Below are 72,089 nucleotides of genomic sequence, written 5' to 3'. Positions count from 1 at the left end.
TATTGCTAATTACCTTCTCTTCAGTATTCCTCAGGTTTTATGGATTTTACTATTTTAAAATAAAGATTAATAGATTGTGTTCATATGGAACAAAATGAAACTTATACAAAATTTTCTTTTTTTCCTCTTTTTATTGAGTTTATCCCTTAGAGGGGATGAACACAGCACATGGAAGATCATACAAAAAAAATCAGGGTGAATTTTTATTTTTGAGGTAAACAAAGATGTGCAGAATGTAAATATTAAACACATTGTCTGCAGATTAGTGTAAAATCAGAGTTCATATCTGTGTAATATAAATGCTCTAAGCCTAGAGTGTCAAACTCAGTGAAAATCTCCTTTCTGTCAGTATAAACACATTTAACTACACATTTAAAGTGCAAATCATTTTTTCTACTGTAGTAAATGAAAAGAATTTTTACAAAGGAATAGGAAAGGAATCTGAGCTCTTTCTCATTGTGGAAAGCTTTAAAACTTTCCAAAGCCCACATGCCGGGTTGAATCTGGCCCCTGGGCCTCATGTTTGACAACCCTCTTCTAAGCCTTTCTTAACCTAGATGCCATTAAATAAGACTTTCTTTGAGACCACACACTCATCAAAAAACTCTTTGGTGAGGTCATAAATCAAGTAAGCAGCTGGGTCATTTCCTCACAGCCTTCTATGCAATCACATTTTTAAGAAGCACAGGCTGGCCATTCAAAAGAATGCAGGTTGAAGGCACTTACACATTAGCTTCACCTGGAAATTAACGGTGGTAAACTGTAAAAAGTCAGTGTTAATAAGCTTATCTGACAGTACATCTTCATTTTTCTGAGAAAGGTTTGGAGTATATTCTTCTAGGTGCACAGCATCAGGCTGGAGTGATTTTCTCAGGGACATGGAGGTTTGTCAGTGTCATGGAGAATTGGGTTAAAGGACTCAGGTGCGAGACTCCTTGACAGTGAATTTATTCACAGTGAAAAGGTGAGTCAACAGTTCGAGTCTGTAATCCAGAAAGGGCAGTGCAGAGATACGATGACTTCTCCCCGCGGTGACAGTGCAGTGACAATCCAAAACAACTCCTTGTGCCTGCTCCTCCTCCGATCCCTGAATCCTGGAGGCAGATGAGAAAAGCACACGCACAGTAAAAAAAACGTTCTCTCCTTCACATACTGGGTATGCTAGCCGCGACTACGCTACCCGGTTTAGTTCAACGTTCCAGCGTTGGTTGTGACTCGACCGCACCGTTAAATAGGTCTGCTTCAGATTAGTTGTAGCCGGCGAAGTGATTACGCACAGGTGCGACGATTCCAGCTCAGGACACTCCCCTCGGGTCAGCCGCCATTCCGTGCCACGGCTTCCGGAGGTACATGTTCCAGCAGAAAAACACATGCACAGGATGGAGAGGAGAACACGACACAGTACACACAAACACCACCAAAAATTGGCAAGGCGATCGGTGAGGACCGTCTAGCCGTGACAGTCAGTTTCTAAAACTATGCTTTTATCCTGTAAGAGGAAGCTAGCTGCTGACAAATGGGTGCACGTGGTTCAGAGAACGTTGCCCATACAGCTTATATTTAGTATACATGTGCAATTACTGAACTGCAGATCAGCTTTTCTATTAATATTTTCACATTAGTGAGAAACTAGATGGCCAGTATCTGTGTTTACAGTGCAGCCATTCACAACATGTGAAAGAATGTGCATATACGGCTACTGTATGTTCTGTATCTTTGCATTATTAAAAGTGCATGTGTTTAGCATTTAAACCGGTAGTGTCATAGCAGACATCCAACCAAAATATTTAGCGTTAGAGATACAATTCATGTTACAGCAATACGCCAAAATAAAAGCCTTCCAGTTTGATCATAATGCTTCCCAGATGATTATAAATCATAAAAAGAAAACCAAATTTGTAAACAACATCACTAATATGCAACTTTCAGTGGCACAGTGTGCCCTTTTCCTTCTCTACACTATCCTTACTTTGATTGTAAGCCTGCCTATCTGCTATTAAAATTAATTTCTCTTGAGATTTCTTTCAATTTGACACACGACAGGAAACAGCACCCATGTCCAGGTGTTGTTTTCCTGAGAGCTCCTTCACCCATTCTGCTAACACCACATAGAGGTCCATTTGTCAGTTGTGTCAGCACGGTGAGATCAGTCCCTTTATAGCTTTTCTTCCGTATTATATTTGAGCCCGTGATCTCCCTCTGAGTCGTAGTTCTCGTAGCACGGCAGTGAGCGCCAGTCTGGCTCGTACGTTGTGGCGGTGTACACAACCACGTCCATGATGCTCCCCGGTGACACCTTCTCCTCTCCTTCCATCTTCCCCACCCACTCCTTCACCTCCAGCTGGACCACCGTCTGCTGGTACCACGTTGGGACGCTTTCAAAATCGTCCAGGAATTTCAGCATCTGGTCATCCACTTTGTAGATCTCCCCGTGCACTCGGTGACCCTGGCCAGGGATGTTGAGCAGGAAAGGGATGTTGTCCTTGGTGGTGATCACTAACGGGTATTTCTGGGAGGTGAACGCCGAACCCAGGTACTCGGCCTTTCCATTGTTGCTGTCGAACATGCGGTAGTTGTTGGGCTGCCCCTTCTTCAGAGTGCCGTAAACGAAGACCCGAGTCATGAGGACAGAGGACCAAAGACGCACCTGCGGTGTAAAGAAGGAAGAAACATCTGTGTGAGCAAATTCCCAGCAGGTATTACTGGCAAAAATATTTATACAGTTTTAACTATTATTCTGTATTATATCAGTCACTTGTGCAGAGGTGTATATTTGATCTAATTTCAAATGATCAGACCTTCAAAATAAAAGAAAATCAAACTCAAATCTAGGTAACACTGTTTGGGAGTTTGTACTCCTTACACACATTAATTAGGAACACAATCAGCAGATTAACATTACATGCACAGATTACACATGACTATATCAATACACTTCCTACAACAGCAACTGTCAGACTAGATCTGCACACATTCCTGTCATGCTGTGACTGTGAGCTGGGAGAGGTCATTCAGTGAAAAACGCTGTTTACATGTTATGCTTATGGGCAGGGGCGGAGCGTGGGGGTGGCTTACTGGGCTTAAGCCCGGGTCTTTTTGTCAGAAGCCCGGGGTCTTTTGGAGTGTAATTTTTTCATAGTTAGATGCCTGGCTGACAACTGTATAAAACAAAAAGTACACACAATATTCGAAGCACATAGTGCACACTGTGGGAATTTACGACTGTGTGTGAATACCCCCCTGATATTGGTATGATCCGCTCAGGCACTAAGCGACTGAGCGAGGGGGCGAGGCAGCTGCTGCCTGTGAGTGCGCTGTTGGAGAAACGGAGCCAGCCATACTAAGGAGAGCTTAAGTTTGAGCAGGTACCAAAGCAAATCATTCGTACCGTACAAATAATGTAAATATGACGGTGTATCACGAAAGATTGATATCAAACTGATCACTTGACCAATATTATTTTACTTGCTCTTCAAGTGAATCAACAAATGGCGAAATGAAAAGCCGAACAAATGCTATTTTTTTTTAGAGAGTCTTAGCTTACGTGTTTATTTCATATTTTCAGTTCTTACCCTCCCCGACTAAATCGGTTTCAGTTATGTACTGAAATATAAGAATGGACATTAGAGGGTTCTTTCAAAGAAAAAACTCAGGTAAATGTTATTTTATATATTATGCTTTGTATGTTGTTCAGTATATTTCTATGCAAAACAAGAGGGATTTCAGTACACAGCAGGATATTCACATTTGTAACCAGATATTTACACTTTAGGGAGAAAATATAAAACATTTTTACTGTACAACATCAATTTAGAGTAAACTTTTGTTTTAGATAAATATTGAAATATATTTTGAATTAGTTAAATGTCAGAATAAAGAGAGCGAGCTGTCTATTTATTAGCACTTTCATCAAATTTAGGAGTACATGTACACTAAGTTTATTGTTAATTAATAAGAAACTCCAGACGATTCCATTCTGAGCTGAAGAAGCTTCTGATAGGTTAGTAGGGTCCATGTGAGTAAACTGGTGGCACAGCTGTGGATGCATATAAGGCAAAACACAGAGCCTGTTTCTGTGACATGGGAAAATCAAGAGATATCAACCAAAACACCAGGAAAAGAATTGTGGAGCTCCATAAGTGTGGCTCAGTTTTGAATACAATTTGGATGTCATTTGCAATTAAGAAATACAGATAGTTTCTCTCTTTACTCTTAAAGTTAACAAATATAAATTAAACATTTAGTCTAATTTGAGGTTTTACCTTAAATAAGTGTTTGTGTTTTTATCTGTAGAGCATGTAAATATCTGGTTTCAACTGTATATTTGATGATTGTCAGCACAAAGAGGGAGAGAGAGGAGCAGAGAGGGAGATGGAGAATGAGGACAGAACAGAGGTGGAACAAGAGCAGGTGAGACATACATGTTAGTCAAATGGTTGTTTACCAAAAGTATCACCGTATCATAGGTACTCATGTATCTTGTACCTAGTGTTTCTTTTTAGGCTTACAATTTTTCAAATTCTACATTTATTAAGTTATGCAGGCTTGTTTGCACAACAAGGCTCAATAATTATATAAACTTTTCTCAATCTAAATATTGTACTTTGGTAGAATTAAAAAAATAAGTGTACTGCAGGTCTATGATGATTTTTAGTGCTACTATCATCTAGTTCTGATTCTGGTTCTGTCTTGGTTAAGTCCTCAGTAGTCCTGATTTTGAACTGTTGTAGTCCTGTTTTAATTCTGGATCAGTTCTGAGTCTGGTTGAATTGGGGTTTAGTCCTCATGTCTTGATACAGCCCCGACTTTGTTCTGCCTTGCTGCTTAATTAAAAAACTAGTTTAAGGTGTCCTGCATATGTGATATATATTTTTCCCTACATGAAGTCATTCTTTTTTGAACAAAACTCAAAACAGAGCCAATTAATCTTTCAGTCATTTCTACCCCCCCAAAAAAGAAAAAAAAATCCCACATGCCCCTTTAGGGCTAAGCCCCGGGTATTTCAAATGTCTGGCTCCGCCTCTGCTTATGGGTAAGTTAAACATCAGTTACAATTACCAAGCAACCACGTCATCACTGTGTAATGATAAAGCATAAGTTAGGCTACCTTAGAGTTCCTCACACCCCCCTCGAGCTGTCAAAAAAAATACCGATACCGGAAATGCAGTTTTAAAACACACGCTGTGAAGTGACACACGTTTTTCCTGCTTATCTCTGTCATAAAACCACCATGAAGAAACACAAGCCCACCTTGAATAAGCAGCAAGTAGCTCTTCTACTATAAAAATCTCCGTGCCACCGTGACAGTTTGAGGAAGAACTCTGGATTAGGTGCGCTCCTTCTCCTTCTTGTTTAATGGCGGTTGGCAAACAACTTAAAGGAGCGTTACCGCCTCTTACTGTTCCGGAGTATGTGTCAGACAGCGAGCTTACATTGCGCACGCGTGGAAACAATCCAAATAAAAGCGGAACAACAACAGAGGGCGCTAAAGTGCCAAAGGAAAAAATATTTTATTTATTTTTTAATTGTTAATTAAACAAATGTAACAAGTACAACAAATACAGCCTCTAGGCTGTATTTAAAGACAAATAATGAAAATAAAATAGACATAAGTAATTAAAGAAATCAACATTTATGAATGCCTTTTTCTTAGATCTGAGATCAGTCCCTTTATAGCTTTTCTTCCGTATTATATTTGAGCCCGTGATCTCCCTCTGAGTCGTAGTTCTCGTAGCACGGCAGCGAGTGCCAGTCTGGCTCGTACGTTGTGGCGGTGTACACAACCACGTCCATGATGCTCCCCGGTGACACCTTCTCCTCTCCTTCCATCTTCCCCACCCACTCCTTCACCTCCAGCTGGACCACCGTCCGCTGGTACAACGTTGGGACGCTTTTAAAAGTGTCCAGGAATTTCAGCATCTGGTCATCCACTTTGTAGATCTCCCCGTGCACTCGGTGACCCTGGCCAGGGATGTTGAGCAGGAAAGGGATGTTGTCCTTGGTGGTGATCACTAACGGGTATTTCTGGGAGGTGAACGCCGAACCCAGGTACTCGGCCTTTCCATTGTTGCTGTCGAACATGCGGTAGTTGTTGGGCTGCCCCTTCTTCAGAGTGCCGTAAACGAAGACCCGAGTCATGAGGACAGAGGACCAAAGACGCACCTGCGGTGTAAAGAAGGAAGAAACATCTCTGTGAGCAAATTCCCAGCAGGTATTACTGGCAAAAATATTTATACAGTTTTAACTATTATTCTGTATTATATCAGTCACTTGTGCAGAGGTGTATATTTGATCTAATTTCAAATGATCAGACCTTCAAAATAAAAGAAAATCAAACTCAAATCTAGGTAACACTGTTTGGGAGTTTGTACTCCTTACACACATTAATTAGGAACACAATCAGCAGATTAACATTACATGCACAGATTACACATGACTATATCAATACACTTCCTACAACAGCAACTGTCAGACTAGATCTGCACACATTCCTGTCATGCTGTGACTGTGAGCTGGGAGAGGTCATTCAGTGAAAAACGCTGTTTACATGTTATGCTTATGGGTAAGTTAAACATCAGTTACAATTACCAAGCAACCACGTCATCACTGTGTAATGATAAAGCATAAGTTAGGCTACCTTAGAGTTCCTCACCCCCCCCTCGAGCTGTCAAAAAAAATACCGATACCGGAAATGCAGTTTTAAAACACACGCTGTGAAGTGACACACGTTTTTCCTGCTTATCTCTGTCATAAAACCACCATGAAGAAGCACAAGTCCACCTTGAATAAGCAGCCAAGTAGCTCTTCTACTATAAAAATCTCCGTGCCACCGTGACAGTTTGAGGTAGAACTCTGGATTAGGCGCGCTCCTTCTTCTTCTTCTTCTGCTTCTTCTTCTTCTTCTTCTTTTTTCTGTTTAACGGCGGTTGGCAACCGCCTCTTACTTTTTCTTTTTTTTTTTTTTTTTTTTTTTTTTTTATTGAAACAAATTTCCATATACAAAACAAGTCAAGGAAACAGACCAGAATTGTAACAATTTACATTATAAAGATGTTGAAGCAAGTCATCATAACTTTACAGGGAGAAAATAAAAGTTTCTAGAGTAAAGAAATAAGGAACATAGACCTTTTGACACAGGCAAGAAAATTAGAAGAGCAAGTATTTTTTGATTTTACAGTATAGTACAGCAGTTTTTTTGTTCATATTTGAAATAAGCTTAAGTGACTTAAAGTATTGACAAAAGTAATTCAAGAAGACGGTAAACATAGGAGAGGCATTCTTCCACTTACATAAATGAATGAAAAACTTACATAGCACTATTACAAAATTGACAACATCTGAGATTTCAGAATCCAGATTGTCCATAAAGTAAAGACAAGTGAAAAATAGATGCTCTAGTGTTTCTGGATCGGAAGAACAGAAAGCACAAGAGTCGGCCTCAAAATTAAACCTTTTATGCAGGAATTCTCCAACTGGATAAATGCCTGATATGATTCTGAAGTGTGTTTCTTTCATTTTAGGCGCAAGTGGGTATTTTAAGTAAAAAGAAAATGACTTGTCTTTCAATATGCTATCAAGGTCATGTCTGACATTGACATTGTAGTTGCAGAATACTATTTGCTTAAAGGTATTAGAGATGAACTTATTATTAAATTGTTTGTCCTTTATTGAGGTATTACCTATCGTCAGTGAAGGTAAGCATGTTCTTATTAATGAATACTTTAAAGTATTTACGATAAGATTTAACAACGGTGTGGGTATCGCTTTACAAACCTTATTATAATTATTAAATGAAATCTCTATTTTATACTTATCAATAAATTCTTCATAAGATAGCAAGTTTCCATTTCTATCAAGCAGATCAACAACAAAACATACACCGTTATCATACCAGTCTGATTTAAATAAGGACTTCTTATTGATGACTATAACCCTATTATTCCACAACACAGAATTGTGAGGTGAAAAATTGTGGGTGAAAATTAGTTTCCCAAAATTCAAAGCTTGCTTATAGAAACTAGACAACTTAAGAGGAAGCTTAGATATTTCATAATCACATCTGAGCAAAAAATCTAACCCCCCGACCTTATTAAAGAGTTTGTTTGGAATATGGTACCACATAGATTGAGGACAGGAAATGCAGTCTTTTATCCATCTGAGCCTGAATGCAGCAATAATAGATTCAAAGTCTAAAGCTTTCAAGCCCCCATTTTCATAGTCTTTAACTAATTGTGATTTGCGTATATAATGTGTTTTATTCTTCCAGATAAAGCTGAATATAATAGAATTGGACAGTTTAATCATTTTAGGAGATGTAAAAATTGAATAACAGGGGTATATGAGTCTTGAAAGTCCTTCTGCTTTAGACAGTAAGATACGACCTAATATGGATAAATCACGTGTTAACCAATGATTAAATATTTTTTTAACTACATTTAATCTAGGAGTTATGTTATTATTCTCTCGATCATTAGTATTTTTACTGATTATTAAACCAAGGTATTTTACCTCCTCTTTTACTGGTATATTGTTAATAGTATCTTGATTACAGTTGTGTACAGCTAAGATTTCACATTTTTTAAGGTTTAGTGTTAAGCCGGATGCTTTTGAGAATGAAAGGATTTTATTAATTGCAGTAGAGACCATATTTACATTCCTTAGAAATAAGGCAGTGTCATCAGCAAATTGACTAATTTTAAATTCTTTATCAAGAATGTTTATGCCTTCCAGATCTGAAGAGAGTTTGATATAAATGGCAAGCATTTCTGCTGCAACAATAAACAATAACGGGCTAATAGGGCATCCCTGCCGAATGCCACGATGAATTTTAAAACTATTAGAAAACCCCTGATTGAGTGCAATACTACTTGTTATATCTCTGTACAACATTTTCATTACACTAACAAATCTGGGACCAAAACCCACAGCCTCCAGAGCTTTAAATAAAAAATTATGCTCCAAAGAATCAAAAGCTTTAAAGAAATCAAGAAATAAAATAAGGCTATCATGAGGAATTAAATGATTGTAATCCAACATATCTAATACTAAACGGGTATGATTATGGATATGACGCCCTTTTATAAAGGCTGACTGTGTCTCATCTATTATTTGAGTTATTCCTGTTTTTAATCTGTTGGCATAGACATGAGCTAATAATTTGTAGTCACAGCAAAGAAGTGTGATAGGTCTCCAGTTATCTAAAAGGATAGGGTCCTTGTTTGGTTTAGGAAGTAAAGAAATTATTCCTCGTTTCATAGTTGGAGATAGCATCTGATCATTTATACATTCATTAAATACCTCTAGTAATAGATCTTTAATGTCATTCCAGAAATATCTGTAAAATTCAATCGTGATTCCGTCGGGACCTGGTGATTTACCATTCGCCATTTGGGAAACAGCAGCATCCAATTCAGCTAAAGTGATTTCAGACTCATTGAGATTTTTAAAGTGTGAGTCAATTTGAGGAATTTTTCCATGGATAGAGCTAAAAAAAGAATTAGTCTCCGAACTGGAATAATTTGTAGTGTAGAGGGCTGAATAGAACTCTGTGATATAGTTGTTTATAGTCTGTTGGTCTTCAGTCAGGGTATTATTAATTTGTAACTTCATTATAGTTTTTTTTGTTTGTCTAGTTTTCTCCAGGTTAAAGAAATAAGAAGAATTCTTTTCCCCCTCCTCAATCCATTTAGCCCTTGAGCGAATGAAGGCACCTTTTGCTTTGTCTATATAAAGTTCATCTAGTTTGTACTGCAACTGGTTTAGTTCTATAGAGTTTTCCTCTGTCAGATGTGATAAATTGCACAATGAACTTATTTGTGCAGTAATTTCAGCCTGTTTCTGTCTCCTTTTATTAGCCATTAATTTTCCTTCTTCACTAGCAATTTTTCTGGCATTAAACTTCAACCATTCCCATTTACTAGTAGAAGAAAAATCCTCCATTGCTTTTACCTCTCCTATCAATGATTTAATTTTTATACAAAAAGACGAGCTTCGTAAGAGGTTACTGTTAAACTTCCAGTGAGAATTCTTCGGTTCTGATAATCTATTATCCGGGGAGATTGAAAGTGTTATGGCACAATGGTCAGTAACAGGGGAGTGAAGAATCTTACAGTTGGATGATAGGGGGAAGAGACTACCAGTTATTAAGCAATAATCCAGTCTTAAGCATTGAGAGCGCTCAGAATTATTCCAGGTGTATTGCAGTTTTTCTGGGTTTAAGTTACGCCAGATATCGATTAGGTTGAGGGTGCAGGAGAAATCCATTAATATTTGGTTAAAATGAGAAGAGTTATATTTAGTTGGAAATCTATCCAGTTTTTCATCTGGTACCATATTAAAGTCACCTGCAACAACGACTTTTTCAGTTGAATAGATGATCTTCCATTCTTCTATCATTTTTTTCAAATCAGAAATCAATTTCCTGTTTTTAGCTCTATTGTTGAACCCATAAACATTTACTAAAATGTACTTAGTATCATCCAACTCCATGTTAACCATTAACCAATGACCTTCCTCATCACCTTTATGATCAAGAACTCTTCCATTAAAACGATGTAGAAAAATAGCCACTCCTGCTGAATGAGAGGTACCATGAGATAAATAAATATCACCGCTTCCCCACTGCTTTCTCCAAAATATATGATCATCTTTACTACTGTGTGTCTCTTGAAATAAAAAACAATTCGTGTTAGGCTGTTCCTTACAAAAAAGATTTTTTGTAAGCTTTACGCTTTATGTTACTTCTTAAACCTCGAACATTTAAAGAAAATATTGAAAGAACCATTGAATATAGCTTGAAAGTGCTGTAATAACTAGAGTAAGGCAATGGAACATTTTACCTCCTATTAACTAATAGACCCAGTCAAAGTCAGGGACCATTGAGCAAGTTACCGGCTTAAATTTAGTTGAACAGTTATACCTTCTTATCTAGGTCGTTATAAAGTTCTTTCATTCTTTGATTTGACGACCATCGATGACAGCATATCCGTCCTTCAGGAAAGCTTTGAGCCCTCTGCTCCTTGCCTCCTCCACCCTCGGCCACAGACGTTTGCGGGCTTCTCTGTCTTCCTTACAAAAGTCCTCTCTAAACCGAATCTTCATCTCCTTGCAGAGCTTCGCCTCCTTGGACATCTTCCACACTAGGTCTCGAACAGTTCTCATGGCAAACTGTATGACAATCAGCCTGGGTTTGTCACCAACTCGTCCCTTCTGACCCAGCCGGTGCACTGTATCCACTGTGTTGTACAGCTGCTCGGCGTTCGCAGGAATTATCTTGGTCAGAATTCTGATTATTTCTTCTCTCGTGTTCTCCCCCTCCTTCTCAGGAACGCCAGTTAGCAGCAAAGACCATCTCCGTTTGTATCTAGCATGCTCCAGACACATTTCACGAAGAGCCTCGTTCTCTTTTTTCAGCGTCGCCATCTGCGTTTTAATACGTTTCACATCTTCCACCACAGATTTAACAGCTTCCGTATTAGCATCCACGGACTCCTTTACTTTTCTTACAGCGTCGGTGTTTTCTTGCAACTGGAATTCATAATTCTTTAAATGTTCACTTTGGGTGTCAAATTTACATACCAGTTTTTGGATAGCATTGAGGAGAACTGTGTTTGGAACTTCGTTTTGCGTCTGCGATTCGTTAGCCTTCATTTTTTTAGGATTTGGACTTTTAACTGGTGTGTGGTGACGATCAGCTTGCGGTCTGTCTTGTGATAAGTCGTGCTGCTGTTCCATCCATTCAATATCTTCTTCGTCGCACGCCTGTCGAAGAGCCGCTAGGTGGTAGCCATGATCTTTGTTAATGTTAGCCATTTCGCCGCTTCGGAGAAGGTGGCCGAGAATGACGGAGAGAAACACAGGGAGGAAGTTTTTGAGTTTTAGAGATGAAGTATAACTAGTCTGCTTCTAATTCCGGTTAACTTGATTGCGGTCAAGACATAAAGGAGGTTCTTTTCAGGAAAAGCCTCGGAGCCCACTCAAGTTGAACCGCTCACTCCGCCATCTTCCCAGTCCCCCGTCTCAACCGCCTCTTACTGTTCCGGAGTATGTGTCAGACAGCGAGCTTACATTGCGCACGCGTGGAAACAATCCAAATAAAAGCGGAACAAAAACAGAGGGCGCTAAAGTGCCAAAGGAAAAAATATTTTATTTATTTTTTAATTGTTAATTAAACAAATGTAACAAGTACAACAAATACAGCCTGTAGGCTGTATTTAAAGACAAATAATGAAAATAAAATAGACATAAGTAATTAAAGAAATCAACATTTATGAATGCCTTTTTCTTACCATTTTTTGCACAAAGATTGATTTGTTTCTAACTTCTATGTAACGATAGTTCCACAAGGGAGTATTACGTGGGCTATAATTATGTTTGTATATTAATTTCCAGTATAATAAAACTTGTAAATAAAAGATTAATTTCGCCTAGATCTGAAAATATTTTGTTTGGAAAAAATAAAACCATAGGCTATTTTGATTTGACATTTGAAAAATGACCTGAGCCAGTTTATTTTTAGGGTGCCATTTAAACTGTCAAATTCAATAGCTTGCAATCCTCCATCTTCAAATTGTTTGACTCAATTACCTTGCCTAATATAGAGGGTTTTTTTTTTTTTGCTTCCATATAAAATCAAAGTTTAGCTGGTTAATAGATTTGATTGCTGATTTAGGTACACCTAATGTATATGCAGAGTATATTAGCCTGGAAATATTCTACCCAGAATCAATAAGTCTGTCTGTGCCCAGTTACTTCAATGAGTTCTACAATTTTGCATTTTCTTTCAAATATTAAGGTTTTCTAACTCAGTTCTGTTTTAAGTTATATACATACCAAATATTTGACATTGGATTTTTTTACAGGGATATTGAAAGTGTTAGATATAGTACAGTCTTTTAAAGGTATAAGATCTCACATTTGTCTGAGTTCAGTTTTAGGCCTGAAGCTTTTGAGAAATTTTCAATGATTTGTAGAATTTTGGGGATTTGATTCAAGTTATTTAAGAAAATGGCGGTGTCATCGGCTAACTGGCTGATAGAGAGCTCTTTACCTAGAACAGATTACTTACCAAATATAGTATTTTTAATCAGTATGGAAAGCATTTCTGTTGCTGTGATAAACAGCAATGGTGAGATTGGACATCCTTGTTTTATTCCTTTGCAGATCCTAAATCTCTGTGAGGTGCCATGTGGAAGACACACTGAACTGTTTGTGTCTCTATACAGTAATTATTAAAGCCACTTCCAAATCTAGGGCTTGAAACATAAACTCGTGCTCTATCATATCGAAGGATTTGTAAAAGTCTAAAACTAGGAAAAACCTTTGTTATTAATTAGGTAGTTATAGTCAATCAAGTCCAGAACAAGGCAGATATTATTATGGATTGAGTGGCCTTTTATAAATTTGGACTGAGTGTAAGAAATTATTTGAGTTATGCCTGATTTTAATCTGTTAGCAAAAATATGTTTTAGAAGATTATAATCATTATTTAAGAGTCTTATTGGTCTTAAATTATCAAGAAGTGTCGGATCTTTCCCAGGTTTGGGTATGAGTGTAACTACCCCTTGTTTCATAGTGTGTGTGAGAGAACCATTTTCTAAAATTTCTGTGAGCATCTCAAACACAAGGATTCTAGTATGATCCCAAAAATATATGTAAAAGTTACTCGTCAGGCCATCACATCCTGGGGCTTTATCGTTGGATAAAGCACCTAATGCTTTATCTAACTCTTCAAGGGTAATACCTGCATCACAGTACTGCTTAAAATTTTCATCAGTTTTAGGAATCAGGTGTTTAATAGGTTGATTCTATGCCATTGGCCTCAGCCAAATTGCTGTAAAAGGTAAAGATTTCTTTGGATATTAATTGAGGGTCAGTGCATAGCCATCCTCTATCCACTTGGCTTGGGATCTCAGATATGCACCTTTGGCCTTTTTAGTATAACTATTGTCTTTTTTTCATTTTTCATTTTCTTTGTTGTAAAGCACTTTGTGATTTTTATCTGCAAAAAGCGTTATATAAATACATTTTCCTTACTTACTAGGTTTTTATCATTTGAAATAAGTTCTAGTTGTTCAAGTATTTTGTTACTAAAATTTTCATTGGTAAGCAGGGTTGAGTTAAATTTCCAGTAACCTTTATTATGAGATTTTTGGGCGACCGTGGCTCAGGGGGTTGAGAAGCGTATCTATAATCGGAAGGTCACCGGTTCGATACCCGGGCTCTCTGTCCTGGTCGTTGTGTCCTTGGGCAAGACACTTTACCCTACTGGTGTTGGCCAGAGGGGCCGATGGCGCGATATGGCAGCCTTGCTTCAGTGGCTAAAACCGTAGCTTGCCTCCACCAGTGTGTGAATGTGAGAGTGAATGAATAGTGGCATTGTAAAGCGCTCTGGGTGCCTTGAAAAGCGCTATATAAATCCAATCCATTATTATTTTTTAAGTTGAGGTGCGACATTAAGCTGTATCAAACAGTGATCGGTTAAAGGCGCAGCTGAGACACCCGCATCTACATTGTTCTGCATTATACTGTCTGAAATTAGCCAGAAATCAAAATGAGATTTAGCTGAGCGATCGAGCTTGAACCATAAAAAGGGCTGATGAAGTTGGTTCACTAATCTCCAAGGATCTATTAGGTTAAAATCTAAACAGAAGATGTGTAAAAATGAATTTATATGATGAGACTGGATTTTAGAGAGTGATCTATCAAGCCACTCGTCACAGACAATATTGAAATCTCCTCCCACTATAAAATTGTTTGTGGAGTACTTGTGAGATAGTTCTTTTAGGTGATTGGTTATGTCAGTTAATAAGAGTTCGTTCTGAGCAACACTGTTGTAGCCATAAACATTACATAGAAACAGAAATGTATTTTCCACTTTGAGTACACAGATTAGCCAATGGCCCAAATTGTCTTTCCTATGAGTTTCTATGTTATTACGGACGTTTTTAAATATATCAAATTTGATAAATAGAGGTTTTCTGAGTTTCCTACCCTCACCTGTGGTCACGAGCTGTGGGTAATGACCAAAAGAACGAGATTGTGGATACAAGTGGTGGAAATGGGCATCTCCCTTAGAGATAGGGTAAGAAGTTCAGCCATCCGGGAGGGACTCAGAGTAGAGCCGCTGCTCCTTCACATCGAAAGGAGCCAGTTGAGGTGGTTCGGCCATGTTACAAGGATGCCTCCTGGGCGCCTCATGGGCGAGGTGTTCTGGGCATTTCTACCGGGAGGAGGCCCCGGGGCAGACCCAGGATACGCTGGAGAGATTATATCTCTCAGGTGGCCTGGGAACGCCTTGGTGTTTTCACGGACAAGCTGGAGGAGGTGGCTGGCGAGAAGGAGGTCTGGGCTTCTCTGCTTGGGCTGCTGCCCCACGACCTGGCCCCGGATAAGCGGAAGAAGATTGATGGATGGATAGATGGATGGAGGTTTTCTGAGTTTTTGAGACTTCTACATCATCATCATTAGTGTGAATCCTCCAAAAAAACCTAAATTAATTGTACAATATTTTTTTAAGCAATAAATAGCAAAAATATTGGTAGATGTATCAATTATGATACAAATTCAAACTCATTTATGCAAATTAATATTCATTCATTCATGTTCATATAATTTAAATAGTTAAAGTTAGTTGGTTTGAAACAACACAGGAAGTAAATATCATGGAGACACAAAGCACACGTGGATAAAGCAGTAGCAGTAAAAGTAAAGGAAGCACAGGAGTCACAAATGTGGACATCAAGAAACGTGAGAGAGTGAAACAACAGGAACCAAAACTCAACAAATATACAGCAGATTTGTTAGTATCATGACAAAGAATTATTTTTTCTCCCTACAGATTACACCAATGTTTTCATCTGCCTCAACAGAGTGTGTTTCTTGTACCAATATACAGTTAGCATTTACATTTTTACAAAACAAAAATACTTTATTTTAAGAATATCTCTCAAGCCCCTACTATTTAAAGACACACAGTTAAAATTAGAAGTGAAAAATGACATAAAAAGGAAAATAAACAAGAGACTGGAACACTAAATCCTTTAAATTGAATTCACAAAATGCAAAAGAGCTCTAAAAAATATAATATATATAGTCGTTATGTATAGTCATTATAATACCGTACCAAATAGGTAATATGAACCTGCCTACTTAAACTTAACGGGCGTGCTCTCTGTAGTAAATGTTCTTCCCTTCAGCTCCGGCTTGCTCTATTTTGGCCAAACTGCAGCTCCTGCCTCCTGGTCTAGTTCGCAGAAATCTTGCTTGATGTAGATGCCTAGCTCCTTGCACACCTGGGAATCCTTGGTCAGCTGCCAGAAAGCATCTCGATGGTGTCTCACGGTGAACTGAACTATTATTTGTAAAGGTCAACCCGCTTCTTTTTTCCCTAGGCGATGGACGGTGTCCACAGCGTTGTCCAGTGAAGAAGCCCAATGTGGTGCGATCTTGGCTAAGATGTCGATGACCTCCTTGCAAGAATCCTTGTCGTTTGTTTCTTTCCATCCCTGAATTTTCAAGTTCCAGTGGCACATGTACCATTCTAGTTCCCACACTCTCTCCTTCAGCTCCATGTTTTCTTTGTTGAGAGGAGGCATGCCTTTTTTCCAAAACAAACAGTTTAGCTTTACACTCTTTTATAACGGCTGCGTTCATTTCAGCTAGCTTGGCAATATTAGCCACCATTATCATGTTGTTACTTAGCTACACACTGAGGTGATCAATCTTGTTTGTTAGCTTGTTAATGGCTTCTACTATGGAGTTGTTGGTCTCCACACTTTGGGACACAATTCCCTTACAACGGTGCTTTGGTGGATGTAGATGGGGTTTTTCTTTTGGCTGACGACATTGAAATCACCATGGAGTATTCGTGGTCAGTGGCTGCGGAGCTTTTGGAGGCTACCACTTATTTGGCTGAAGCTTCTGCTTTTTCCCGCGTCAACTTCTTGTCTTTTAAACGGCAGATTGGGTTCGCTCAAAAAGGCTTTAGGTGATGTACTTTGTCTTCAAAAACTATAGGCAAAAACAGCAACCTATTTGGTGGTCAAAAGAAGAGGTCTAATTGGATTAGATTTTTTTCCTTCCCACCTCTGACTTTGAAGTCCAGCTGCCTGCTTGTGTCCCACTTACTTACCACTGTTTTGTCTTCTTCTTTGTGCTCAAAGAACCATTGCCCTTGTGTCTTTTCTTTCTGCTCATCTCTGTGTTTTTGTCTTTCTTCATCGGCCTCAGTCCTTATCTCTATTTCTGCATCTGTGTGCACTAACATTGGTAGAGACTATCAGTAGTGCAACCAGTGAGTTGATGAGGCCCCTCAGCAGACTTCAGGGGCCACATCTCTTGCTTTGCTGGTTTGCTGGTACAAAAACACAGCCTGTCTTTTAGCGACACCTGCTGTATTAGAGAGGTTGTATCATGAATATGTGACTCTTGTAATAAAGAAGATAAATACATATGTCTAAATCCCTGTAAGTAGTTTGCAGGATATTTATTCTGCTTATGACAACGCAGAGTAAAAGCTTATCCCCTGGATGGAACAAACACAGCACAGATCAAACAAAAGAAATCAGGAATTAATTTTTATTTCAGAGGTAATCAAAGACAAGTGGAATGTAATGATTAAACACACCAGAGTTCATATCCGTGTGATATAAATGCTCTAAGACAGGGGTGTCAAACTCATTTTACATCATGGGCCACATACAATCAGCTTTGATTTAAATGATCCAGTAAAACTCGCCTTTCTGTCAGTGTAAACTTGTTTAATTGCATATTTACAGTACAAGTCCATTTTTTTATTGTAGTAAACAAAAAGAATTAAAAGGAATCTGAGATCTTTCTCAGTGTGAAAAGCTGTAAAAGTTTCCAAAGCCACCCAGTCGGCTAAATTTGAAGCCTTTGCTGGGCTGAATCTGGTTCCTGGGCTTCATGGTTGACACGCCTGCTCTAAGCCTGTCTTAACCTATGCCATTAAATAATAGTCTTATTTATGGCATTGAGACCACACAAGGAAACTCTTTGGTGAGGTCATAAATCAAGTAAGCAGCTGGGTCATTTCCTCACAGACTTCTATGCAATCACATTTTTGGAAGGACAGGCTGGCCATACAATGCAGGTTCAAAGCACTTGTGCATTAGCTTGACCTGGAAGCTACATGCAGGTTTTTTTTGTTTGTTTGTTTGTTTTTGTTTTTTACATACAATATATATGTAAAATTCTATTAGCTCACGATATTTGCCAGCAAGTAGTCAGCACTACACAATTACACATTGTTAACAGGTTGTTTTTTTTTTTAAAAGGGTTAGGGTTAGGGTCTGACATTACAGCTTCATTTTTTTGACAAAGGTTTACAGGGCATTGTTTTAGGTGCACAGCAATAAGATAAATTACAAAAATAAAAGCAACTTTGTCAGTTGCATCAGCATGATGAGATCAGTCCCGCTCTTCTCTACACCTATATTTGAGCCCGTGATCTCCCTCTGAGTCGTAGCTCTCATAGCACGGCAGCGAGGGCCATTCTGGCTCGTACATCGTGGCGGTGTACACAAACGCATCTGTGATGCTCCCCGGTGACACCTTCTCCTCTCCTTCCGTCTTCCCCACCCACTCCTTCACTTCCAGCTGGACCACCGTCCGCTGGTACCACGTTGGGACGCTTTTAAAAGTGTCCAGGAATTTCAGCATCTGGTCATCCACTTTGTAGATCTCCCCGTGCACTCGGTGACCCTGGCCAGGGATGTTGAGCAGGAAAGGGATGTTGTCCTTGGTGGTGATCACTAACGGGTATTTCTGGATAGTGAATGCCAAGCCAAGGTACTCGGCCTTTCCATTGTTGTTGTCGAACATGCGGTAGTTGTTGGGCTGCCCCTTCTTCAGGATGCCGTACACAAAGACCCGAGTCATGAGGACAGAGGACCAAAGACACACCTGTGGTGTAAAGAGGGAGAAACACCTCTGGGAGCAGCAAGTATTACTGGCAAATATATTTATCCAATTTTAACTGTTACTCTGTATTATATCAGTCACTTGTCCAGAGGTGGAAATTTGATCTAATTTAAAATGATCAGACCTTCAAAATAAAAGAAAATGAAAGTCAAATCTATGTAACACTTTATTTTAGTAATCTGCTCTCCTTACACGCATTAATTAGGAAAACAATCAGCAGATTACCATTACATGCACAGATTAAACATTACTATAAAAAATATGTCCTACAACACCTGCACACCTCTCCAGAAGAAAGGTGTGGAGGCTCTCAAACATCAGCACCCCCAACTGCGTCACTGATCTATGCTCTTGTGACACCTCCACACTCCCCTCTACCACCCACCAGCCCCTGCACTCCACACCACACTCGAGCTGTTACAAAATACCGTTACCGGAAGTGCAGTTTTAAAACACATGCTGTGAAGTGACATGTTTTTCTGCTTGGCTCTCAACTAAACTATCGTAAAGAAGCGCAAACCAACCTTGAATGAGCAGTAAGTAGATATTCCTTTCTAAAAAATCCGCCACCGTGACAGTTTAAGGAAGTGCGAAGGATGCCGCATACAGGGAAGCAATTTAAAGAATGGCGGAAACAATAGAGGGCGTTAAAGTGCCAAAGAAAAAAGGGCCTCGTGGGAAACGAGGCAGAGAAAAGGCTTTTATACTATACTGAAATCCAAATGAAACAAATAAACCATTATACATTTAACAAGATGTATCATTAATTATCTTGGATTAAGTATCATTTATTATCTTAAGTGGAAGATAATTGATGGGTGGATTTTATTTAAATACATATTTTATTATTTCACATTTAGTTTATTATTTTCATTGTTCTTGTGCTGCAGTGCATCATAAATTAATTTTGTTTGTCAAACTCACCCATCAAAGTTGGGAAAGGCATAAAAAGATATAAAATGATTTTGAAAGGGGATAAACACTGAACTGATTTGGAAAAAGGTGTTAAACAACTGTACATCATTATTTCAAATTAAATATTACAGATGAATCAACTGCTTAGTTCATCCTGAGCTGTCTTAAAAACATTATACAAGTAACTCCCATTGCTACCTGAAGAAAAAACACACAGCTCTTTCTTCTTCTTTTTTTTAAACTCCAGACTTCCAAAACTTATAGCAGACATCTGGTGTTTTGAATACAGTTGAATAAATATTAAGAAACAAACAATTGAATAATTTCTGGAGCAGGCTTGACATCACTCGTCAGGATATCCATGACCAGCATGAACAACATGCTGGTCCAGATGGTTCTGCTCCCAGTGAAAATGCTCTCACTTTCCTCCCTATGTATTACATTTTTTTTAATGTTAGTTTTAATTGAAAACAAGCTGTTCTCAACAAAAAGTATGACCTGTGCACATCAGGAAATAAAGACGTGCAAATGATTCAATTCAATATATTCTGAGAGCATTCCTATATGGTTCACTAAAAATACACAGTTATGAAATTAAACAATAATCTCAGCTTAACTGATTTGCTTGGGAACGAATACAAAACTAAAATAAACCAAACATAACCTGTTAGATATCACCTATCACCCGTGTTTAACCTTCACTGAGAGGCGAGGATCAGGAAGGGGTACCATGGGCTCTGATCACCCGGTCAGCTGACAGAGGGTGAGGGAAGCTGTCTGTTATGCTAACAGGACCTGACAGCTATGAAAAAATGTAATTATTTTTGCAAACAGGCTCTCAATAAACCAGCCAGATATTCATTTTCGTTCAGACTATGCCATTACATTTTTACCTTAGAAAAACAACTAAAAAATGCATTTGGTGACAGAAAAATCATGTTCCAAAACTGTACTTACAGTTTGAGGGCACTTTCGCAGTGGTGGAGGAAACAGCTGATGTGATTTTATTCCAAATGCATTCTGGGAAACCTGCCAACCCCATGTCCACTGGATCAATCCATTTTCCAAAATCAGTCTGCCAGAGTAACCAGATGTTAGCAACTGTTGACAAGCTGCAATGATTGTTTATTTTATTTCATGGGGTGCACTGAAGCACAAGAACCAGGAAATAATAAATTAAATAGTGAAATAAATAGTTTTGTGTAAAGACTAATACGTTTTAAGTTTTTAAAACAATATTTTGAGGCAATTATTTAATTATATATTTTCATTTTAATTAATCAAAAACACATTTACATAATTAATAGATTTATTTATACATTTATATATAATTAATGATTAATTGCCAATTTTAATTATTTAAAACATGTCAGATTAATTATTTACTGACATTTTATATTATTTTGTTTTAGCATTCTTAAGACTCAGTTCTAGAAAACTGAGTGAAAGTTTAAAAAGTTTTATGAATGATAGTCAGTCAGTGGAGGTTTAGGTCAACTCAAATGCAATGAGCCGAAGGTACTCTTTCCATCTCTGTCCATATAAAACATGAAAAATATTTTCAGGTTCATTTTAAAACATAACACCTCTGTGGGGCATAATGTGCTGAGAGGAAGAAACTTTGATCATTCATAAATGAAATACATTTGCAACCCACCAAACTACTATAAGCATAGATGGAAGGTAAAGTTTTTTTATGGTGCTGGTGTTGTCTGTATACAATTCATGTTTTCTGCTTCAGTATCTGTTGCAACAACTGTTGTACTCCTGTATTTGGATTTCAGGAAACATGCATGGATGGATCATCTCTTCAAGTAAGACTTTTCTTAGGCAGCGTTCACTATTGTAAACCACAGCCAATCAAATTGCAGGACATTGCCTCCGTGTGTGGGAAGAGGGAAGGGTGGATAAAAATGCTTTGCAGTCCCAGACATCTGGTCACCCTACAGCAATGAACAGCATATTGTTTAAAACCCGATTCATCTGAGCCCAATCTTGCATTCATAAAAAAATCAAAACAGATCTTATATATTAAACATTTTTTACATTTAAAACCAGGCAGGGAAAGGAACTTATATTAAAAGAATGCCAGATTTTTATGCCTTCCTTTTTAAAAATTTTTTTATTGCAAATATATTACTTTGAATAAAAAACTGGGTTCATTCAAAGTGCAGAAGAGGTGGGGGGCCTCCAATCTGGCCCACTACATGCTTTGGAATATATGAAGGACATAGATTTTGAACTGTTAAGTGTATTTTCACAAGTTTTACAGCTTTTCCTATGAATGTAGAATTACCCCATTACCACTGTCCTTCATATTACACCACAGTAATTAAGTAATAGATAAACAGCTAAATCATTTTAAATGACATTTTTTTCCACTATTGACTAAAGAAATGGGTTTTTTACACCGGGTCAATGGTAAAAATGAATGAATTAATAAAACATTTCTGTGAATTAATGATTTTTTTTTTTAACTGAAATTTTCACCAGTCGCTGCCTGGTTTTTCCATTTCAAAGCTCTTTGTCTGGAGCTGCACTGGATCCCAGTAAATGATTACTGTGGCTTTATGAGAGCAGCAGACACATCTCATAAAAATTAAGCTGAAGTTGTCTTGGAGGAGAGGGAGGGAGGGATGGATGGAGGGAGGGAGGGAGATGATGTTTCTTCAGACAGGCTCTCTAAAAGACGTGCTTTCCTCATTGTGTCTCACTCCTCCGACTGCAGAGTCACCAGCGAGTACTTGCCGAGATGAACTGGGGCAAATAACTCAGCCTCGGAATAAATAAAGTGCAATCCATCTTTCCTTAAAAGACACTTGACATTCAGTCTAACAGCAAAACAGCCCGCTAACTCAGCCCGGGCGAGCTGGAAAAATCTAATAAACTTTGTGCTTTGGCAGAATGAAGGGAATTGGTAACTGATGGAGCAATAGGAAATAATTTGTCTTTAAAAATACATCTCACCGTGTCTTGGTTTGTCTTTGTCTCCTTTTCTCACTCAGCTCAAGAGAGTCCATTCTGGTGATATGAAACAAAATTTTGGGGGGGAAAGCTCAGGTACAGTGGATGATATCAAAAAACTAATAAAGGGAGCCAGTAGAGGGAGGCAAGATGATATTAGAAGAAGTATTAGGAAGACATCTGATATTTCATGACAAATACAAACTGCTTAATTAATTTTGTGCTGTTTCACACCTTTTAGCTTGTGTGTTTATGGTGAAATGTGATTTTTAATACATATTTGCTGATGTAGAAATGTTTAATCTGGTTGATTGGAGGGACTTTGATGAATGAGGTCAAGACATTTGTTCTATTCGTTACCTATTGGTTCACCTCATCCTCATTCGCATCACCTGTTTTCTTAACCTAGCTTCAGCAGCTCTTCTCATATCTTCATGGTTTGGCTCCTCAGCTTTATCCCTCTGTATGTGGTACAGCTCTGCATATCAAAATCAGTACCAGTATACCTCTTCTCCAGTCCTCAGGCATTCTCTCACTTTCCAAGACTGTGTTAAACAATCTGGTCAAAAAGTCCACTGCCCACCTCCTACACGTCTCCATACCTCCACAGGTATGCCACCAGGACCAACTGCTTTTCCAGTCTTCGAACTTTTCATAGCTGCCCTCAGCTCCTCCTTATAACCCCCTGAGCTTTTTGATTCACCAATGTTCCTCCATCCATCCCCTTCTCTTTCTCATTTTCTTCAGAGAGCATAACACAGAGCAATTATATTATTGTTAATAATAATAATAATAATAATAAGTAGTATTATTGCAGAGCAATGTAACTCATGGGCCTAATTTAAATGTACTAGCTGTGGTCAAAGGAGCTTGCAAAGAAAAGCGTCTGGACTTCTTTAATTAAGTTGCTTGAACTGTGGACACACTTTTCCAGCTAATTAAATACTAAAAAAATAACAACAAATTATTATTATTCCTCGGCATTATAGCTGTAGTAGGTTATTTGATTGGTCACAATTGTAACGAGTGCGCAGGCTCGGAATCTGCGCTGGCGCTGATTTGTTGATGACGGAAGATGACGAAGGCACGTCCGCAGCCTAGCAGCAGAAAAGACGGCGTAAACAAAGCAGACTGCTAGGAATCGGCTAACGCTAAGTAGCGAATATTTCAGTAGTAAAATACTCAGTATTTATGCGCTTGGTTACAAACGAGCACATTTTATTGGTGAGTAGGGCTCAGATGTAAGTGGTAAACGACTCACGTATTTGCGGACACTACAAACTAAACGATACTACAAATACCGTTATTGCTAACTACATTAGCTTTGGCTAGCCTCGTTTAACGGGATGTTCAGCTTCTGGAAAATAATGTCTTCCAGCCTAATATTTATCGAAAACACACGGTAACGACTAAATTATTCACCGACGTAAGTTGGGTGAGGCATTTAAAAGCTAAACGTTTACACTTTGATGGGTTAGTTCGCCATGTAGCTAGTTTAGGTTAAGAGTCGATGAGCAGGGCTGGATAGTGGAGTGTCGCTGCCCACCTGGACCACCACTCAGTCATTCGGACCCGGACTGCGATGTTTAGCCTGATGGCGAATTGTTGCAACTGGCTAAAACGCTGGCAGGAGCCTGCAAGGTAAGTTAGGTCACGATATGATGCCCCAAAATCAGTGCTTCACACTCCGAAATCACGGACAGCTTCAACCTGTTGAGGTGCTTCGAAAAGTGGAGCTGCTCGTTGTTATACATTCAGTTCGTTTTTCAGTGAAACAGTAAATGAGATACTATCACCGACACATCACACGCCATAAACCTTTTAATAAAGCTGAGACAGTTCTGTATTTGCAGTTTTGTTAGTTTATGACATAATCCATTAAAGTTAGCTTAAAAAAAAATCCCCTCTAGCTTTTTATTTCTTGCAGAAGAAATGGCCTTTTTTATTTTTCAAAGGCCATTAGATCTTTTATCTTGTGATACTGAAGATGCAGTTTTTCTTCTAATAAATAAGTAACATAAAACAACTTTTAAAGTTAAAATAAACCAAAGAATTCATACAGTGTGGATTTCAGGCTTTGTTTTATAGTGTTATAGCATTTCTACCTAAGTATTACATATTTATTTTTTCTATCAACGTGTTACTCTATATCAGAAGATCACACCACATCATTTATTTTATTACCATGTAACATTTTTGTTTTATTATTGTAGTTCCTCATTTAACCTCCTATATCTATATATGTATGTATGTATGTATGTATGTATGTATGTATGTATGTATTAGGGGTGCAACGATACACAAAATTCACGGTTCGGTTCGATACTTTGGTGTCACGGTTCGATATTTTTTCGATACAAAATAAAATGTTCATGCCTTTTTAATTTGTCATTTATTAAAATTATAAATATATATTTTAACTCAAAAGTACAGTTTTTAAATTTAACCCTAACCCTTGTGCGTGTTTTTTATTTTGACAGTGAATGCGCACCTGCGGACCACTTATGTGCACCCCTGGTTATTTAGCTCATCATATCGCAGCCACAAATTATTTTGTCCATGAAACCATAAAGCTGCACTTTCTTTTTGCCTTCTAGTCTGATTTGTCATAACTTTTCCGTTTTGCGGTAAGCTTTTCTTTGGCTGTCATTTCTTCACCCTGACCTGTCTTATTTGGCTCAGCAGAACTGAAATATATATCCTGCTGCTTTTACACACACACACATAACGGTCAGCGATTCTCTGCGCAATCAACCTATCACATGTTTAAGCTTGCTGCGGGAGATTTCACTTGTCATGTTTGCATAGTAAGCTAACGATTAATAAGACAATGTCGGAGGAATTGGTGCACAAATTATCATCACTCACCAATCAGTACTGTCGCTCTCTATACACAGTTCACGCGATTGCAAAGTGAATGCAAAAAAACCAAGCGCAAATTCAAACGCGATTTCAATATGTCACATATTGACAGTGGCTCACCGATGCCAATGACATAATTACCCAGCTACATTTCTGAAAGAATGCAAAAGCATTGACATATATTTTTCCTTCCTACAATAGCCGGACGGGCAGGGCAGAGATAGATTTTGGTAGCCCGACTGAAAAAAATCGCTGGCCCCGGGACGTCGGGCTAGCGATATTGCGAGCCCTGTATCTGATTGAGGAATCACTCATCTTTGGAAAAGAGAGTTTATTACAGAGAAATGGCTCTTTCCAAAATAAAAGCTATACTATCCGCTTCTTCTGGGCTATATTCACAGCAGCATATTAAACATATCAGGTCCCCATAAGGAGGATCATGTGCTAACGGCTGTCTAAATGACTCGGCTAAAGTTTGTAGCATGCATGCTTGTTGTTTTTGTCTTTGCACTAGGATGATGTCGGCGTAAATGTGCAGTCATATTCGTTGTGTTCCCACTAGTGCTTTCAGGTTAACCTCGTTAAAATGACCTTAACGCCACAACACGCTAGGGCTGCTCGATTATGGCAAAAATGATAATCACGATTATTTTCACTGAAATTGAGATCACGATTATTTGACGATATTTATTTAACCCTTTAAGACCTACTATAGAACCAAGTCCACCAGAGCTTATATTATTTTTTTTACATGCTGTAGTGCCATTTGTGGGAGCATTTCAAGTTGCTATACATCAATACAACTGTTATAGCCCATATTTTAATAATATGTATGCATTAAGTCCATAGTAATTACATAAATTGCAAAAAAGTGCAATAAACTACAAAAAAAATTTAAAATCGCTTTTGTTTTGTTTACATATATTTCTACTTGGAGAAATTTAAGAGGTTTATCCCTCAAAACTTTAAATACAATAAAGTTGCAAAAAATAGTTTCCCACCACAGGAAATTTATTTTGAGTGTCTTCATAGTTTTATTTTGGAGATACAGCAATTTTTATATACTGCAGGAAAAACAAAAAACAATCCTATGATGCAAATTTGCAAAGAAAACAGCATGTGCATCATTTCACTGTGGGAAGTGTTACGAACAGCTGATAGGAACGGCAAAGCGTGTTTCTGGAATATTATGTTTTTGTTCCTGCAAGCGCTTTTTATGCAATTTTTGCAAAGCTATATGTGGAACGAAACCGTGACCGAGGACAAGCTGATGGCATAAGATGTAAGTACAACTCCTCCGGTTTCATATGCAAAACAAATTATTGCGCTAGCTTACACGGTTCAGGTTCTACAGGGTTACGCAAAATGGAGCGTGCTGCTCTGACCGGCTTTAAAGGGTTAACAATGACTTTTAAAAAATAATATAAAATAGTGTGCAACACCACTGAAGTTTTTTTTTTTTTTTTTAAACTCTTTTCAACCAGCGGCAGTCACTCTCCTCTCCAAATAACTTCTGCTTAGCTTTCCGAGCTTCCCTCGGGTCCTCTTAATCAGCGGTCTCCAACCTTTTTTGCGCCACGGACCGGTTTATGCCCGACAATATTTTCACGGACCGGCCTTTAAGGTGTCGCGGATAAATGAGGGAGGGGCTAATAATCGGCTCAGTCATTTTTAATGATCGTTGAAAGCCCAGATCGTAATCGTGATTAAAATTCGATTAATTGAGCAGCCCTACAACACGGCAAATCTCCGTTAACGAGCTACCCCTGATAGCCCCGTGCATGGGGCTAGACGGCCAACATGTTAACGAGCTAACTGCACTAACACACTAGCTCCCACCCATGTAATTGAGCATTGCGTGGCACATCCAACATACTGTTTTACTTTAGTCCATGACGCGCTTACCTTCAGGGTCATATGTCACATGAAAACCAAAATAATTCCAAACGCCAGATCTGAATGAGGGTGGGGGAGGTTCAATTTGCCATGTTGCAAGGAGAGCTTAACTTCTGTCTGGCTAGCTTGCCCTGCGCTCTTCCTTCTGACGATGCTGTCTGTGTGGAGCGCTCAGTGGATCTGCGCTCGACAGTGCAGCCTAGGCGGAGTAGTCGAACGCAGATTCACTGAGTGCTCCACACAGACAGCATCGTCAGAAGGAAAGTTGATAAAATAAATTGCAAATGTTGTATTGTTCGATACATATGCGTACCGAACCGAAAGCACTGTATCGAACGGTTCAATATCGATACGAATATCGTTGCACCCCTAATATGTATGTATATATGTGTGTGTGTATATATATATGTGTGTGTGTGTGTGTGTGTGTGTGTATATATATGTGTGTGTGTGTTAGGGCTGGGCGATATATCGAGTTTTTTAAAAATATCGATATATTTTCATACGAGATATAAGATGTGACAATATCGTTTATATCGATATAGTCTATGTTACGTTATAATTATACTTGTGGAGCCGCAGGTTTGCCTCTCTTTCGTCCACTTTTGTCTCTACGCAGCGTTACTCTGCCTCGCCTCTCCTTCACTGAACACAACTCCGCCTCCCCCATAGCTTCACCTGCAGGCAATGACAAGATGAAAGCGGAAAATCTCCGTTAGCGAGTTACCGCGGATGGCCCCGTGCGTGGGGCTGGACGGCGTCAACGTGTTAGCGAGCTAACCGTGCTAACGAGCTAACCGCGCTAACGACATGCAGCCCGGAGGAGCTGCACGGCCTAAAATCCTTTCATTTTCTCAAAACTCGACAGTGCGCCTTATGTATGAATTCTGGTTGTGCTTACTGACCACGAACCGATTTTATGTGGTACACAGCGCTCAGCAATCTGTCAAAAAATGTTTTAATATGACTTTGCTAAGCTACGGAGCTGCATGGCTTGATGTCGGAGGATTACGGCTACCGGGGAGGAGCCTCGCGGAGTGATACGTACTGTGTGTGTATAAGGACCACAAACGGCACCTGTTCAGAGACGTGGTGCAGCTGTGAAATCTGTCTCTTTGTTATTATGCTCAGCGTCTATTAGTTTACATTTTGACTGCACAATTGTGAGCTTTTTGTTATGCACAAAAACAACATTTTCTTTTATTTATGGACCATGATTATTTAATAAATGCTGATAATTTATTTTTGAGTAATTTCTTCATGTACATCTATGCTGTATGTAAATAAAAGTGCCCGTGTGACATCTGGGACACAGTGTGACTAAGAACTCTCTTTTTGTTCTTAACTTATGGCTTTAAAAAAAAAATCGAGATATATATCTTATATCGCCATCCAGCTAAAAAATATCGAGATATGAATTTTGGGTCATATCGCCCAGCCCTAGTGTGTGTGTGTGTGTGTGTATATATATATATATATATATATATATATATATATATATATATATATATATATATATATATATATATATATATATATATATATATATATATATATATGAGACAGATAAATATGAAGGCATGCCGGCTCGGACGTCGCCCGGATCAACAAGGTCCGCGTCAGGTGTTGAGGAACCAGGGCACCCTGACGAAAAGTGGGCTACTGGAACAAGAAGGCATCGGTGGGCAAGAGACGAAAACAGGGCGTTGTTGGAATGCTACTATGCAAGTAACCCCGGCGGAAGGGGCTACATGAATAGGATGACGGACCTATGGATTCTTCGATACCCAACATCCACAATGACGGCGAAACAACTAGTAGCTCAGTGTTCCAACATTCGAAAGAAGGGACTGCTCTTACAGCTAGAGATTGACGAGGTACAACACAAATGCTACGGCAAGGAGGACCCGACCCCCACCCGAGATTGGGTACATAGCCCCAAGTGCGCTAACAAGCTGATCTACAATACGGCAGCAGTGATCAGTGAGATGCTTGGCTACAAGTTGAACAGCCACAAGGGGCAGTACCCTCCATGGAGAAGGAGGCTAGAGGGCAAGATCAAAGTAGCACGGAGGGAGGTTAGCCAACTAACGGAGTTGCAGAAAGGTGCGACAAAGAAGGTGCATAAGAAATACAGCAAGCTGTCCATACCTGAGGCCTTGGAAACTGCCAAGCAAAGACTCACAGCCTTGGCCAGCCGCTTGTGGAGGTACACCAGAGAAAAAGGTGTACTCTCAGTGGCAAGGGAACAATAATAAGAGAACAGCACCACCAAGGCTGGAGATGGAGCAATACTGGAAGAGCATATGGGAGAAGGACGCAACCCATAACGGCAATGCTCAGTGGCTAGTGGATCTGAGGGCAGACCACAGCGACCTCCCTGAACAGGGTCCAGTAACCATCACAGTGGCAGATATCCAAGAAAGGGTCTCCAGTATGAAGAGTTGGACAGCACCAGGGCCCGACATGGTTCACGCCTACTGGCTAAAGAAGCTGACTGCACTCCACGAGCGTCTGGCAGCACAAATGAACCAGCTGCTAGTTAACGAGAGACACCCGGAATGGCTAACCGAAGGTCGGACGGTCCTGATCCCCAAGGACCCCAAGAAGGGACCGGTCCCCTCCAACTACCGACCAATAACCTGCCTCAGTACTACATGGAAGCTCCTGTCAGGCATCATATCGGCTAAGATGAACAGGCACATGGGTCAATACATGAGTGGGACACAGAAAGGAATTGGCAAGAATACCAGAGGCGCAAAACACCAGCTACTGGTAGACAGAACAGTCAGCCGAGACTGCAAGACCAGACTGACCAACCTGTGCACTGCCTGGATTGATTACAAGAAGGCCTATGACTCAATGCCTCCAGATGGGGATGTGGCGTACAACACTAGAGGCCAACTCCAAGCCCATAGCACAAGTCACCATCAAGTGCGGGATCTACCAAGGAGATGCTCTGTCCCCACTGCTGTTCTGCATAGGCCTGAACCCCCTCAGTGAGATCATTAACAAGGCTGGCTACGGATACCGACTACGGAACGGAGCAGTTGTCAGCCACCTCCTGTACATGGATGACATCAAGCTGTATGCCAAGAGTGAACGAGACATCGATTCACTGATCCACACTACCTGGCTATACAGCAATGACATTGGAATGTCGTTCGGACTGGAGAAGTGTACTCGGATGGTAACAAAGAGAGGGAAGGTAGTTAGAACTGAGGGGATTGAACTACCAGAAGGCAACATTGCAGACATAGAGGACAGTTACAAGTACCTGGGGATCCCGCAGGCAAATGGGAACCATGAAGAGGCCGCTAGAAAGGCTGCAACCACCAAGTACCTGCAGAGGGTCAGGCAAGTCCTGAGGAGTCAGCTGAATGGTAAGAACAAGATCCGGGCCATCAACACGTACGCCCTGCCCGTGATCAGGTACCCTGCTGGGGTAATAGGCTGGCCAAAGGAGGAGATAGAAGCCACTGACATAAAGACAAGAAAGCTCCTTACCATGCATGGAGGGTTTCACCCCAAGTCCAGCACCCTGAGGCTGTACGCTAAGCGGAAGGAAGGGGGCCGGGGACTGGTGAGTGTCAGCACCACAGTCCAGGATGAGACAACGAACATCCAAGAATACATTGGGAAGATGGCCCCAACTGACCGAGTGCTCAGTGAATACCTCAGGCAGCAGAAACCCAAGAAAGAGGAGGGAGACGAGGAACCATCATGGAAGGACAGGCCCCTGCACGGTATGTACCACCGGCAGATAGAGGAGGTGGCTGATATCCATAAATCCTACCAGTGGCTGGACAAAGCTGGACTGAAAGACAGCACAGAGGCACTAATCATGGCAGCACAAGAACAAGCTCTGAGCACAAGATCCATAGAGGCTGGGGTCTATCACACCAGGCAAGACCCCAGGTGCAGGCTGTGTAAAGATGCCCCTGAGACAATCCAGCACATAACAGCAGGGTGCAAGATGCTAGCAGGCAAGGCATACATGGAACGCCATAACCAAGTGGCCGGCATAGTGTACAGGAACATCTGTGCCGAGTATAACCTGGAAGTCCCGAGGTCAAAATGGGAGATGCCCCCAAGGGTGGTGGAGAATGACCGAGCTAAGATCCTGTGGGACTTCCAGATACAGACGGACAAAATGGTGGTGGCTAACCAACCGGACATAGTGGTGGTAGACAAAGAGAAGAAGACGGCCGTAGTGATCGATGTAGCGGTTCCGAATGACAGCGATATCAGGAAGAAGGAACACGAGAAGCTGGAGAAATACCAAGGGCTCAGAGAAGAGCTCGAGAGGATGTGGAGGGTGAAGGTAACGGTGGTCCCCGTGGTAATCGGAGCACTAGGTGCGGTGACTCCCAAGCTAGGTGAGTGGCTCTAGCAGATCCCGGGAATAACATCGGAGATCTCTGTCCAGAAGAGCGCAGTCCTGGGAACAGCTAAGATACTGCGCAGGACCCTCAAGCTCCCAGGCCTCTGGTAGAGGACCCGAGCTTGAAGGATAAACCGCCCGCAGGGGCGTGCTGGGTGTTTTTTTTATATATATATATATATATATATATATATATATATTAGGGGTGCAACGATATTCGTATCGATATTGAACCGTTCGATACAGTGCTTTCGGTTCGGTACGCATATGTATCGAACAATACAACATTTGTAATTTATTTTATCAATTTTCCTTCTGACGATGCTGTCTGTGTTGAGCGCTCAGTGAATCTGTGTTCGACTACTCCGCCTAGGCTGCACTGTCGAGCGCAGATCCACTGAGCGCTCAACACAGACAGCATAGTCAGAAGGAAGAGCGCAGGGCAAGCTAGCGAGACAGAAGTTAAGCTCTACTTGCAACAGGCAAATTGAACCTCATTCAGATCTGGCGTTTGGAATTATTTTGGTTTTCATGTGACGTATGACCCTGAAGGTAAGCGAGTCATGGACTAAAGTAAAACAGTATGTTGGATGTGCCATGCAATGCTCAATTACATTGGTGTGAACTAGTGTGTTAGCGCAGTTAGCTCGTTAACGTGTTGGCCGTCTAGCCCCATGCACGGAGCGATCGGCGGTAGCTCGTTAACGGAGATTTGCCGTGTTGTGGCGTTAAGGTCATTTCAACGAGATTAACTTGAAAGCACTAGTGGGAACACAACGAATATGACTGCACATTTACGCCGACATCATCCTAGTGCAAAGACAAGTGGAAGCAGACAAAAAAAACAACAAGCATGCTACTAACTTTAGCCGAGTCATTTAGACAGCTGTTAGCACATGATTGTCCTTATGCTGCTGAGAATATAGCCCAGAAGAAGCGGATAGTATAGCTTTTATTTTGGAAAGAGACATTTCTCTGTAATAAACTCTCTTTTCCAAAGATGAGTGATTCCTCAATCAGATACAGGGCTTGCAATATCGCTAGCCCGACGTCCTGGAGCTAGCGATTTTTTTCAGTCGGGCTACCAAAATCTTTCTCTTCCCTGCCCGTCGGGCTATTGTAGGAAAAATATATGTCAATGCTTTTGCATTCTTTCAGAAATGTAGCTGGGTAATTATGTCATTGGCATCGGTGAGCCACTGTCAATATGTGACATATTGAAGTCGCGTTTGAATTTGCGCTTGTTTTTTTGCTTTCACTTTGCAATCGTGCGAACTGTGTATAGAGAGCGACAGCACTGATCTGTGAGTGATGATAATTTGTGCACCAATTCCTCTGACATCGTCTTATTAATCGTTAGCTTACTATGCAAACATGACAAGTGAAATCTCCCGCAGCAAGCTTAAACATGTGAGAGGTTGATCGCGCAGAGAATCGCTGAGCTTATGTGAGTGAGCGTGTAAAAGCATTTCAGTTCTGCTGAGCCAAATAAGACAGGTCAGGGTGAAGAAGTGACAGCCAAAGAAAAGCTTACCACAAAACGGAGAAGTTATGACAAATCAGACTATAAGGCAAAAAGAAAGTGCAGCTTTATGGTTTCATGGACAAAAGAATTTCTGTGGCTGCGATATGATGAGCTAAATAACCAGGGCTGCACATAAGTGGTCCGCAGGTGCGCATTCGCTGTCAAAATAAAAAAACACGCACAAGGGTTAGGGTTAAATTTAAAAACTGTACTTTTGAGTTAAAATATATATTTATAATTTTAATAAATGACAAATTAAAAATGCATGAACATTTTCTTGTATCGAAAAAATATCGAACCGTGACACCAAAGTATCGAACCGAACCGAACCGTGAATTTTGTGTATCGTTGCACCCCTAATATATATATATATATATATAATTTTCTTGGTTTTTAGCGGTATTAGTAATATTTTGTTGTATTTATCCGCGACATCTTAAAGACCGGTCCGTGGCCCAAAAAAGGTTGGGGACCGCTGCTGTAGAGCCATGTAAATAAACACTGTACAATGCGGCTCTCTCTGTTAGTTATGAAGCAGCATCATACGTTTTTCCATACAAGATGATAAGAGGGGAAAAAATCAAGAGGTTTCAACATGATTGTAAAAGCAAGTATATAAACAATGTCACCTTAATAAAGAGAAGACAGAAATGTGTTTTGTACAGTGATCTGATGGCTAGTGAAAGAGATTTGTTCTGTGCTGTTTGTGTTAGCTGTTCGTTTTTTTTAAGCCATGAGGCTTTTTGTGGACCCTTTAGACTACTTCAGACCCACAGTACAAAGCAGCAAGACCAGCAAAATGTAATTGACAGTGCTTAACTCACGTGGTACGTGTGAAGGATCTCATCCTTTGGACTTAATCAGAAATCCTCACCTAATCCCGCAGCCAGGTGGTTCAGCAGGGCTCTTCAGTTTGACCTGTCACCATGAGGTATTCACAGCAGCCAGGACTGATGGCTGTGGGTTAGGGGACAGCAGGGAGACAGTGCCTCACCCTTTGTTTCTGCTTTTGGGAGGTTTATGCCGAGAGCCTACCCTGATGAAGGCCGGTTGGCTCCAGAAGACGGTTAGATGGATAGTGCAGTTGATGTATTTTCGGCGAAAGTGTCAAAGTTAAGTATGCAGCTAGGAAATGAAGAACAGGTCCTGTGTAAGTCTACAATTGAGCTTTATTATCATGTCAGCTTGCTCCGTTTCAGTGTGTGTTTCCTCAGTTTAATATTTTCGCCTGTTTCTTCCCACTTATTTATTTATGTATGCCGGGAGCTTTGATGTAAACCTCAAGATTTGGGTTATGATTACAGCATAAGCGTCCAGTGTAAGTGAAGTGCCGCGTCTCTCATTGTTTTCCTTCCTTCAGTTGAAGATAAGTGTCGTCACAGTGTGATTATGACCCTTTTTAAGCAAGTGTAGCTAATTTTGGTGCAAATCTTGCATTGCTTTCAGAAAAGTTTTTTTATGCTTGCATATGAAAATTTTCCACCAAGACTGTCAGAGCTCCAGATTAGCCTCCCAGCTGGCCACCCAGGTGTGCGCACAGCTGCACAGATGACTGATTGTGCATCTGTTTCTTTGTTTGCCAGTGTTCATTTAAGGCATGTTTTTTAAATATTCACAATGGCCACTGCTGCTGACTGCAGCTCTCTAATGGAAATAAAAAGAGGATTAAAAAACAAGACTGTGATCATTTTATTCTGCTGTTAATTTGAAGTATGCAAATTTACAAGTTCTACAGTCGACCAGGTGTTAATAAAACAATTACAGGTATTAATTGGAGTCAATCCGCAGCAATGTTGTCATGCGTTATTTGTGTCAGTTCACAATGTGACTGTTGTTGACTCACTGTCTGATTGCGTTCAGATTATAAAGTGGCTTATCTGTGGCCCCAATTGAGTCATGAGAGCTAATGCCATGCAGCCTCTTTTGCTCACAGACTCCATCCAGGCTCTGTGCAATGTGGTAGACCCGTTTGTGTGCACCTATATTTATGTTTTCCCGTTTCCTATCTTATAGGAAGGTGACTCTGGTGATGGTGGGATTGGATAATGCAGGGAAGACTGCCACGGTGCGGGGAATTCAGGGAGGTGAGAATCCAGTTTGCAGAATCATGTTTTATTGACCTCGTTGCGGATGCGTGACCTCTACCTGCTCGTGTTTTCAGACAATCCGCGGGACGTCGCTCCCACAGTGGGCTTTTCCAAAGTCGACCTGAAGCAGGGCAAGTTCGAAGTGACCATCTTTGACCTGGGGGGCGGGAAAAGAATCCGGGGAATCTGGAAAAATTACTACTCGGAATCGCACGGTGTGGTGTTTGTGGTCGATTCCAGCGACGTCCAGCGGATCCAGGAGACGCGAGAGACCATGGCTGAGGTCCTTCAGCACCCACGCATCGCTGGCAAGCCTGTGCTAGTGTGAGTTCTCTGAATAAATAACATCATTAGCTTTTGAGTAGAATTTACTTTGAGATTGCCTATGCACATGAGGGAAAACAGAACGACCAGCAAAGTGCAGAGGGTAAGCTGAAATAGATGGAGATAATAGAGAAATTGCCCAGATTTGAAGCCTCAGCCCTCGCTTCAATTTTGTTGAATGCGGGGTGCACTGCAGGTTGATTCCTGCAGGCATCTGTTTAATCAGTAATCAGGACACAACATGCTGGCTGCAGAGATGAGAGTTAAGTGTGTTTCCAGGTATGCAGAGTGCTTTAATGAGCAAGTCACAATCAGAACAGATTTCCATAAGATTTCCAGACATTGTAATTATGCACCTTGCAAAAAATTGAGTCTGATAAGTGTCCTTGGAACTACCTTACCTTTCTCTTTAATGACTGGGTGAGTTGGATTGCTTCAGGAAATGTAGTGAAAATATTAAGCTGTTTATATACCAGCCAATGGCCCATTCAAAGGGAGGTTAACTGAGGTTTGTTCGCAGCCACAATTTATGGGTATTCCTTAAATGCATCACACTGTGTGAATTAGCAAGTTGCTAATTGGCAAGTTACTGAATTACCTGTGTATAAACGAGGATACACTCTGTGTGTGTGTGTCTAGAGTTTTGGAGGACTGTTCATCCAAACAACATGATTTAGGCCTTTTGCTGGAAATCAAAGACAAAATTATATAATGTGGATTAAAAAAAACACAGACTATAGCGAGTCATCCATCTACCTTTATGAGAGTTTCAGACCATCAGATTTTGAAAAAAATGGGAACTTTTTGCTGAGCTCTCTATTATTTTGTTTTTCTCTGTCCTCTTGTTGGTTAAACTTTTCTTGCACACAGAGTGGAGCAGGTAGCACTATGCCTTGGTACTTGCAGGCCAAATATGAGAAGACCTCAAACTTGGCACTGCACTTATTTGGGTCCCCAGCTATACTGATGAACTGTTATGGAGCTAGGTGGAAACAAAACTAATGGACGGTGGAATGAACAGAGATCTGTTGATGGCCATAACCAACACGTCTTGTTTTTTCCTTTCTGTTTTCAGACTTGCAAACAAACAAGACCAGGAGGGAGCACTGGCTGAAGCTGACATCATTGAGAACCTGTCCTTAGAGAAGCTTGTTAATGAGAACAAGTGTCTCTGTCAGATTGTAAGTGTTTGTGAACTGAATTTATAGACAGAAAGTATGGCTTTGAGGTTTTTTTTTAAAACAGTGAAGATGACCTGTTAATCTAGTGGGTGCAAAGCTACATTTGCATCGGTTAAAAGTTTGTGCTGTTTTGGAGGTGATGTTAATGTTTTAACCTCAATGTACATTTCTTCTACAGGAACCATGCTCAGCCGTTTTAGGCTATGGGAAAAAGGTTGACAAGTCCATCAAGAAGGGCCTGAACTGGCTGCTCAGCAACATTGCCAAAGACTATGAAGCCATCACCGAGCGAGTGCAGAAGGACACGGCTGAGCAGCGCGCTCTGGAGGAGCAAGACAAGAAAGAGAGGGCAGAGAGAGTACGGCGGATACGAGAGGAGAGGTGAGGACGCAGCAGAAGTCAGTGTGGCAAACAAAATGTGGAAGAGGTTAAACTATAAAGTGGAAAAGTCTAAGACAGAAATTTTTTGAAGCATAACAGGAGGGAGGAGATGGTCAGAAATGTTGAGTAAAGCTCTGGGAGCAGTAGAAATGTTAAAAGGCCAAAGGTTACAAAAGTGTCTGCAAAGAGATATTTATCCCTAAATAAATTATTGCCTCTATTAGAAAAGGGCAACCTTGCTGCCAGTGACTGAACTACGAGCTAGAACAAATGCACATTTTAATCAAATGTGATCTTAGATCAATTTTTTATAAATGTGACACCGCTACCAAGGAGGAGCGTATCATTAAGCAGAAAGGTTAACATCTTATCTGTCCGCAGAGAGCGACAGGAGCGGGAGGAGGCAGAGCGAGAGGGAAGGCCCATCCAAGAAGATGAGCCCGATGATGAGTACATTCAGAGCCCCTTTCAGCCAATAGAGAGCATGATTTCTGAAGTGAGTCGTGTGTACACTCTGGGGCTGATAGTTTATTACTCTGGTTTATGTTGTTGAGACTCTAAAGTTAGAGTGCTTCAGAGAGCCCTTTACTTTCATGTTTTCTTCAGAACGAGGATAAAGAAAAGGAAAGGAAGAGGCAAAAAGAGCTGCAGGAGGGAAGGGGTAACAGCCCCAGGGCAGCCACTGATCAAGAGGAGGAGGAGGAGGAGAAGGAGCAGGGCGACATGAGACAAACACTAGAGAACAACACTCCAGGTGAGTTTCAGGACGCCCGGATCTCCCAAGCTCGGAAATTGAGTTGTTAGAACAAATTCAGTCGAAAGTTTCAGTTGAGGAAAAGTTGATTGGATGAAACGACTTTAGTTAAGTCTTCTGGCAAAGCATTCGAAAGTCTTCTAAAAGTAAGCAGAGTGCGAAACAGTTTTTATGAATACAAAAATGATCTGCCTTGATGTGCAGGGCAGAGGGGGTGTTTGAAGAGCTTCCGCTGGCAGCGTTGTTGTTCAGCTTTGCAACGAGTGAGCTTCTTTTCACTTTGAAAGTGAACTATTGAACAAGATGTTTTAAAATTTAAGAGAGAGATGCAGTCAAATTAAGCCATCTTTTTGATAATCATCTTCTTATTATGATCTAAGCTCAGAGTGCTCATAGATAAAAGGTGATTTAACTTTAAGTAGATGCATTAGAGGATGAAATGATGGCTTTGGGCATTAATTTTAACTTGCTTAGGCCCACTGTTGAAAGCTGAAAGCTGTTATAGTTAAGCTCGTGTTGAACATCTGGATTCTCCACTTGCAACACATCTCTGTTCATTCAGCCACGACAGGTGAGCAGAGCAAGAAGAAGACGAGCAAGCTGCACCTGAAGAGGAAGCACAGGGTGGACCCGCTGAGGATAGAGGACGGACCAACGGAGAGCCTCACCTCTCCTCCGCCTCCAGGTCAGTCTGTACTTCATCACATTGAGCTGCTGTTACATGCAGCTTCTCCACTGCTACCCCTCACCCTGTTGTGCAGAACTGGCTGATTGTACTAATTGGCTCAGTGAGGAAAAACGTCTGTTATGTTTCACTTCCTATTCAAGACTTTTATTGCGAAGGAACTACAGGAAATACGATATGTTTGATGGATTTGGCAGAACTTATTTTACCCATTAGCCGTACAAGGCTGGTGGGGTATTGTATTCACACTGCCATGTGGGCAGGCAGTGTGGACACCCAGGTTAACTCGAGAACAATCTGACATAGGATTTTCAAATTTATACCATAAATTTTTCCACAGTCAATAAAAATTATTTTGCACAATAAACTATGGACACTGTCACACCGACACTAACCCAAAAACAAACAAACAAAATGTCCAACAACATAATTTATTTTACTCGACAATGTGATGGAAAAAGACTTCCAACGCACAATTACAGGCACGTAATAGATGTGAACTGAGCTCAGCATGAGTCCTGGACAAACCCCCAAATATGTTCCTATATATATGAGATGTCAGAATTTTACTGCAATTCAAGAAATGGTTAATAATACAAAAATAATTACAGACAAAGACATAGGACAAGACCTAAACAAGGGCAATGGGAGCCCCGTTAATAACAAACAAAAGCGGAAGAAGGCCTTGAATGACCAAGACTGACAACAGGACCTGCTGGTTACTCTCAAATGAAATCATTATTAACAAACAAAACTGCAGAAATAAGCAGCATGCATATAAAGCCTGTTGCTTTATATTTAAGAGGTATTATAGGAAGATATTTAATACATTTTGATAGGCTGCTTTATAGCTCTAGATCACACAAATACATTGTGGTCCTGTGAGTTTTTGTTGTTTGTGTGCAACATTCGATCTTAAGGAGTGAGATAATCCGCTAGTTATGGCTTTCTTTTTCAGGATCCTTCACTGTTCTCCTCATCCCTCTCTTCTTTATTTTGTTTCTTTAGTGGGATGGGCCACGCCCAAAGTCTCTAGGCTGCCGAAGCTAGAGCCACTCGGGGACACGGGACATTCTGGTAAAGCTGTTTGTGCCGTCAGTGTTAACCGCTGTTTACGTGCATGCATTAACCACCCACCATCTGCAGTTTGTCACTAACTTGGTCTTACTCATTCACTAACTGCAGCACCTGATCAGTGTTTTCTCTACACAGTAGTGATTAAAGCTACATGGAAATAGTAGTTTTGCATGTGTTTTCCTTTTTCTTTTTTTTTCTTTTTAAGGAGGAAGCCTGGTGTTTGTCTCACAGTGTTGGCGGTAGATTTCTAAGTTGCAGTGGAAACCCTGAACTCTGCCTTGAGACGTGCGCTGACTGTTAATTAGCATCTCAACCCCACGTTGTTGTCTTTATTTTTCTCTCCCTCCTGCATCTCTCCAGGCATGTGTTTGCATGTGTTTGTGTGGATCTTTCACGGGTGCAGACATCTAAAATCAACTCAAAGACTTGTCTGTGTATTCATCTGTATTCATTTTCCTCCAGTCTGTGCAGCATCTTTCACGGTTGCTTCCATTGAGTGCTTACTTTTTTAAAAAGAAATTTGTATTTCAGGTCTCCGTGGGCGTTGCGTACTAACACAACCAAACCTTTTCTCCTTCCCTCCACAGAGTTTTACAAGAAACCTCTCCCGCCGGTCGCCAACAGGCCGAGGCCTAACGGCGATGCTCACGACATCATTTCTTAAACCCCCTTTTAGCGATTGAGGTTGACCAATCACGACTGTATTCTCCTTTCCTTTTTGTCTCAAGAGAGCGGCGTGTAGACAACCAAGCAAATAAAAGCTTGACTGCTGTGGATGCCGGAGCCGGGGACCTCTGAAAGGGCGATGGACACTAAACAGAGTTGCGACAGGAAGTCCTGCTCAGAAGCTGTAATTTGACCTCACAAATTCATTGTGAAACCCACCTGAACTGTGCATAAGACTCTGTCTTCACAAGCAAAAGCACAACTTGGTGTTGAACTCTCTCCAGCTCGTAGACTTTATATCCTTCTAATAATATCAGTGTTAGTTCGGACTTCTGTGTCAAACTCTGATGCTTTTAATCGACAGCTCCCTTTAAATATGTCTGAATAATTTATTTGTATACATGCCGCCATTAAAATAACCACACCATTTATTTTTGCACTTCTGGGTTTTTAGTGTAAAACACCATGTGGCTCAGGCACCTGAGTAATGATTTAAAAAAGAAAAAAAAAAGAAAAAGAAAAAAGGTATCGGTCTTAAGTGGCTTCTTACAGGTGAGTGCTTTAAATTGGACCTTTTGTGAAGTTGGAAACATTTCCAGCTTTTTTTTTTTTTTTTTTTACAGCACTGATGTGTAAAGAGGGCGAGTCACAGCTGGCAAGTGGATTTTGTGGAAGTCACTTTTTTTTTTTTTTTTTTTTTAAGGACTATGTTGACTTTTGATGTAAAACACAAAGAAAAGGAAAACACTAATTTAAAAACTCTTTAACTGGATACATTTATAAAGGAACTTTTTATCTACTGTTTTAAAACATGAACATTTACATGTCTACAGAGCTTTTAACACATTCTGCTGTTTACACTGTGTGTCAGTTTTTTTTTTTTTTTTAAAGTGATATTTCTCTCAAGACAGACTCGCTGCCTTTTCAGGTGGCCCTCGAGGTGTGAGCTGGTGCTGTTGGTGTCCCATCTGTTGTGGCGCGGCTGTCTGCTGCGCCCATTTTTGCTTTGAAAAAACCCCCCACTAAAATTGCATCTCGACGAGCATAATCACAAATCTGAAGCTTTGAACACTCCACTGCCCCAGTTAAGTTTGTTTTGTGTGCTGGAGGAGTTTGCAGTAGGGATGATAAGGGAAGAAGAACATACTTCTACAGCAGCACCTGGAACAGCCAGTATTGGGTCAGAACACATGAGAATATGTGCACCAGAAGTAATAAAAGAAGTATCACTTTTAAAAAAAAAAAATCCCTGCAATGTTGTATTTCAGATCTGTAGTACCATGCTCACTCTCTTTTAATGTGCTAGATGTTTTAAAAAAATAAAGATATTTTTTCTATCCAGATTGAATTTTATAATGGCAAAATAAAAGATGTTTTAAATATATTACTGAGTGACTGCAGTATTTCTCCATGAGTATTTGCACTTGTCAGGGAAATGAGTTGCCTGTTGCTGTGGAGTGTTTGTTGTTTTATTTTTAGCTTAACATTAAGAGCAGTGCATTTGACATCCAGCTCCTGCTTAGCATAAACTTCTGTCTCTCAGGCAATGCCGATAATGGCTATTATTGCCATTTTGCAGTCAGGTTTTCCCTCGTGAGGCTTGTATTTGAAGCTTCACTGTATAATACTCTGGTCTATCTGCTGTGTAGCCCTCAAACTGCCGCAATAAATAAAGAACCACAAATAAGCAAAAGATCTAGTTAGAAATAAAACTTAGATCGTCCTGTCTGATGGTACTTAATGGTACTTGATATTTAATCAAAGTTCATCATCTGATCACACTTTGACACGTCTCTAAGAACACCCTGAGGATATAAATATGGAAACATAATTATAGTATTTTATATATATATATATATGTATATATATATATATATATATTTATGTTACATGAATAATGAACTCATTGGCCACTTAGGTATTATTAGGCATTAGGCACAGAACAAAGGGATGGACATGGTTAACAACAATACTTCTGTGGGCTGTGGTGTTTAAATGTTACTTGCTTTGTACCAGGGGGCACAGATTGCAAAGAAAATGTTCCTCACATCATTACACCACCAGCATGTTCTTTACGCACCATCTGAATATGGCAGCAACTCAACCAACTCTTCAGAATTCTTGAGACTCTCATTGTCTTCCATTGTTCAACTTTTGTAAACCCCTCAAAACTTTAGCCTCAGTTTCTTTCTTTCTTTTTTTTTTTTTTTTGTTACAATAGTGACACTAAGTGTGGACTTCTGCATTCAGAGATGCTCTTCTGTATACCGTGGATGAGGTGGATCTTGTTTTTTTTGTTTTTGTTTTTTTTAGTAACTATAGCCTTCCTGTCAGCTTGACCTCTTTCATAGATATTTTCTGTATATTTTCTCTTTTTCGCACCATTCTCTCTCGAGTATGGAAGCTTGTTTCCACCACTGAAAATGATTTTTTGCCATCCATCCAGTCAAAATTTCACCAACTCAAACTTACCCCCCAAAAAGTGAAATTTCAAGTTAGTGAGCTGAATTTTTTTTCTCTTTATTAGCCAGATAGTGAAGAGCATGCAGGAAAGCAGGGAGAGAGAGTGGGGAAAGGCATGCCTCAAAGGAACCCGGGCTGCTGTATTTAAGTTTGCCGCTTATGATTTCCCTGTGAGCTAGATTGCTGCCAAGTAAGTTGAAATTTTGACTTATGGATGGATAAAAAAGTTTTTTTCTGCAGCGGAAACAAGTAAACCCTACAGATGGTTGTTGTGTAATCAGATAATCGATGTCCGCATGCCTAAATGGACTGAGCTGTTGCCATGTGATTGTCTCATTAGATACTGTGATAGTGGGCAGTTAAACAGGTATACTTATAGGAGTTGTTGTTCTACTTGTGGTTTCTACTTTTCTATTAAAGCAACAAGTGAAAAACAGTGTTTTAAAAGAGATATCACAGGAACAACTGGGCGTGACTGATACAATCAGCAGCAAACTGCTGTGGTTTTAGTACACCTACATGGTCTAAAACATGAACAACGTTCGTACTGAAGAGTTGCTGTTCTGTGGCTTTTATACTGATATCTCCATCATGGAGCAGTGACAGATAAACAGAAGTGAAACAATGTTTTGAATGAGCAGGTCCATTAAACAGCTCTTCGCAGAGAACAAAAGACAAAAATAATTTGAAGGGTGAGATGAAAACAAGTAAGCACAATGTTGAGACATTTGATAAATTGGCTCCTTTGTTTGACAAAACACTGTAAGATTCATGTGTTTGGGCTTCGAGAGCAAACTGAACTGAATGAACCCACCGCAGCTCTAAAACACACAGAGCCTGGATGCAGCGTCTCTTCTCGTTCCCATCTCGTGGTGCAGTAGTGATCTGTCACTAATACAAATTAAACTCCCCACAGGCGAAATGTATTCCAATGTGGAATTAGCCTGTATAGTAAAAGAGCTAAAATGGAACGTGGGGTGTGGGGGGAGGCCCCTCACACCTGCGATGAAATGATGGATAACACTTAACCTTAAACTAAATCTTTAAAGCATGGTAGGCAATTTAAGCCCCTTGCTGACAAAGTAATTACACATTTGCTAAAGTACTGATGAGAGTGGGCTGACCTCATCTTCTGTATTACTTCTTTTTCCAGAAACAGGAGGTAGAGACGTATTTGCCAGGATTTTTAAAGACTAAAACGGGAGAATGAAAACTTTAGAGAGACTCGATAATGTTTCTTGAACACATCCAGCATGTGACAATTCAGAAATGAGCTTCAGTCTCTCTAAAAATAGTTGTTTTTCGGCTGCTCTGTATCCTCATTCAGGTCTTGTCAAACATCTGCTCACAGCATCTACAGCCTGTGTCTCCTGCAAGCTGAACATTGAAATGATGTGCTGTCTCATTACTGCTCTGCCTGTTGTCGATGTGCAGGCAGGCTTCATTTAAGTGAAGGATTTCGCAGTGCCGGAGCTGAAATCGGTGTGATGATGCTGTGTCCTGCAGAAGGAGGACAGCAGATGCACTGGTGCCCTTAAGCAGGCGCTTTTAACCATCAATCCCCTCCCTCATTATGCTCGCATCCTTTAATATCATCAATCTTTGACGTCCATCTCATTCCAGGAGCGGTTTTCTGATGAAGTGTTGTAATTTACTTCCCTTACCCCACTCAAAAATCTGCTTCTGTGCATCTGTTTTAGTTAGTGATTTTCTGATGACCGCAAATGCCTTTAAGCACATCCCAGACAGTGAGGAGAGGGTTAGCACTCCCTTTATTTAGCCTTTACAATGGTTCAGATCACAAAAAAGAGGGTTCCTTGTTTTGAATTATGATATGAGGTTGTGTTGCATTTTGGTCTATTTTGTCAGTGAAGAAACTGGTCTCTGTTCCTCTTCAACAATAGATGTCTCTGTGTATTGTTGTGCAAATGCAGTTTGGTATCACAAAACACTCAGCTATCAAGCTCTGTTGTGTCTGTTCTGGAAATGCTTCAGTGTGATATCAAGTTAAGGTAAGTAATCAGAAAACGCTGCAGTGCTGTGGCTCTCTCTTTTGAAGCAGCGTGCTCATCACTGCCATCATTACACATATGGGGAACAAATTAAGGTTTAAATTGGGATAAATGGGTTTTAACCCAGAAAAATCAAAATGGATTCACAATCTTCACAATAACAACTGAAGAATTTTCAGACAACTTGCAGAAATGGTAAGTAAAAGACTTTGGAAGCACAAGCAGGAGGTGGTTAGTGGATAATTTACATTTTATTCACTTTAGAACTCAACCTGATGTTAATTTGCTTCAGTAAAACTCTTTAAAGAGTGTGTTAAATAATCTCTAAAGCTAAGGGATCATCTGTGAAATAGAGTTTAGCTGAACGTCAGATTTGGTGTCATGTTGCTGACATTGTTAAATGAGCTTTTTCTCTGCTTTTGGTAATCTATGGTAGTCTAAGTGTATCATAGACTAAAGATCAGATGTATCCAGTCATAAATACGCAGCCTTCTTTAGAAAACACAGTTTTGCTCACTGTTGCTCACTGTTGCTATGACGATTTGAGAATCCTCAAAGACTCCCTTTAACAATCTTCAATCTGTGCCCAATGTATCCTGGGTGATCAACACAATTAATGTATATATATGTGTGTGTGTGTGTATATATATATATATATATATATACACACACACACACAAGAGATGAAAACAGGGCGTTGTTGGAATGCTACTACGCAAGCAACCCCGGCGGAAGGGGCTACATGAATAGGATGAGGGACCTATGGATTCTTCGATACCCAACATCCACAATGACGGCGAAACAACTAGTAGCTCAGTGTTCCAACATTCGAAAGAAGGGACTGCTCTCACAGCTAGAGATTGACGAGGTACAACACAAATGCTACGGCAAGGAGGAGTCAGGACGCCAGGTCAGGGGGGAGATATCATCACCCCCACCCGAGATTGGGTACATAGCCCCAAGTGCGATAGGAGAAGAATCGTTGAGTGCGAGAGGAACTGACCTGAAAAATAGGATCATGGCCAAGCTTGAAACCTGGATCCCCCGTAGCCGGTTACCAAGATTACGTGAAGTACCCTCAGAAGGTCTGCTAGATGATGTTAATGCAGCACTACGGGCAATACCTACAACCACGATTACCGACACTAACAAGCTGATCTACAATACGGCAACAGTGATCAGTGAGATGCTTGGCTACAAGTTGAACAGCCACAAGGGGCAGTACCCTCCATGGAGAAGGAGGCTAGAGGGCAAGATCAAAGTAGCACGGAGGGAGGTTAGCCAACTAACGGAGTTGCAGAAAGGTGCGACAAATAAGGTGCCTAAGAAATACAGCAAGCTGTCCATACCTGAGGCCTTGGAAACTGCCAAGCAAAGACTCACAGCCTTGGCCAGCCGCTTGAGGAGGTACACCAGAGAGATAGAAGGCAGGAGAATAAACCAGCTGTTCTCCACAGAACCAGCAAAGGTGTACTCTCAGTGGCAAGGGAACAATAAGAGAACAGCACCACCAAGGCTGGAGACGGAGCAATACTGGAAGAGCATATGGGAGAAGGATGCAACCCATAACGGCAATGCTCAGTGGCTAGAGGGTCTAAAAAAGGGTCCAAGAAAGGGTCTCCAGTATGAAGAGTTGGACAGCACCAGGGCCCGACATGGTTCACGCCTACTGGCTGAAGAAGCTGACTGCACTCCACGAGCGTCTGGCAGCACAAATGAACCAGCTGCTAGTTAACGAGAGACACCCGGAATGGCTAACCGAAGGTCGGACGGTCCTGATCCCCAAGGACCCCAAGAAGGGACCGGTCCCCTCCAATAACCTGCCTCAGTACTACATGGAAGCTCCTGTCAGGCATCATATCGGCTAAGATGAACAGGAACATGGGTCAATACATGAGCGGGACACAGAAAGGGATTGGCAAGAATACCAGAGGCGCAAAACACCAGCTGCTGGTAGACAGAACAATCAGCCGAGACTGCAAGACCAGACTGACCAACCTGTGCACTGCCTGGATTGATTACAAGAAGGCCTATGACTCAATGCCCCACAGCTGGATACTGGAATGCCTAGAATTGTACAAGATCAATGGGACCCTAAGAGCCTTCATCAGGAACTCAATGGGGATGTGGCGTACAACACTAGAGGCCAACTCCAAGCCCATAGCACAAGTCACCATCAAGTGCGGGATCTACCAAGGAGATGCTCTGTCCCCACTGCTGTTCTGCATAGGCCTGAACCCCCTCGGTGAGATCATTAACAAGACTGGCTACGGATACCGACTACGGAACGGAGCAGTTGTCAGCCACCTCCTGTACATGGATGACATCAAGCTGTATGCCAAGAGTGAACGAGACATCGATTCACTGATCCACACTACCAGGCTATACAGCAATGACATTGGAATGTCGTTCGGACTGGAGAAGTGTAGTCGGATGGTAACAAAGAGAGGGAAGGTAGTCAGAACTGAGGGGATTGAACTACCAGAAGGCAACATTGCAGACATAGAGGACAGTTACAAGTACTTGGGGATCCCACAGGCGAATGGGAACCAGGAAGAGGCCGCTAGAAAAGCTGCAACCACCAAGTACCTGCAGAGGGTCAGGCAAGTCCTGAGGAGTCAGCTGAATGGTAAGAACAAGATCCGGGCCATCAACACGTACGCCCTGCCCGTGATCAGGTACCCTGCTGGGGTAATAGGCTGGCCAAAAGAGGAGATAGAAGCCACTGACATAAAGACAAGAAAGCTCCTTACCATGCATGGAGGGTTTCACCCCAAGTCCAGCACCCTGAGGCTGTACGCTAAGCGGAAGGAAGGGGGCCGGGGACTGGTGAGTGTCAGCACCACAGTCCAGGATGAGACAACGAACATCCAAGAATACATTGGGAAGATGGCCCCAACTGACCGAGTGCTCAGTGAATACCTCAGGCAGCAGAAACCCAAGAAAGAGGAGGGAGACGAGGAACCATCATGGAAGGACAGGCCCCTGCACGGTATGTACCACCGGCAGATAGAGGAGGTGGCTGATATCCATAAATCCTACCAGTGGCTGGACAAAGCTGGACTGAAAGACAGCACAGAGGCACTAATCATGGCAGCACAAGAACAAGCTCTGAGCACAAGATCCATAGAGGCTGGGGTCTATCACACCAGGCAAGACCCCAGGTGCAGGCTGTGTAAAGATGCCCCAGAGACAATCCAGCACATAACAGCAGGGTGCAAGGTGCTAGCAGGCAAGGCATACATGGAACGCCATAACCAAGTGGCCGGCATAGTGTACAGGAACATCTGTGCCGAGTATAATCTGGAAGTCCCGAGGTCAAAATGGGAGATGCCCCCAAGGGTGGTGGAGAATGACCGAGCTAAGATCCTGTGGGACTTCCAGATACAGACGGACAAAATGGTGGTGGCTAACCAACCGGACATAGTGGTGGTAGACAAATAGAAGAAGACGGCCGTAGTGATCGATGTAGCGGTTCCGAATGACAGCGATATCAGGAAGAAGGAACACGAGAAGCTGGAGAAATACCAAGGGCTCAGAGAAGAGCTCGAGAGGATGTGGAGGGTGAAGGTAACGGTGGTCCCCGTGGTAATCGGAGCACTAGGTGCGGTGACTCCCAAGCTAGGCGAGTGGCTCCAGCAGATCCCGGGAATAACATCGGAGATCTCTGTCCAGAAGAGCGCAGTCCTGGGAACAGCGAAGATACTGCGCAGGACCCTCAAGCTCCCAGGCCTCTGGTAGAGGACCCGAGCTTGAAGGATAATTTTTTTTTGCCTGATATTCCATATTTTCATTGCCAAAAATCAAATTATTGGTCTACATGTCCCAAAAAGAGTATGTACAGATTTAAATTTCCTCTTTAAGAAGTTAAAAATCTTTTATTTTAAGGTAACAAATAATGATTTTAGAGGGGTCTCTAAGGGTCTGTGAAACACCTCCACAACAGTGGGAGGTTTTGTTAATCAACAATAAAGCCCCAAAAATGCTTCACTTTTTCCATCATGTAGATGTTGTAGTGCAGTCCCTGAACCGTGATTGGCCCAGTTGCATAAGTGCAAGTCAACCCAAATTCCTGCCTCCACTCAACCCTGATTACAGAGGCACCCAGTCCAGCTCACATCTTGGTGCTGATACCTTTTTTTTTTTTTTAAATAGCATGGAAGTTCTTCAGGTTGGGCAGTAATTTAACAGCAGCTGTCCGCCTTCCAGTATGACATTTCATTTTAAGAAATGCCTGGTTTTAAATTTTACTCTTAAATAGTTACTGATGTTTTGTACTTCTTGCTGCTTCACTAGAAGCAAAGGGCCATGCAAATAATATGAAATACAGTGGGATTCGACAGCAAAGAATCACTTCACATAAAATTTTTAATTTAAAAAAATAAACTGTAGTGAGTTAAAAGAAGACACCAGGAAAGTAAACCAGTTCCTCAGGCTGGTCCTTCCTCAAACAAGGAGCCCTAACAGTAAACACTCCACCACCTTTTGTGTTAAATGTGAGAAGGGAACAATTAGCAGGTTCTTACCTGAGGACCTCAGGCTGCACAGCTGATGATACAAAGAGAGCAGTCCAGTAGCCTGTGTCTTCTGAAGCCAGCCAAAGAAGGGCTTTCAATGTGGTAAGTAAAATCTTGAAATCTGTGGAGTCATTAATACAGGTGTAACAGATTCCGGTTTTTAGTCCTTGAAAGAAGTCTTGATTCTGTGTTTGAAGTCTGTTAATGGATATCAGAGTGAAACCTTTTAAAAACCCACTACAATAATCCAACCGACCAAGGTTATTATCGTTAACGAAAACTAACGAAATAACGAAAACTAGAAGTGAAAAAACATTTTCGTTAACGGGAATAAATATAAAGACAAAAAAAGGAAAACTAACTAAAACTGTAATGAGTTTTCACAAAACTAACTAAAATTAACTGAATTTATAGCAAAAATGTGTTTAGCTTTCATTGATGTGTGCGTGTCATACAATAGTCAAGGGTGAAAATGAAGTTTAGTTTACAGATTTTTTCTTGCTGTCTCATTATGCCAGCAGGTGGCAGTACGTTAGTCGAGTCGTCTGTATTGCTGCTCTGTCCACGCGCAGAATCATGTCAGGAACAGTTGAGAGAAAGCGCCAGAGTCCAATTTGGGATTACTTTGAATATGACTGTGTTTTGGATAAAGCAAGTGTCTTGTAGTGGAAAGAGACAAATTATGAGGGACATTTCTAAAGGGGAAAAAATCCCACAAACCTTAAAGTGCACTTGAAAAGCTCACACAAGAAGGCTAACCTAGCTTACCTTGAGAAGGTAAGGGAGCACACTCAACCCTCATCCCCAGAAAACAGAAGCTAACCCCAGGCAAGGCAGCGTGATGCATCCCGAGACAACAGGACTGGGACATCTACATAACTGTGTGAGTCAATTGCCTTCAAAAAGTTTATCAATTCACTTGGACCAAAATTACGAACACCCGGTGCTGCGAGAGTTAATAGTCTCATTGGGGCCAAGATATACATTTTATAGTTGCCTGGTATCAATGGTTGTTCATCTGCCTTTATTTATTTATTTATTTATTTATGTATTTATTTATTTATTTAAAGAACCCATAGGTGGGAATGTGAGTTGTTTGTCTCTGCGTGTTAGCCCTGCGACAGACAGGCGACCTGTCCAGGGTGCAGGGTATGGTAGCTGGAATAGCAACATACCCAAGGATAAGCAGAAGAGAATGACTGATATGATGAAACTGGGATTTTGTTAGACTTAATTATTGCAAACACAACTAAAACTATAACTGAAACTAATCAAAACTAAACTGAAACTAAGGATTTTCAAAAAAATAAAAACTAAACTAAACTAGCAAACAATTGGTAAAAACTAATTAAAACTGATATAAAATTGAAAATCTGAAGTCAAAACTAAATAAAAATAAAAACTAATGAAAATTGCAAAACTATTAAAACCCTGCAACCGACAGGAAATACAAGCATGAATTACAGTCTGAGTGTCACTAAAGCTCAAGGCAAGGCAAGGCAAGTTTATTTGTATAGCACAATTCAACAACAAGGTGATTCAAAGTGCTTTACAGAGACATTAGAAACAAAAACAAATAAAAAAAGCATGATTTAAAATTGATTAAAACAAGCAAACAAACAAGCAAACAAACAAACAAGCAAGCAAGCAAGCAAGCAAGCAAACAAACAAACAAACAGACAAAACAGTGTATAAAATCAAAACAGATAAAATCAGAACAGTAGATAAAATCAATAGTTAAAATGTAAGTTTTGAAATTTAAGCTTAAGTGCGGATTTGGTGCTTTATTTAAATGCAGCTGAGAACAGGTGAGTCTTCAACCTGGATTTAAATAAACTGAGTGTTTCAGCTGATCTGAGGCTTTCTGGGAGTTTGTTCCAGATATAAGGAGCATAAAAGCTGAATGCAGCTTCTCCGTGTCTGGTTCTGACTCTGGGAACTGATAAAAAACCGGATCCAGATGACCTGAGTGATCTGGAAGGTTCATACTGGGTCAGGAGGTCACTGATGTATTTTGGTCCTAAACCATTCAGAGCTTTATAGACCAGCATCAGAACTTTAAAGTCTATCCTCTGACGCACAGGCAGCCAGTGTAAAGACCTCAGAGCTGGACTGATGTGGTCCACTTTTTTGGTCTTAGTGAGGACTCGAGCAGCAGAGTTCTGAATGAGCTGTAGTTGTCTGACTGATTTTTTAGGTAGACCTGTAAAGATGCTGTTACAGTAATCAAGCCTACTAAAGATGAATGCATGGACTAGTTTTTCCAGGTCCTGTTGAGACATCAGATCTTTTATCCTTGAAATATTCTTGAGGTGATAGTAAGCTGATTTTGTTATTGTCTTAATGTGTTTTTCTAAGTTTAGGTCTGCATCCATCACTACACCCAAATTTCTCGCCTGGTTTGTGGTTTTTAGGTGTATAGATTGAAGTTCTCTGGTGACCTGTAATCGTTTTTCTTTGGCGCCGAAGACTATTACCTCAGTTTTGTTTTTGTTTAGCTGGAGAAAATTGTGGCACAACCAGTCATTAATTTCCTCAATGCATTTACCAAGAGCCTGTACAGGGCCTCGGTCTCCTGGTGACATTGTGATATATATGTGATATATATTTGTGTGTCATCTGCATAGCTATGATAGTTTATTTTGTTGTTCTTTATAATCTGTGCCAGTGGGAGCATGTAAATGTTAAACAGAAGGGGTCCCAAGATGGAACCTTGGGGAACTCCACATGTGATACTTGTCTGCTCAGATGTGAAGTTACCTATTGATACAAAGTATTTCCTGTTTTCTAAGTATGTTTTGAACCAGTTTAGTACAGTTCCTGAAAGACCTGCCCAGTTCTCCAGTCATTTCAGTAATATGTTGTGGTCAACTGTATCAAATGCTGCACTGAGATCCAGTAAAACTAAGACTGACATTGTTCCACTGTCTGTGTTCAGACATATGTCATTAAACACTTTGGTCAGAGCAGAAATAATTGAGCTGTTGAGAAACTACTTTTTCAATGATCTTACTTAGAAATGGGAGATTTGAGATCGGCCTGTAGTTGTTCATTTGTGTCTTGTCAAGATTGTCCTTTTACAGTATAGGTTTTATTACAGCAGTTTTTAGTGATTCTGGAAACACACCTGATATTAAAGAAAAGTTGACGATCTGTAACAGGTCTGACTCTAAAGTCTTTGAGGCCTTTTTGAAAAAACTTGTTGGCAGGACATCTAAACAGCAGGAGGAGTTCAGTTGACCTAAGATGTCCTCCAGGTCTTTGCTGTTAATAGGGTGAAACTGTTTCATGGTGTTTAAACAGTTTTTCGGTGGGCACAGTACATATTCTGGATCTGCTGTTGAAGTACCAATTGCTTGTCTAATCTTTTGGATTTTTTCTGTGAAGAATTTGGCAAAGTCATTGCAGGCCATGGTTGAATGAAGTTCAGCTGCCACTGACACAGGAGGGTTTGTTAGCCTGTCAACTGTAGAAAATAAGACCCGAGCGTTAACTCAGTATTGATTGGGTCCTTGCAATATTCCTCAGGTGGTGCCGGAGCAGGACTGGGTGATAGTGCCATTATATGTTTCTCAACACTGAGTTTAGAATGAAAAAAAAAGCAAGTTTTCTGATTGTACATTAACTTTTCAAGGAGCAGGAAAGGACTAAATGACAGATTACAGTTTGTCTGGATCAATGATAAGTATTTTTGAGAATGATTTCAGAATGATTGCTTCACATTCATGGGGGCAAAAAAAATCCAGTGTGACACCCAAGATGGCTGATAACTTTGCCCAAAACCTCTGCGCACTGGCTCAGGAAACCAAACAACTTGCATGGAGGCTTCATAATACCCCCCTTTCCCCTCTACTTTTGCTTTTCTTGGATGTAGCATATGATTGGGGCTACTCCGGGATGCTGTACACGGCTTATGGAAGAGGTTGTTTCACATTGTTGTTTATTAAATCTCAGAGAAGTCAGCCACTCTGTGAGAGTTTTGGTGGTCTGTGTTTATAATAAGATGTCAGGTGTGCTGGAAATTTAAAAGTGCTTACCCTTGTGGATGAGGACAAGGGACAAGTCATTTTTACTGCTGTTTTTCAAAGGGTTGTTTCACAAGGGCCATATATTTTCGTTTAGTGTTGCATTTAAACCATTCAGACATCCTTCATACTAAGCAATCCATGCTGTGTACAGATCTGCCCTTAATCAAAAGTGTCCAGCTCCATTTCTTTATGCTTGTTGTTTATTCCAAATAAAACTGCTGCTGCTGCCACTGGAAACATAAAACCCATCACTTCCTGTTCATCATTCCTGAGAGTGACCTACAGCAGCTGAGCGCTTAAAACAGCAAACATAAAAGCTTTCATGGGCAGGGAATAGGTTGAATCACTGTTGTGTTAAATCACTTGGCAGCAGCAAAAGGGCCATGAGCAGAGATGAAATCTTTTGGGCAGTTGTACTGTTGCCAGCAGGGCTAAAAAGTTGACTGAAAATGTTGCACTCAGTGTCTTGAACTTGATCACATGTAAGCCTCTGAGGCTGCCTCCTCACTAACACAAACTATTGTTCATAACTCAAGTAACATTGCTGCTGGCAGTCGGGGAATTGTTTAGTTCATTCCACTGTGACTCTTAACTGCCTGAACATGTTGGAAAAGGCCGCATATACAGACATTTGGTAAAAAGAAACCAACCTATATGAATGTACAAAATGCGTGCAATTAACTTGTGGTTTTGTCCATGACTTAATCCTGCACAACAAAATTTCTACCATATTATTAGTCAAGTATTTTCCAAAAGTGGAACAGCATGGGTGCAGACTTTCTTGTTTTAATAACCGTCCAGTGACAGTAAATATTTATTTCATTCTGTGTAGATAAGACAAAATTGGTTATTATTCCTTATTCCAGCAAATCCAATTAAAAGAGCAAACCCAACAGTGAATATTTCACATAAAGTACTGCTTGGAGTTAAAGATTGTCTTTCTGTTTCTTGTTATTGGTAAAAATCGTTCTTTTATTTATATATGGGAAATCCCAGACTCACTGTGCTGCTGCTGAAATGCTTAATGTATCAAGCTACAGCTAAAAATTGTCTTCAAATAATGCAGAATTTCTTCCTCTTTAAATGAGGTTTGTAAGAAAACAAAGTAAAACAAAACCTAAATTTATGAAGTTTGAAAAATATTTACCAGCAGAGTGATGAATTATCATTTTAGTGTTATGTTATATGGAACAAAATGTCAGAAATAAATTTTAAATTAGGGCAAAATGATGTATATAGAATAAAAACTGTTGAACTGTTGGATGTGTAAAGATGTAGAGATTTTGTTACTCAGGTGTTGTACTTCTTCAGGGCACAGCAAGGCTGAGTTTTTATGTTTTTATGCATTGATTCATTAGACACAGTAGAAGCAAAAGGGATACTAGTCATCTTCTATTGATAGTTAGTAATATATATATGAAACATAAAATATCTAATAATAATAATAAATCCCTAATCATAAATTTTTATTTGTATAGTATGTAACCCAAAACCAGTGTTACCAGTGTTATTGAAGTCCATATGAGATGAAATTTCAAGATAATGGCCCAGATTCTTTCATCCATTTTATTCCACAACTTAGATATCCACATTACTCACACTCTCATAACACATACATATAGCGCCTTGGGCGTGGGCATGCTACACAGCATCCAGAGGACCGTCTGTGTATACAATGTCACCTCTGGCGTCGTTGCCCACCTCTCAATTTTAAATACATGTACACATTGAGGGCTATCAGGAGGGGCTATGCGCTTACCTGCTGCTCTTTGGCAGGTAGCTGCATGCTCTCCTGTGTTTTAAATGCACCTTAGAACACACATGCATCAACACTACATATGAGCGGGCGGAGGGAGGTTTGGAGTCTTTGCACACACCCATTCTCTGTTGCCCGTCGGGGCGGGGGGGCGGCGGCTGGGAGGATAAGTTGGCAGTCCGATTGGGGTCTGGAATGTGGGGCCTCCCTGCTGCTGCGGAGTTGGGGGCGGTCTGCTTGTCTCCACTCCAGGGAAAAGGGTAATACCTCCTGGGCCTGGGTGCAGTTTCCCCCTCTAGGGGGAATGGTAACTAGACCTGGGGTATAGAGTACGTTTGGGGAGTGTGATTGTGTGTACAGTGTCTATTTATGTCTGTCTCCATGTTGAGTGAGTGCTGAGTATTTGCATGTGTACATGGGAGTGGGAATGGATGTTCGTATCTGTGTGTGCCTGTTTGTCTGTGTCTCTCTCTAGAGATGTCCCTAGAGAGATGTTCTCTCTAGGGACATCTCAAGCCCTCCAAGGTATGGAGGCCTAGCTCCCCTCACCACTCCCCCTCCCGGTGGCTGACGCCCTCAGGCATCGGTGCGTTGGTGGTTCTTGGTGTCCGGGGCTCGGCACTCAGGTATGCACCGAGTCACTCCCGGTGGCTGCCTGGCGCCTGTGGCTCGGTCGGGCCCTTCGGGGGGTGGGATGCCTTCGGCCTCTGGGCCTGGTGGGCCTGGGGCTTGGTCCACTCTGGCACAGCTGGATGCAGGTGGAGCTCACGGGCATGTCACTGTAACCCCCTCACGTTTCTGCTCCACGGCTTCTGGGTGACCCCTCATCTGGGACTCTCCTCAGCCCTTTCCGGGAGAGTGGCACGGTTGCCCCTCCGTTGTTCTTCCTTGTACTCTTGCGCTCTGGGGGTCTCTGGATGTCTAGAGCCTGGATCTCCTCCATACCTGCTTCATGCCCTGGGGGACGGGGCTATGGCTCTCCATACCCTCTAGCAGATCGTTACATGAAGGAACCTTTTAAATACAAGCGCGCTCATGCTGACAGGTGTACACACGGGTGCTCACAGATACAAACTACACCCTTTTTGGCTGCAACCTCAAAGCACACTGTGCGCTGTCGATCTTACGTGCTGCACAATAATATTCAATATTCAGTATTTACTGTTATATACACATAGATTATCGCGATGATGATGTTTATTATATTGCTCTCTTCTTTGCTTGTTTTCTCTCTTTTTTTCTCAACAGGTGATCCAGGAGATTGACATATATATGTATATGCCAGGAAAAAGACACCGAAATCAACCAAACTTCAGTCAAGAGAACATTTGAGATGATCCATCCCGCAATCGAGGTTTGTCATTAATATGTGGCTGTTGTTTGGATGACTTCCTAATCCTTAACCAAAAGAACCCACTAAAATCTTAGTTAGCCAGAAAGTAATTATTTTTTGAAGCATTTAAACATTTGGTGCCTGCTAAACTGTAAGCCCATGGGCTGCAGTTGTAGTAGCTGTAGTAATTGTTAAAAACATTTAACTTTTAAAAACTTCTTGAAGCTTAAAGATGAGCTGCATGTTAACATGCATGAATAGTGCAAATAAAAAGCCAGAGAAGCAGATAATTTTAGGGGTTTTGTGTATATTAAATAGAATAAGGTACAAAGCATTACAAGGTATTAAAAAAACAACAGCCTGACTGAAAAAAGTAGGAGCTTGGACCCAGAAGCACGCTTGATACATCATCACTTAATTAATGAATTAGACTACTTTAATGGTGTTAAATGCCTAACTTTACATCAGAAATAAGCACGTTTAAAGCATGTAAAAATGTTTTGGTCTCCTTAGCCAACTTTTACCTTTTAAAACGATTCTACTTGGATGACTTTTAAAAAAAATCTAACTCTAGGGTTAAAATTATATAAATAATTGTAACTTTGAATTGGAAAATTAAGGGTGTGGATACTTTGAAAGATAGGTGCCTGCTAACACCGGTATAATTTCTAAAGAAACTTTCCTATTCTTTTGTTAACTAAAGGGTTATTAAACCATTTACAAGCAAGTACTAGTAAGCAAGTATATATCATTTCAATACACTGATACAGTCTATGGATTGTATAGCTCTATAGATAGATATGGTAGGTCGGCCTTGCTAACCAAAGTAGCTAAACAGCATTAACATTAGCTAACAGCTTAGCACTGCATGGTCTCTTGACTTGTGGAGGTACCATCCTTAAGTTAAAAAATCTGTCACTTCTTTTACTAGCAAAGGCACAAGCCAGAGACTAGAAGTAGAAATAAAAATTCAACTTTGTCTCATTTTAGTATTTCCTAGATGACATCATCATCTTGTGTGCCCTGGTTTTCACCTTACAGCTGGAGGAGAGCAGGACCTCCAACTGGAAAAAACATGTCAGTGCAAATTGTAGCTGGCTGGATGTTGCTGTTGTTTTTCATCATAAATTACTTATGCCACTACTATTTTCATTGCAGTATTGGTGCTACTGTGCAAAAGGCAACATTTCATAAAAAAAAAAAAAAATTCAAACGCATAGGCCATGAAGAGGACAATAATGCTGCAACTAACTGCATGGTCTTCACAGCAGGAAGTCTTCAAACTTTGATTAAAAAACCTTCAAAGAGGTGTCACATATTATAAAGTCTGCTTTTAACTACCACTGCAGCTGCTTTCACGTCACAAATAATTAAATATTATCATGAAGTGATTCACTCAGAGTCACAGAGGTTGTTAAGTATAGGAGAACATGGTGCACACCTCTCACTTCCTCTGCAATGAGATACATTTTTGACCAACACAATGCTTTCTAACTACAACTTTTGCCCTTACTCTTCAGTGAAAAGTCTTCTAGGTAAACTGGCAGCAGATCAAACTCATGCTGATGCGCTTAGGTGCCATCACGCCTACATGAGACCTCTGTGGCATGTCAGCTGCTACTGTTATAAACACTTTTCTTGTTTATTCTTGTTTTTTCTTGTAGTTTTGAATGTCCACTTCAACTAAGTCTGTACCTTCAGGTGCTGCATTAGATCACTTTTACACTCATGCATGACATAGCCAGCAGTTGTGGAAAAAAATTACTCAAGTGCTGTTTTGTGGCACTTTTTCTGCTTTTATCTTCCACTTTACTACATTCTGAGGGATATTTTATATCTTTTACTACAAATATTTGAAAGTTGTTAACTCTTCAAATTAAAAGTGCATTAAAGTTCACCTATCATGCTTTTCACATATATACTGTTTTAATTATTGATGCTTATATTATACATGCCACATATTTCAGTTAGTGTATGGACAATATCATCAGAACAATCTGAATTTTTATAAGGACGTGAGCCATGTGAGCTGAGCTTCAGGGCATGAACTGATGGTCAGACATCCTCCTACAGGATTTTCTGGCAGAGAGCAGAATTCATGGTTCCATCAATTACACCAAGTCATCCTGAAGCAGCAGAGCAGCCCCAGACCATCACTCTACCACCACCGTGTTTGACTGCTGTTATGATGTTCTTAGATGAAATGCTGTGTTAGTTTTATGTCAGATGTAACGGAAATCAAACCTTCCAAAAAGTTCAACCCACAGAATATTTTCCCAAAAGTCTTGGGGATCATCAAGATGCTTTTTGGTGAATCTGAGACAAGCCTTTGTGGGGTTTTTTGGGTCAGCAGTGGTGTTCTCCTTGGAGATCTCCCATGGATGTCAAGTCTCTTTCTTATTTTTGAATCATGAACTCTGACCTTAACCACAGCAAATGAGGCTTGCAGTCCTTTATATGTTGTTCTGGGTTCTTTTGTGACCTCCCAGAGGAGTCATTGATGCATTCTTGGAGTAATTTTGGTAGGTCAGCCTCTCCTGGGAAGATTCACTGCTGTTCCAAGTTTTCTCCAATTGTGTATAATGGCTCTCACTGTGGTTTGTTGGAGCCGAAAAGCCTTGGAAATGGCTTTGTAACTCATTCCAGACTGATAGATATCAGTGACTTTTGTTTCTTAGTTGTTTCTTTAGATTGTGACATGATGCATTGCCTTTTGAGTCTTTGAGCCTGCTTTATTTTATCAGACAGGTTCTGTTTAAGCAATTTCTTGATCCAACAGATCTGGCAGTATAGTTAATCACAGTTAATTCATGACTTTAGCAAGGGCCAGGAAGGTTTGGATAACCTTTTTCCCTTAATAAATAAAGTCATAAAATGCATTTTGTATTTACTATGGTTATCTTTGTCTAACATCAAAGTTTGTTGATCATCTGAAGCATGTACGTGTGACAAACTGCAAAACGATTAAAAAAAATTGGTACAAATAGTTTTTAGCAGCACTGTAAATAAGGATTTTCTTTTTCAAATTGTGAATTCTTGAAATTTATTCTAGCCTAAGATTAAAACTATGGAGCTGGAAATTAGTCCAGTTGGTCCCATTAAAATCACTAGCAAGAAAAATCCAGTGCACTGGTAAAGAATTATTAGTGGTTTCCAACTCTTTTGGGTATTTGTCATGATTCAGATGCCTATGAGCTATTAGCAGATCTAACAAGAAGTGATTCATTTAGATAATTTTCTGCAGCCCTGAGACATTTAATCTCCAATAATTTATGCAAAATTTATACAATCTTGTGAAGTAGATCTGCACCGCTTCACAACTGATTCATTTAGTAACCCACTGGAAGGGATTCAGCTTTCAGGTGGGAAAACACAGGATCCATTTATCCTCATGTGCCTCTTGCCTAAGCAGACCAACCCCCTGTTCCAGGTCAGTAGCACTCTCCAGCAGCAGTGGTGTCGCCCGGCAGGGCAATACACTCTGACACCTTGCGAAAGCAGCCACGGAACAACTCAAGGAACACGATAAAGAGCCCAAGCTGTTGTTTCCAGATCCCACCACAAGAACTGCTGGAGCAAATGATTCAGTAAGACCTCAGGTGCAGAACACAGGACTCAAAAGATCCTTAACCGATATACAAGTATCCCCCGCCCTACAGGTCCTGCGTCCACATCCCAAAGGGCCATGCCTGAATTGCTGGCATAAAGGGGACCTTCATGTTATTGATGATGTGGCTTATCTGGTGAGGTCCCACGAACGCTTACACAGTTGAGTTGTGGACCTCATTCTGTGACCTCATCTCGGTCTATGGATCTTTTGCATGTGAGGTGAACGAGCAAACCGCTTGACTACAGAGCCACTTTGTCAACAACATAAAGCAGCAAAACTATTTATTTCTGATATTAGGTAACAGTAGCTTCAACACAACCTTCTACAACCCAAATAAAGTCGCTAATGCATTCATGCACCTGTGTCAGCATCTGTCACTACCAGTTAAACAATAACTTAAACCGGAAACATACATATTTTCATATGTATCCTCATAGTTGATTTAGTAGCATATGAAGTAAAGTACCTGAGTTTCAACTTGTGGCACTCTCACCTCATTTACATTAATTTAGTTGTTTGGAATTCAGCAATGGGAGTGAAAATATTGGCAGCGCTGATGCCCCTGAGCACAGAGCTAGCGCCCATACGCACCCTTTAACACCTTGAATAATTCGAACTAAAGCTCCTATCAGTGAAGCAGGTGATAATAAATAAGAAGAAATGCTTCAGTTTGCTGCTGAAGGACACGTGGGAAGCTCGATTCACCAACTGCATACAGAATTCAAACAAGTGGCTGTCAGTTTTTTGGATACACCAATTGTTGCTGTAATAGGTGAAGGCACCCTGTGTTGTCTTTCTGCAGTAGCCACAGCCTGGAATTTTCCTCAAACAATTGAATATTTATGAGACGTTGACACGAGTAAAGGATAACTGTTTGGAAAATGTGCAAAAAACATACCTTCAAAACCTGTCAGCTACATCATTTTGTCAAATCTGGGCCTTAATATCTCCCTGGCATCTGTTCAAAAAGGCTTCGCAAAGCTGTTCTGATGCTTGTTGCTGACTTATCATTCATCATGAAGCATACTGTATCGCTTTAAATGCAGTGGCAGAGCTCACTGCCGGCAGTCATCACTGCAGGAAACTCTCCCGTTCTTCCTGTGCCATTAAATAAAGGACAGTGAAGAAGACTAACAATCCACATCTGTAGGAGAGTGTGGTATGATTCTAAGTCATTCCTATACAACTCCTATGCCTTTGATCCTGCATCACACACCAGTGAAGGAAGAGAGCTGTGCTTGAATAATCAGCGGCAGATCTCTGATTTTGCAGTGTAACAAGTTTTTTAAAAAATGCCTGCTGTGCGCCATGTGTCGACAGAACGCAACCTGTCGAGAAACCCTGAGGGTTAAATAAAGACAAACTAATGAACAACTTGTGTTCTGGCTTGCGGTTTGTGCATCTGTCTTAAAAATGGGATAGCAAAGGCAATAGGTAATTGAGTGTGCTTGTGTGCTGGAGGGGGTGTCTTCTGCAGCAGCAGTAGAGGTGAGCCGATGGGGGAACCTCTGCTGCTCTGTGTTGTCACTGTGCAGTCCTTTGTTATTGCCTGCAGAGGGCAATGCAGCTCCAATAATACATGTAGCACAGGGAGTTGGAAATACTTGGAATACTATTAACTGCTGTTAGTCTTGCCATTCTTCTGAGCTGAATGGCATCTTTTAGTTTGTTTCTAGGGCCAGCTAAGTGTGTAACCTAAGCCTGTTGACAATGAAGGAACAAAATAGTAACTCAGGAGAGGTTCAATCTAGGGTATTCAGCTGAGAGCTGGTTCTAACTAAAGAGAGCCAAGCTTTCATCTGATAATGGAGCCCATGTAATGGCTCATTATGTAACTAAACAGGGGGAAAAAGGGGAAAGTTGAAACATGAAATGAACAGATTTTCCTGGAGGAGTGTACAGTTACAAACAGCTGCTACGCACACACTGACTGATTTGGTTTGCGTCGAATGCTGCTGCATAAATTTGAACTCATATTGAGGTGAGAGAATGAAGGGGCAGCATCACTAGTAATACAGACATTCACTTACCGCAAGTAAAATTGAACAGTGATTTTCCACTTTTAAGGTGTTTCCAGAAGCCTTTAATTAATAAATTTTTTACTCAAAAGTCCACTTATTTGCTTTTACTGGGCTTGCAGTCTTATTTTAGTCTCCTCTGTGTTTGATGGTTGGCTTTGTTTGCTGTCTAAAGGCCAAAGAGAATACCATTTTGAATGTTCAGCTCCACCAGTTAGCTTGCAAATTAAGTGCCAAGTGCAGAAAATATGGATTATCTCTATAGTTAATCAAGCTATCAAGCTTTTATAACCAGATAGTATTTATGCAAAAGCTTTGACCCTTTGATTAATCGTGAGGGGTTTCTGTATTTACCCATAAATAAAATATAATCATTTTTAATCAAGTCAGGTCACTTTTATTCATACAGCACATTTGAAACAATGTGAACTAATTCTAAATCAGGCAAAAACATAAACACAAAAATGCAAAATCTTAAACATACTTGAAACCAGTATCTATACCTACACGTTTACAGTGTGCTGTTAGTTAGATGGCTTGCCTCAGCCGATCTCAGTGCTGGTTCACTTCACATGAAAGGTCACTGATTTCCCACAGTGCACTTTTTTGTCTTTTCTTTTTTTTTTCATCCCTGTAACAGCAAATGTATCATATTTAATACTAATACTACATCAGTTTGTTTTTTTTTGCCATCCCCACAAAACAAATTGTTATGCAATAAATTGCATAAAAAGAGAGCTAGATTGAGCAAATCTGATAAAAAAATTATAACTCATACATGCGAATAAACATTTTATTAATTAAATAAACACTGGATTATTTCTCTGGCAATTAATTCATGGTTCAGGCTTTAAGTAGTTTTTTTAGCATGAACTAAAAGACACTTGGCAACCCACCTCCTTTACATTCTGCTTGGACTGAATTATACTGCCGTTTATATTTTATTCCAGATGAAAATAAAAAAAATTTTTCTGACTGAACTGGGCGTTGGGCTCGTATTAAGGATCAGAAAGATATTTTTTGTTGTTATCTTCAGGTACGATGAAAACTTAGATGGCATGTCAAATACTGTATAAAGAAATTATTTCAAAAGCAGAAATTAAATTAATAATACAAAAAGAAATTTTTCTCACACAGACATGTTCTTCAGTATATTCTTTAATACCCGTTATTCTTTTGCAGTTTGAGGTACAGATGTGCTGTTCATAGACTTTTTCTTGGTTCACATTTAAATATTTTTCCGGCAGCTGCCATGCCCTTGAATGTAGCCACCTTAACAACTGTGGAAGCCACTTTCAGCTGTTCCCTCATTCATACAGGCTCACCAGAACAGGAAGCTTCACATTTGATTTGGAGCAGTTTTCAAGTTAAACTTCCTTCCTGAAACAACCCCAACGAGGTTTAATGAGTCCTCCTAGGATCAAACCAGGGATCGCTCGCTTCTTAGACAAGTGCATAAACCACTGCACAAACCACTGCACTGTGGAGCCACCTCAGCAAAAGTAATTACTAAAAATGGTCTCTTTTTTCAGTGAATCGTTTTTAAAACAGTGTTTCTGTGATGCTTTGTAGTCCCTGTAGAAACACCACCACCTGCTCTAATTTACAGGTGTAAAGTCCAGTCAGTGGGTCTTTAAACCTCCTCACTGAGCTGTTTTAACACTGCACAGAAATCGAGGGACTCGTTAGGAAATGGGGCAGTGTGGGGACGAGGCGATTAGACAGAGAGAAAATAGATTATTAAAATGCCTTTCCAAATGCAAAGATTTGGTCCATTTCTCTGTTTTGTATCACATGAAATTTAATATTTTCAGTTTTGGACTCGTTTAAAATCTCACCTTGGGCTGTGAGAACCAATTTCTGGTATTTTATTGACTGAGGAAAGCAACTCCTAACTTCATTGTCCATCAAAAAATCCCAGTCAAAGCACTTTTTTCATCTTTTTTCTTTTTAAAATGCCTTTCTTAACAACATACCCCTGATATTTAGGCTTCTGTTTCTCACAAGGACACTGTAGTTCAGATGGACAGCTGGCACTGGCCCGTGTGTCCCACACCGTGACAGCTAGATGGCTCATGAGTGCTGGATCATGACATTCAGGCTTCCACAAAAGCAATTTGCACCTATTGGTGAAGATGAATGCAGTTAATGTAAATGAAGAAACCGCCATGCAAAGCACTTGAGCCAGAGCCCTCGCTATCTGGTGCCCTTATCTACAAATGCACTCTGCTGTGCTAATGGTGGACCTATTTCATTGTCACATTATAATATCATTTCTGATCCAATAGCCTCATTGCCAGCAGTAAGTACTCATTTAAAACAATGGACTAATGTGCACTGATGCACTCTGCTGTTAGTCAACTCATTTTCCACAAAAGCTTCCCAGTTTTTTGGTGCTTGTGCACCTGATACAGGAACAGTGCACGGCCTGATTGAGGCCAGTTAGATTAAAAAAGTTCAGGTTAACAAATGGTAGAAGGAGATGCAGAGAGAGAGTAGAAGAGCAAGATTAGAAGGGGGTAGAAAGGCAATGAGAGATGGGCAAGAGACCAAGAAATGCAGATAAGGGATAATGAGGTGTTCACAGGGAGGAGTGATAGAGAAGAGAAAACAAAAGGGTGAGGGGAATTTGGAGGAGAGACCGAGGAGATAAAGGTGAAAAAGGAGCAGAGGCAGGTTCTGGCCAAATCTGGCCAGGCTCAGCAAAACAGGGGCTGAAAGAGCAAGAGGGGCCACGCTGAGCGAGTCACAGGATTGTGAGAAAGCCCGAAACAGATGAAGCCATCGGATTTTGAGGGAAGGGGACGCAAGGGTGGACAAAATGTGAACAAGAGAGGTAGTGCGGGGGATAGGTGTGCGTGTTTTAGCAGATGTAGGAGGTCTGAACACATGTTTCAGCCATTTTAAACAGCAGCAACTTTAGCTCTGCCTGTTGTCGATTCTTAGGTCGGGTCAAAGAGCGTAGACAAACATCAGCCTCATATCCGACTGACACAAGATTGACAAGGGCGCTCTCTGAAATGTCAGAAATCCTTTCCACACCTGACTGGAAGAACACAGCCTGCGATATTCTGCCATTTCTTTGTGGTTTGTGTTTATTTAACCACTACAAGTGAAAAATCCTTTTTTTTGCTCCAGCTCACAAAATCTTCTGGGCATACCTGACTTTTGTCTTTTTTAAAGGAGATATTTGATGACTGTCTGAATAATAACTATGGCAGAACGCCATCCACCTGTCTTTGTGTCCGTGCTACTTAATGCCAGAGGTTTGGCACCTTTTTATTCACATTTGCACTCAATTTCTGCAATGGTTTTATGGCTGAGAATCAATAACACATCTGGATGTAAGGCTCTCCTAATGTTAGCTAAACTTTTTTTATGGCTGCTTATTGTTAGACTCAGGCCTGAGTCTCCTGCTGCTGCTTAATGCTACAGACTGTTATGATGTGACTGCACTCACATAGATATTGAATGTAGATGCCCTCATTCACACACTGTTGGTCAAGGAGGTTGGTTCTCATCCATTTTACCCACCGACAAACAAAAGGAACACAGATTATGAAGGAGACCTCTAGTGGTTGTGTGAATAAGCGCATGTAAAAGTTATGCTGCTATCCTGGAAAATGCTTTCTAACTCATGGTTAAGTAAAACTTTATTACCTTGTATTGCCTAACAAACAGCATTTAAATAAAATATAAAATATTGAAGTCCAAATGACTTTTTAACTGGGGGTAACTGTAGTTAACCTATTAATTGATGTAGGAAGCTGCCTACTGGTAATATCTGTGTGGGAGAACAATTGATAACATACCTTTGTTATAATCAGCTGACTTGTCTCAGCTGCTGTTGTTCAACATTCATTTCCATTGCATCCAATGTATCAACGCAAACTACTCATAAATAATTGTGGGTCTTTTAAAATAAGGTAATGGCAATGTATTCCTGATTTTGTTGATGAGGAGATCATGTGGCTGAGCTGTTTTACGTTTTAGGCACCACCTAAAAACGCTTGATGTTCCTGTGGATCATACCCTTTTTTATGCTGGTTGTCCACAATATATAGTGTCGTACAAAAGTCTTGACATTTCTTCATATTTTGCTGTGATGCAGGGAAATATGCAGTGATTTACTGAAACATTTGCATACACACATGGAAATTCAGTACATAAGGTACAAACAGATGAGCTTGAAGTCAATATTTGGTTTGACCGTCTTTGCTCTTCAACACAACCTGAACTCTCTTTGGCAGCTTTCTTGTCTTTCTTGTCATGTCTTTAAGTAGTCTTCTGGAATAGTTCGCCAGGCTTCTTGAAGGACATTCAAAGATCTTCTTTGGATGTTTCTGCCTTTTGTGCTGTTCTCTGTCAACATGATCCCACACTGCTTCAATAATGTAGAGGTCTGGGCTCTGGGGAGGCCAGTCCATGTGTGTTTAATCCATAGTGTTCCACTGTGTGTTTTTCTGTCCAGGTATGATTTTACTGCATTGGCAGTGTGTTTGGGATCATTATCATGCTGAAAAATGTTAACAATCAGATGCTTTCCAGATAGTGCTGGACATAAAATCTGATGGTCCCTTTCTGTGTTTATAATTCCATCAGTTTTGACAAGATCCCCAACACGACAGGCTGAAATGTTTCCCTTCCTTAAAAATGGCTTTTTGACAGCCGCCCTTCCACTGAGACCATTTCTGAGGCTTCAGTGAACAGTAGATGGATGAACTGTAGGGCCAGATACATCTCTCAGGTTCTGTGTCAGGTCTTTGCTGGATTTTTTTCTTATTTCTTAAAGACATGACTTTCAGGTATGGTTCATTTGCCATAGGTGGTTTTTATGCCTTTTAGGCTGAATTTTTTAAAGGGAACACTGACCCCTTTGGCTAATAGTCTAATAGAATCATCTTGCAATTTTTTTAATAGTTTCAACTAAAGAAATGGGAACAAATGATGTGTTTTTGTGATGGGCTGCTAGTAGCAATATGCTGAAGATAGAATTTAAAATGTTCTTTGCTGAATTGTCTGTTATACAGCATTGTTTATGCTTGAATGATTCATAGGTCAGCATTAAGTGGTTTAACATACAAACTTTTCTCTGAAAAAGGTCAGGTATATGAAAATGATTGCCAAATTAGCCAATGTCCAAGGAAAACCTTGAAAGACTTTGAGAAAGCCTGGAGGTCTGTTGCTCAAGAATCAGTTTTAAAAAATGAAAAGAAATGACACAAGTGGTAGCTCAAGACATTTGCAGAGCACTGTAAATTATTACATTGCTCTGTACAATAACATTAGCTGTATGTCTGCACATCAAAGAAGAAGGTATTCAGAGGATGGGTGCAAGGAAAAAGGATGGATGCGTTTGCAAAGTTGTGATGGCTGGACTTGACATTTGAATAAAAAACATAGATTCACTGATTCGTTTTCTTTTGCTGATTTTCTGGAATTTCCATTAACATTCACACTGCACATGACTGGTTTAGCATCCTAAGTAAAAAATTTAATATCGGATCTCAACAGGTTGCCAGTGCCACATAGGCTTAATTAAAGCACAGCTGTGGGTGCATCAATTTGCACTGAAGACACCCCAAGTGCACGGGAAGTATTATTTCATACAGCCAGCAGAGCTGCTGAGTAAAGAAGTATCATATTTAAGGAAAAGATAGGCTAGACAGATGGTGAAGCTGCGTATGTCATGTATGTTTCACTTGTCAGCAGACTCAAAGGAGAGATCAAAAGTGAAGCAAAGTTTTTAAATTAAATGTCTCATACTGCCAGTGAACATAATACCATTTACAAATATGCATCTTTATCTAACAGAAATTCAAACAATACAGTCAGTGGCATCCTCTCTCTTGCTATCTCTCAGTGTTTTCCCCTATCTGCCGTCTATTTTCATCTCTGTCCAACTTACCATTAAATGTGCAGGCATACAGAGAGCTGAGATTAATCTAAAGTGTGATTTTAACAACAGTCACACACACAAACAGAAGCTTCTGTTCCCAGTGAAGGACTGATCCATGCTGAGTCGGGCTGTAATTACTTGCTAGCAGACGGCGGAGGATAGGGAAGCCAAAAGAAATCATTAGGGAGCTGTCAGCTACCTACAACGCTCTGATGTCAGTCTTCTTTGGGCTCAGCCAGGCGACGGCATTGTCGTTTTTAAGCTTTTTGTGCTTGGAACACACAGGAGAGGATGTGAAAACCAACAATGAGTGAAACATTTGGAGCCTTGATGATGTAGATATCAAAGTACAGTACAAACAAGTTGGTACAGACATCTCACTCATTCCTTTAGATACCTTCTCTGTCTCTTGAACTAGATTGGCTTTTATTGGCTTAATAGTTTGGCTGAAGTGTTCTTTTTGGTTGTGCAGACTTGTGCTCCACACAGTTGATTCAATTTCAGGGTTTTGAACTGGCTCAAAATGGACCTTTGAGGGGTGACTACTTGGTGTGGTTGGTCTGCATACAGTTTCTGCCTGATATTACTCAAGAAGTTGATGCTTTTTCCTCCTAGTTTCACAAACAAATAAATGAAACCTATAAATATGTTTATTAAAATTATGGTTATTTTCTTTGGGGGGAGACCTAAACCTCTTTGAGGACACCAACATTTCTTGTATGCAGGAAAAACCCAGATTTTAATAGTAGATTTTAAAAATTACACACAAATTAAATTCGCTGTGGTCTATATTTTAGCCAACAAAAGTGTCCTTTCTTAATTTCCACTTGTTTGGTGAGCCCAAATGATCATTTTAGCTAATAATTAAACCGTGCTCTGGTTAAATACTGAGAAACCGATCAACAATAGCTTTCATCTCCAAGTTCAATTGGTTTTTCTATCCCAGGGGGTCAGATACTGTCACAGTTTTTGATGTAGAGAAGAAATTGCAACAAAATATACAAAAGAGAGACTGAAATCACAGATTTTCTTAACTTGTTTCACTTGATATGAAAGTGCATATACTTTTCAATTATGATAATTATTTTGTGTGTCGTTTAAGTTTGTTATCTACATATTGGATACCAAGTGCATTTAAATATAACACCAAGGGTTATTTGCCCTGACATGGCAAATTGGGGATATGTTGATCACAATCATCTACATCTTAAGTTTGAAGCTGTGGTAATTTTTGGCAACATGGAGACAGCAGCAGAGAAGAAAAGAAAAAAAATCAGAGACAGCTAAAGATGGATATAGCTTCTGTGATGTCACCCACTGTTTTTTGGAAGTCTTGTTTCAAAGACTCAAGACGAGCATCTCATCATCACATTTTATTACAACAAACCTGATGTGGTGAGCAGGGGTGTTTCAGACTGTAAAATTGCACGCTTATGGGCTAATTACTTCTGATAGCTAATTATCCATAGACAGCACCTCTTCTGTATGAAAAAGCATGTTCAGAACCTGGTAAAAAATAGTTTTGGCTTCTCCTAGTTTCCCCCTTCCTAACACCTCCAAGGATGGAAAATTAGGGGAATGGACAGTTTTTTGACAGGTATGTCGACACAGGCAGCTGTAATCTGCAGCTCTCACCTCCCGAACTGGAGACAATGAACTGGACCTCAACATCAATTTTGTGGTATTTGTGCCTTTTGGAGTATTTTTTACTGAAATGATCTGATAGCTATTGTGGCTCGCTTGTTTTGGTAAGAGAACTTTCAGTGTTTTCTTCACTGTTTGATCAGCTCTAAAAGGCAGGTGAGTGTGTGTGTTTGTGTCTGTGTGTTACACCTACACTGTTTATGACCTGCAGCTTGATAACAGAGCTTGTCAGTGGTAGCTGGTAATTTATGACTGGATGTCCTAACTTATTTTTTCATACAATTCACACAATCTATAGTGCTCACAATGCAAAATCAAGTTAGTAGAGCAGGTGTGGAGTACATGTAATCTTAATTTGGAGTGTATTTCTGCATATAAGATGAATAGAATGTAAGTCAAAATAAATAAATAAATAGTAAATAAATGATAAAAATAAGTTAAAATACATTTCTGTGTTCGTCATTAAAATTTTTTAAAATTTGTCTCTTTAGCTGCTAAACAGCTCCACTATATTAGCCAGCTATTTTGTTTTTATCAGTTCAATGGAGAGTAGCTAACTTACAGTCTGGTTATCGAATGGATAGATTAATAGTGGTATTATAACAGGAGGCTGGCTAAACTGGTTCTTTTATTGCACCCATCTACTCAGTCAAGCACTCAAACTGTCTCATTCGCACATAGCGTTTTTATCAAAGTCTAAGCACTTTCTAATGCTCACACTCACACTCCATTGGATGCACTGAGGGCAACCCAGTGTTCGCTATCTTGCCCAAGGATACTTTACCATACAGATTAAGGACTCACTGACCTTCTGATTGGTAGACAATGGCCGAAAAATTTGTGACGTCAAGGGCCAAAAAACTAAAACAGTTGATATATGTTAGCATTGACTTTTTCAGCTTCAATACCTGAAATCCAATTCAATAAAACAATCAAAGAAAAAAGAAAGAAAGCAAAAATACATATTCAGTAGAGAAGCGAACATATTCAGTATGGCCAGCAAATTCACACGGAAATAGGAACTCATTATTTTGCATGATGAATGCATGTGGGCGGCGGACGACTCTGCTGCTGAGAGCAGATGAAGGCAGAGAAGTACTGTCAAATCAAAGCAACAAGGCAAATCAGAAATAAGCGAAACCAAGAGAAGTGCAGCTCTGACGTTGATAGGCGGTGCAAAACAACTGTCTGGAAAGGTATTAAAGGCACTGAAGAGTGATTGCTCCCCGAGGGGTGAATCAGACACAGAGGGAAGAGTGATTCTGCCCAAAGGGAAGATGTATGTTTAATAGAGTTGGTCCACACACACACACACACACACACACACACACACACACACACACACACACACACACACACACACACACACACACACACACACACACTCACTTAAATCGACCGTGACTGTGTGGCTTTCTCTTAATGCTCAACAGCATAAATACAGTTCAAGTGAGGCGGCACAGGTACTGTCAAGTCATTACTGCTTCATGTATGACCCTACGTGTTTGATCCTCCACAGCATTATGCCACAAGTGGAGCAATTACAGCGCCTAAATATAGGCCGTTGTAAAAGGAAGGACATCTAAGAAGATGCTTCAAAGACACACTTTTCATCCGTGGCATGCCAAGTTCACAGACGCGCAGAGTCACTTCAAGGTCTCGAAAATTGGATTTATTTACAGCACAAGAAAAAGGGTTGTAAATAGAAAGAAACGGTTGGGGTAACAGGAGGAAAAAGATGTTGCGTTTGGTGATCAAAGAGCTGTGACTCACAAAAAACTGACCCACTGAAACAGCTGCAGGTATCATCTAGGCTAATCTTAAATGGACGTTCAAAAAGAAAGTGCAGCTTTTAAATAGACATGTACACAAGGACATCCACAGCCATATATGAACTTGTGCAGGTCGGAGGCAATAAGCTCGAAGACCTTAAACCCCACTGGTAAGATAAAAAGGATTACATTAAATGAAAATAATGAGAAAATGTCAGGTGGTTCCCGAGAGTCTCCTCCCTTTTTAACCGTCTCTACTGACAGAAAGCCATTGCCAGATCTTTATGTTTCTACAAGTGAGCTCAACCTCTTCTTTTCCTTTTTGGCGATTTCAACACCAACATTCCCCAAAGTCCAGCATGTGGTCCAGAGCTTATTTTGTAACCAGCTGCTT

At 40.5% G+C, this 72,089-nt stretch overlaps 4 protein-coding genes across 7 annotated transcripts; 1 reads left to right on the top strand and 3 right to left on the bottom strand.

Annotated features, from left to right (window-relative positions):
• Positions 1-236: 236 nt before the first annotated feature.
• Positions 237-5,419, bottom strand: LOC308394098 (gamma-glutamylaminecyclotransferase B-like). 2 transcript variants are annotated; one of them, XM_080878274.1, is made up of 3 exons: positions 5,251-5,419; positions 1,181-2,647; positions 237-1,094 (listed from the first exon to the last, which is right to left on the bottom strand). In XM_080878274.1, the coding sequence occupies exon 2, from the start codon at positions 2,621-2,623 to the stop codon at positions 2,156-2,158; it is 468 nt and encodes a 155-aa protein (XP_080734400.1). In that variant the 5' UTR covers positions 2,624-2,647; positions 5,251-5,419; the 3' UTR covers positions 237-1,094; positions 1,181-2,155. The 2 variants fall into 2 exon arrangements, with proteins under 2 accessions (XP_080734400.1, XP_080734401.1); XM_080878275.1 differs by having other exon boundaries at positions 1,226-2,647.
• Positions 5,420-5,670: 251 nt separating this feature from the next.
• Positions 5,671-6,788, bottom strand: LOC308394270 (gamma-glutamylaminecyclotransferase B-like; the record flags this gene model as incomplete). 2 transcript variants are annotated; one of them, XM_080878523.1, is made up of 2 exons in its annotated part: positions 6,781-6,788; positions 5,671-6,162 (listed from the first exon to the last, which is right to left on the bottom strand). In XM_080878523.1, exon 2 carries the CDS (start codon positions 6,136-6,138, stop codon positions 5,671-5,673), a length of 468 nt encoding a protein of 155 aa, XP_080734649.1. In that variant the 5' UTR covers positions 6,139-6,162; positions 6,781-6,788. The 2 variants fall into 2 exon arrangements, with proteins under 2 accessions (XP_080734649.1, XP_080734648.1); XM_080878522.1 differs by lacking the exon at positions 6,781-6,788 and adding an exon at positions 6,638-6,727.
• Positions 6,789-18,229: 11,441 nt separating this feature from the next.
• Positions 18,230-18,900, bottom strand: LOC308394136 (gamma-glutamylaminecyclotransferase B-like; the record flags this gene model as incomplete). Its single annotated transcript, XM_080878309.1, has 1 exon — positions 18,230-18,900. The coding sequence occupies one exon, from the start codon at positions 18,898-18,900 to the stop codon at positions 18,430-18,432; it is 471 nt and encodes a 156-aa protein (XP_080734435.1). The 3' UTR covers positions 18,230-18,429.
• Positions 18,901-23,896: 4,996 nt separating this feature from the next.
• arl13b (ADP-ribosylation factor-like 13b) lies at positions 23,897-41,541 on the top strand. 2 transcript variants are annotated; one of them, XM_080878452.1, is made up of 10 exons: positions 23,897-24,462; positions 35,502-35,572; positions 35,650-35,899; positions 36,975-37,080; positions 37,259-37,461; positions 37,843-37,957; positions 38,068-38,215; positions 38,778-38,900; positions 39,909-39,977; positions 40,706-41,541. In XM_080878452.1, the coding sequence occupies exons 1-10, from the start codon at positions 24,404-24,406 to the stop codon at positions 40,717-40,719; spliced, it is 1,158 nt and encodes a 385-aa protein (XP_080734578.1). In that variant the 5' UTR covers positions 23,897-24,403; the 3' UTR covers positions 40,720-41,541. The 2 variants fall into 2 exon arrangements, with proteins under 2 accessions (XP_080734578.1, XP_080734577.1); XM_080878451.1 differs by having other exon boundaries at positions 40,565-41,541.
• Positions 41,542-72,089: the final 30,548 nt, after the last annotated feature.

This window comes from Rhamphochromis sp. 'chilingali' (genome assembly GCF_963969265.1).
Source record: "Rhamphochromis sp. 'chilingali' genome assembly, chromosome: 3".
Classification (NCBI taxonomy): Eukaryota; Metazoa; Chordata; class Actinopteri; order Cichliformes; family Cichlidae; genus Rhamphochromis; species Rhamphochromis sp. 'chilingali'.
Note: the sequence above shows the minus strand (reverse complement) of the source record. Positions and strands in the feature narration are given on the sequence as shown.

What these genes read in the sequence shown, in the direction of transcription:
- LOC308394098 (XM_080878274.1), bottom strand. Translation starts at nt 2,623, where the DNA reads ATGACTCGGGTCTTCGTTTACGGCACTCTGAAGAAGGGGCAGCCCAAC.
- arl13b (XM_080878451.1), top strand. Translation starts at nt 24,404, where the DNA reads ATGTTTAGCCTGATGGCGAATTGTTGCAACTGGCTAAAACGCTGGCAG. An exon ending in CGCTGGCAGGAGCCTGCAAG is followed by an intron (nt 24,463 to 35,501) that starts GTAAGTTAGGTC and finishes CCTATCTTATAG; the next exon opens with GAAGGTGACTCTGGTGATGG. An exon ending in GGTGCGGGGAATTCAGGGAG is followed by an intron (nt 35,573 to 35,649) that starts GTGAGAATCCAG and finishes TCGTGTTTTCAG; the next exon opens with ACAATCCGCGGGACGTCGCT.